The sequence below is a fragment of the Bos grunniens genome, chromosome 23 (assembly GCF_055505025.1).
Source record: "Bos grunniens cultivar Pamir isolate PY7600 chromosome 23, Bosgru_T2T1.0, whole genome shotgun sequence".
NCBI classification, from domain to species: domain Eukaryota; kingdom Metazoa; phylum Chordata; class Mammalia; order Artiodactyla; family Bovidae; genus Bos; species Bos grunniens.
The window spans coordinates 36,495,377-36,550,122 of record NC_141187.1 but is presented as its reverse complement, the minus strand read 5'-3'; the positions used below and the strand labels follow the sequence as shown (position 1 = coordinate 36,550,122).

General features: G+C 39.5%; 2 protein-coding genes and 2 non-coding genes across 4 annotated transcripts; 2 read left to right on the top strand and 2 right to left on the bottom strand.

The window, feature by feature from the left end:
• The first annotated feature begins 12,473 nt into the window (after positions 1-12,473).
• On the top strand, positions 12,474-28,230 carry LOC147347636 (chorionic somatomammotropin hormone 2-like). The gene is made up of 5 exons (XM_086370803.1): positions 12,474-12,696; positions 23,074-23,255; positions 25,151-25,258; positions 27,231-27,410; positions 28,039-28,230. Exons 1-5 carry the CDS (start codon positions 12,474-12,476, stop codon positions 28,228-28,230), a joined length of 885 nt encoding a protein of 294 aa, XP_086226929.1.
• LOC147347637 (U6 spliceosomal RNA) lies at positions 20,552-20,660 on the bottom strand. The gene has a single exon (XR_015153313.1). It is a non-coding gene; the product is annotated as a U6 spliceosomal RNA (small nuclear RNA).
• Positions 28,231-39,268: 11,038 nt separating the features above from the next.
• LOC147347634 (chorionic somatomammotropin hormone 2-like) lies at positions 39,269-54,292 on the top strand. The gene is made up of 6 exons (XM_086370595.1): positions 39,269-39,301; positions 42,960-43,170; positions 49,265-49,458; positions 51,329-51,436; positions 53,298-53,477; positions 54,101-54,292. The coding sequence occupies exons 1-6, from the start codon at positions 39,269-39,271 to the stop codon at positions 54,290-54,292; spliced, it is 918 nt and encodes a 305-aa protein (XP_086226721.1).
• LOC147347635 (U6 spliceosomal RNA) lies at positions 46,775-46,883 on the bottom strand. The gene has a single exon (XR_015153302.1). It is a non-coding gene; the product is annotated as a U6 spliceosomal RNA (small nuclear RNA).
• Positions 54,293-54,746: the final 454 nt, after the last annotated feature.

Sequence of the window (54,746 nt, the reverse complement as noted above, 5' to 3'; positions counted from 1 at the left end):
CACCCACACTCCACTGATCCTCATTTCCTGCTCACCTTGCAGCCATTCCATACACTCTATCACTCTGGGTTTCACAAGTCCAGGTCAGTCAAGTGTCAGCTCCATCTCATATTCAGCCTATTCAATGTCTCCCTCTCCCCTGCTGAGGCCCAGGGATCCTACAAGGAAGTGCAGATGTGTCCATTTCTGCAAGGTACTTTCTCTATCCCACTCTGGATCTTCATTCCTTGGGACATGTTGGAACAGGGTAGATGGTAATGAGATGGAAAATTTGACATCACTGACTTCCTTTGAGCCCTTGTAGCCTTCTCTTGGTCCAGACGGACTGATCTGAAATTCCCCCTGACTAACAAGTGTTTCTCTTGAGGGGTATCCTGGTGATTTTCCAGGATATTCACAAGTTGGGGATCCCCAAATTCATAGTTTCCTTTTTAATCAGGGGAAATGTTCTGCAACCACAGCTCTGCAAATGCAGTATTCTCCACAGCCTCTCTGTTTCCCTCACTCTGCAAGCACCATCTGGAAAAAATTAAGCAGCCCAAGTCAGCTGCCTATTAACTGACCCACAGGTACCCCATGTATAATAAACACTCTGATCAATTGAATGGCAGAAATACTGGTGTGCATCTGGTCCCCACCTGAGGCCTCTGGACAGTTGTCCAACTGGTCACATAGACACTGAGTAGATCAGAAAGCTGGATTCAAAACCACATTTATCTGAAAAGTGAGATACCATTCTGTCTTCCTTTTAGAGTAATTATCCTTGCCATTAATTATTTGCCATACAAACATGCCCTAGTAGGTCCATGAATTACAAAATTCTCCAAATAGACTGAGTCTCTACTGAGACGGGAGCAATGTGACTGGATTAGGGATGCTCAGCTTGTTCAACAGCCTCCAAACAACCTGGGATGAGGGCCAATCACTTGACTGGCTCTCCTAAGAAGTCAGTACCTAGAAGTCAGTCACTTAGAGGGATAGTGGCTCTTCCTAAGAAGAGGCTGGTTTTGCAGCATCTTTAGGGCTTTAGCAGTAATTCGTGGTAAAGAAAATGGGAAAAAAACAAAGTAGAAGGGAAAGGGGGATGAATAAGAGAGAAGCAGAGAAAGACAGAAGGAAGGAAAAGCAGCAATGGGAAAGTGAGTCTAAGACTTGGGTAGTGAAGGATGAAATGCTGTTAGAACACTTTATTTTGAAGGACCCAAATGTATATGCTTTTTTTTTTTTTTTTATATCCTAAGAGCAAATATCTCATATTCCCTTTCCATGAAAAAAACCTTGTAAGCACTTTCTAAGTAATTTACTGCCCTAAACATCTAATTCTATTTTGTTACTTGCTTAACTTTCTTTCATTCAATGTCTCAATATTTCCAGCAGAGCATGGTATTTATTAGAGGGAAAAGTTGGCAATAAGGGGGACAGTTCAATTGGAGGAAATATACACACACCAATAGACCACACACATCCTCATGGATTTGTCTCTTATAAAATTTATTTCAAGCATAAATTTAGGACTTTAGATTAACCACAGAAGTGGTGACATTCAGAGTGCTCTCCTTGCTTGACTGTGACATATAAAGTGAATACTGTAGGTTTCAGACAATATTGAACAGAGTCAGTCAGGAATCGTCAAAGCAGGGATATTTGGACAGGATTTAACAACCACTCCCTTGCCATCCAGAAAGCGTTGATTTTCCCCTCGTTTACAGATTTCCATGTAAGATTACATTTGAAGAAATGGCCCTATTATATCAAGAACAGTAGCAGTGGTTCCCGAAAGGAAACAAATGAAGAACTTTTGAAGTTCACTGACCTTATAGATTAGTAAGTCACATGTCATGGATACAATGAGGACTTTAACTGAGGTTTAAAAAAATCTCTGTTTTCCCAAAGCAGGCCCGCAAGTTGTGGAGAAGGAGAGGGTGATATAAACACACAAACTGCTATATTGCATGGCAGCGTGAAGAAGAATAAGATGTGGACCCACCACGGGGCTACAGTGGATTCAAGCAAAGCTAGGAGCCATCTAAGTGTGTCATAGGAGTGACTCAAAGGGGATGGCTTTATGATGGAGTTTTGAAAAGTTGATGGGATATTGATGTGCAAAAATAGGAAAACAGTATATCTGTCAATTCATTTAGGATCATCTTATAAAGTAAGGATCTCTGACATCCTAGATCAAGGCAACTGAGATATTAATACACATAGCATTATAAGGTATCAGTGAATAATCAAGTCTGACAAAAACACAAGAAATGTTCATTTTTTACCATGCATGTTGTATCTTTCATGGTTATGCTCCCATGATATATTGCATATATTGTTGTAGGGTTAGAATGGGGAAATATTGTATGGATTTTTATGCATTAGGGAGAATCATATATTGCAAAATGGAGAGTTTGTCTTTATTCTACAATGCAACAGGAAACCAAGAACATTCAGTCCAAGAGAGCACTATGTCCAGAATTAGATAAGAGAAACTTTAATGTGGATTGAAGAGTTGTGGCTGTTGGGGCTGGTAGAGAAAAAGAAAGAGATCAGAAAGAGCTGGGAATATTATGACACTAAAAATCAAAGAGGGCTCTGCCAAGTAAAAAGATGCAAAGCATGTGAGAGATACAGGAAATGAAACAGACCTTGACCACATGCAAAGAATGAGGCAGACAGAACCTCAAAAAAAGGCATCCAGCAATATGGGACTAGTTGAGTCAATAAATGACTGAAAAGTCAGAGAGAAGGGGGGAGATAAATTAAAGTTTTATCCAAAAGCACCTGAGTTCTATTTTCCTGTATTTCATCAACTTAGTACCAGAAATCACCAAAAAATGTTAAGGTTCTGCAGCAAATGATAGAAATAAGTACTCTAAGGTGCCTCTGCTAGACGCTATGCAATCCCAGAACCAAAGCAGGACTACCCAGTGATAATAAGCAGTAAGTCACTAGTCACTTTCAACACTTAAATAAGACATACATTTTAAAGCATAGAGGATGAATGGAAATCAAATGGAAACAACCCATACCTTTACAGACCCAGCCTGCTGCTGTTCCTGCTAAGTCATTTCAGTTGTGTCAAACTCTGGGCAACCCCATAGACGGCAGCCCACCAGGCTCTCCTGTCCCTGGGATTCTCCAGGCAAGAACACTGGAGTGGGGTGCTATTTCCTTCTCCAATGCATGAAAGTGAAAGATGAAAGTGAAATTGAGCAGTTTTGTCCGACCCTCAGCAACCCCATTGACTGCAGCCTTCCAGGGTCCTCCGTCCATGGGATTTTCCAGGCAAGGGTACTGGAGTGTGTGCCATTGCCTTCTCCGAGAGCCAGCCTAAACAAAACCTGAAACCTACACCAAATAGAGGTAATGGTCTCATTAATCATGTGCCCACTTTCTGGAAGAGTTTCTCATTCCTTTTGCCTGAATCCTCCCTTGTTTACTAACCCTTCATTGCCTTACTCTCAGCAGACGGTCAGCTAATCACAAATCAAATAAATTATTAAACAGTGTTCATTCCTGAGACATATTTGTAGTGATGGACTCTTCAAATGAAAGGCTTTCTAATCCCCTGAAAGTAAAACGCTAATACTGGAAAGCCTCCCTCCTAGCCTCTTTCCAAAATGCCCAGTGGGCAGCAATTGAGAGTCTAGCTACTTAGACGTCTTCTGCCATAATTATAACCTCTCTAGATAATGAAGACAGGAGATGGATGGGGCACTGAAAGATGTCAAGAAAGAAATGCATGGACAAGGGGAAAAGATACCATAAGCCTTAAACACTGATCTATGCCTGCACACCATACCATGTGTGATGGGAGCCAGGTGGACCTAATGAGGGATGGATTTTTCAAGACAGCTCTATATGAGTTGGCACTGAGAAGTTTGATTCAACTCAACTATTTCAACATGATTCTTTGATTCTAAGACTCAGCACCACTTGTCTCATTTAACTGCACTAAGTCAAAAAGGGAATATCTTATTGCCTATTTGAACACTGCCAAGAGATCATAAAACTTTTCATCACAAGGAGAAAATTGTAACTATTTCTAATGAGGGATGTTCACCAGATTTATGGTGGTGATCATTTTGCAATATATATCAAATTATTAGGTTGTACACCTGAAACCAAAATAACATTATATGTCAATACTATCTATGTATAATGATACCTGAAACTGAAATAGCATATTTGTCAATGTGACTTATATAATGACTTCTATAATATAATGATCATATACTCATTATGTTATGGACATAGCACATATCATACCTTCAATATACTTCAGTCACTCAGTCATATCCAACTGTTTGAGACCCCACGGACTGTGGCATATCAGGCTCCCCTGTCCTCCACCATCTCCTGGAGCTTGCTCAAACTCATGCCCATCGAGTCAGTGATGCCATCCAACCATCTCATCCTCTGCCATCACCTTCTCTTCCTGCCATCAATCTTTCCCAGTGCAGGGTCTTTTCCAATGAGTCAATTATTTGCATCAGGTGGCTAAAGTATTGGAGCTTCAGCTTCAGTATCAGTCCTTTCAATGAATATTCAAGGCTGATTTACTTTAGTATGGACCGGTTTGATCTCCCTGCAGTCCTAGGGACTCTCAAGAGTCTTCTCCAAGACTGCAGTTCAAAAGCATCAATTCCTTGGTGCTCAGTTTCCTTATGGTCCAGCTCTCACATCCATACTGACTACTGGGAAAACCATAGCTTTGAATAGATGGGATTGTATTTATATATATAAACGTATAGGTACACACACCTATGTAAGGAAAAGGTTTTGAAAAGGAATATAATTATGTTTTGGATAAAGAAAACAAATACACTAGTCTAAATTTTTTTCAAATGTGCATTTTGGCTATCATGTTTGGTTTAAAACCTTCTCTTTAAATGTAGTTTATGTTTATGCTGATAATAGATACAGAAACATGTCTTAACCTTGTAACATTAACTGTAGAACAGTTTATTTACAATAGCTAATTAAAGTCACAAAATTTTGAAACCTATACGCCTGGCCAGTACTCTGCTATTGGTCATTTAACCAATTTATTATTGACTTAATTCCTCCTTGACTCAGAAACTCTTATAGGTGCTTTGTTTACATCAATACACAAAGCAGGCAGACACTTATCCTAATGGAACTGATATTCTAGCTGGGGGAAGACAGATAATCTGCAATAAACATGAATCCAAGTACGTTTTATGGTATGTTAACAGGTGATCTGTACTATTGGAAAAGAACTAGTAAAGCAGAGGATGGGGTTTAGGGAATAAAGGTGAAGAAAGGGAGGTGATTTAAAGAAAAACAACTTAGACTAAACTGAGATGAGCGAACATGCTCTCTTGCATTCAAGATTCAAGTTTTCCCCTGTCCCGGCAGGTCTCTTGGTCTTCCTCTCTGCTGCTGCTACTAAGTCGCTTCAGTCGTGTCTGACCCTGTGTGACCCCATAGACGGCAGCCCACCAGGCTCCCCAATCCCTGGGATTCTCCAGGCAAGAATACTGGAGTGGGTTGCCATTACCTTCTCCAATGCGTGAAAGTGAAAAGTGAAAGTGAAGTAGCTCAGTCATGCCCGACTCTTAGCGACCCCTTAGACTACCCAACTTTAAAAATGTTTCATGTTTGAGGCTTTATGCAAACTCATGCAAATACGCATGTTCTGAACATTCTGCCTCTCTTCAGTTGAACTGGTTTCATAAAAAATTGTTGGTAAACTCCCCCAAATTATGTAACATTTTATGCAGCAAATTTTTATAATTTTCTGATTCCTGAAGAACTAATCTCCAAAGTATTTCCATTTTTCAACACACTGTCAGTGACCTAATTATATTATGTAAAAGTATTACATATGCATTGGTATTCTAATATATTATGACATTTAAAATATATACACAAAATATAAACTAAATGACACTGAGATAAATAGAAATAGAAATGGAAATAGTAACATTTTCTTCCCCAGGGGATGAGGACACTCATTTTTAAGGCCACTGGACTAATGGAAATGAATGTACACACATAATTATATCAGTTATTTAACTATCATGATAAAGTAATTTCTTTTATATAAAGTTTCAATCAAAGTTCTCAGAATACCACAAGGGGCCAGGAATACAATTGTATGTGAATAACTCTCTTCATATGCATATATAAAATTGTGTGAGCTCAATTAAGTAATCATCTTTAGTTCTTTTGTTATTCCATCAATTCATCTGCTGGTAAATAATCCAAATTCTACAATAGATATCTCATTTTCAGGTTTAAATCTCAAGTCATAATAAAAGCAGAACAATGGCCTAGAATCAATAAAATGTCTTATGGATATCATCATATATATGCATTTGTAAAGACAATTAATGAAAAAATACAGACTTACAGTTTGCTGAAACAGAAAGTGTACTCACTCAGAGCTGAAAATACATATCACCTAGAAAAAATACTTTCTCAGCTTCTGATGACTTCTAAAGAAAGGGACCCCACGATTTTCATCTCCAGCCTACTGTGGACTCCTTTCCATTTTCCTCCTCCACTTCCCTCCATGAAATCTCTTCCCTAGGTTGTAAAACACACCTTGGGCTTCTGGTTCAGACAAGATGACATTGATCCCTTTGTGCCCACTCCTCTGTCAGTTCTGGAAAAAGAGACCACCAAAGGAGACCTTGTGTATTTGGCAAGAAGACGGTGAACTAGATTAGGGCCTGAAGAATGGAAGAGAAACACAGCAGCACCTAAGAGAGGACAAGCCAGGCCCAGCATTCCTGACCTCCAGCCTAGTGTCAGAAGGCAGCCTGAGTAGGGCTGTTCTTCCAAGGAATAAATGTGAAGGAACACCAGGTGGTGGTTTAGTTGCTAAGCTGTGCCTGACTCTGTGTGACCCCATGGACAGTAGCCCATCAGGTTGGACTGTCCACTGAATTCTCCAGGCAAGAATACAGATTCGCATGTCCTCCTCCAGGGAATCTTCCCAACCCAGTGATTGAAACCGGGTCTTCACAAGGCAAGTTTATTCCTTACTGTCTGAGCCACCAGGAAAGCCCAGGAAACTCAATAATGGCATGGATATTTGGAAAATAAAAGGATAAAAGTATATGTTAATATTAGATAAAGTAGAGTCGAGAGCAAAGAAAATTTCCAAAGACAAAGGAATATAAGGACATTACATAAAGAATACAGAGTTGAACCCCTGGGTCAGGAAGATCTCCTGGAGGAGGGCATGGCAACCCACCTTAACATTCTTCCCTGGAGAATCCCCATGGACAGAGGAGCCTGGAAGGCTATATAGTCCATGGGGTCACAAAGAGTTGGACATGACTGAAGTCACTTAGCACACATGTAAGAGAATAAAACTTAAAAGTCCTCACCAAAAAGATCTTGAAAGGAAATATGTGAGGTGATATGAATAGATATGTTAATTAAATCAATGAGGGAATCCATTAGTAATGTATGCCTATTTAAATTGTCATGTATTCTTTAAATACTTGCCATTTTATCTGGAAAAAATATTTTTAAAGTAATTAGCCTCCAATTAAAATAAATAAATTTAAATTTAATAAACAAAGAAACAAAAAACTGATAAAAGAAAAATAGCATTATTTTCAATGCTTTTTATATAATTTATTTCAGATATTACACTTGGTATGTAAAGGGTTTTTTTTTTTTTTTAATTCCAGATAATAACCTGTGGGATTTATTGGATATTCAGAAAAGTAAGAGACCTTGGAAATTATCTAGGCAATCCTCCCATATTAAGAATATATAAGTAAATCCATGAATGATTATGTCACTTATCTAAACTTATGAAACTTGATGCAAAAGTAGCAATAGAAACCAGTTTTCCTAGGTTTGAGTGAATCTTTACGGAATTACCCCACATGGAAATATCTCCTATGCTCTGCAAAACTTGATTCTTATCTCTTTCACAGAACTGATCATATTCCACCTTGTATTCATTGTCCAGTTAGCATAAGTTTTACCAAGCAAATTAAATTCCTTGAAGGTTCAGTCCTGGCATGTCGGTTCTTCTCACTCTATATTCTCACATATGGCTAAAGCTCTTTATAAATGCCTTCTTCTCCCTGGAACACCCTCTCTCTCTTACATGATTACCTCCTCGACATCTTTCAGATCTCAGTAAAAACCAGTTCCTCTAAGCAGTGTTTCCTGACTCTGACACAGCTCAGGTCTCCTTGTTACGTGGACATAGGGCATTCTGTGCTTTTCCCTCTGGACACGTGTCCCAGTTGTGGTGCAACATTTAACTTTGAAATTCACCTCATTTCTGTTTTTCTGTTAAAATTTAAGCCCTAATTCATGAAGTCCACATGTGTGTTCTTCACTGCTGTCCATTCTTTGCATCCATCAGGCCTTTGTTATGTGTTTGCTCAATGAAACACTTTTATTCATGCAGAATAAAATTTCAATGAATTTTTGATGCTGCTCTCACAGCATACAGTGAACTATGGCTTTCATAAGAGCCCTAATCCGATTCATGTGGGCTCTGCCTTCATGTGGGTTCTGAACTCATGACCTAATTATTTTCAAATGGTCCTACCATCTAAAGTCATCATTTTGGGGATTAGGTTTTCATCATATGAATTTTGGGAGAAAACAAGAATTAGTCCGTGGCACCCAACCAGAAGACTGACTTGTCTAAGGTAACCCAAAGCCTCATCCATACTGAATGCTCTGTGGTGCTGATATGAAGCCAAGGACTAAGAAATTAGAGATTTCTCCCGGTATATACCCAGGGGATTGCAGAGTTTTGAAAGATACAGATAAAAAACTGACAAGATAAAAAATTGTTATATTTAGGGGAAAAATTGTCTATTCTGGAAAAAATAGCATGCATTTTGTATACTGTATTTGAATATATAAAACTCAGTTACCTATCCATACACCAAAACACATTACAGAAATACAAATAATCACATTTACAATTGCATCAAAAAATAAAATACTTGAATAAATTAAAGCAAGGTGTTGAAAGATCTATGGAGGAAACAGTCAAGACACTCATGAAGGAAATGTTTAAAACAGACAAAAGGAGCATATTTCATATTTATTGACTGGAAGAATTAATATTTTTAATACATCCATTCTACCCACTACATATTCACTGCAGTCTCTATCAAAATGTCAAAATTTTTCACAAAGCAAACAAAAAAATTCTACAACTTGTATAAAACTGTTGTTGTTGTTCAGTTGCCAGCTCATGTCTGACTCTTACTGACGCCATAGACTGCAGTGCACCAGACTTCCCTGTCCCTTACAATCTCCTAGAATTTGCCCAGGTTCATGCCTTTTGAATTGGTGATGCCATTCAACCAATTCTTATCCTCTGTCAGCCTCTTTTTCTTCTGCCTTCAGTCTTTCCCAGCATCAGGGTCTTTTCCAATGAGTTAGCTCTTCACATTAGGTGGGCAATGTATTGGAGCTTCAGCATCAGTCCTTCCAAAGAGTATATGGGGTTGATTTCCTTTAAGGTTGACTGGTTTTGATCTCCTTGGTGCCCCAGGGACTCTCAAGAGTCTTCTACAGCACCGTAGTTCAAAAACATCAGTTCTTCAGCACTCTGCCTTCTTTACTGTCTGTCCAGCTCTAACATGTGTACGTGACTAATGGAAAGAGCATAGCCTTGACTATACAGAACTCTGACGGCTAAGTGATGTCTTTGCTTTTAACACACTGTCTAGGTTTGTCAGAGCTTTCTTGCCAAGAAGCAATTGTCTTCTAATTTCGTGTCTGCAGTCACCATCCACAGTGATTTTAGAGCCCAGGAAACGGAAGTCTGTCACTGCTTCCACCTTTTCCCCTTCTATTTGCTTGTAAGTGATGGGACCAGATGTAATGATCTTAGCTTTTTTGATATTGAGTTTTAAGCCAGCTTTTTCACTCTCCTCTTTCACCCTCATCAGAGGCTCTTAAGTTCCTCTTCGCTTTCTGCCATTAATGTGGTATCATTCACATATCTGAGGTTGTTGATGTTTCTCACAGCAATCTTGATTCCAGCCTTTAGGACACATCCAGTCCAACATTTCGCATGACATGCTCTGCATACAAGTGAAATCAGCTGCTAAGTCACTTCAGTCATGTCCAACTCTGTGTGACCCCATAGACGGCAGTCCACTAGGCTCCCCCATCCCTGGGATTCTCCAGGCAAGAACACTGGAGTGGGTTGTCATTTCCTTCTCCAATGCATGAAAGTGAAAAGTGAAAGTGAAGTCGCTCAGGATGACAATATTCAGCCTTGACGGACTCCTTCACCAATTTTGAACCAGTTTATTTTTCCTTGTCTGCTTCTACCTGTTGCTTTTTGAACTGCATACAAGTTTCTCAGAAGACAGGTAAGGTTCGTCTGGTATTCCCATCTCATTAAGAATTTTCCACTGTGTTGTGATCCACACAGTTTGGTGACATCAATGAAGCAGACGATTTTCTGGAATTCCCTTGCTTTCTCTATGTTCCAGCAAATGTTGCCAATTTGATCTCTGGTTCCTCTGCCTTTTCTAAACTCAGCTTGAACATCTGGAAATTCTAGGTTCACATAATGTTGAAGCCTAGCCTGGAAGATTTTGATCATAACCTTACTAGCACTGGAGATGAGTGCACCTGTTCAGTGGCTTGAGCATTCTTTAACAGTGCCCTTCTTGGGAACTGGTATGAGGATTGACCGTTTCCAGTCCTCTGGTTACTGCTGGCTCTTCCAAATTTTCTGAGATATTAAGTGGACCACTTTAATAGCACCATCTTTCAGGATTTTAAATAGCTTTGTTGGAATTCTATCACCTCCACTAGCTTTGTTGGCAGCAGTGCTTTTTAAGACCCACTGGAGTCCACATTCCTGAATTTCTGGCTCTGAGTGAGAAACTACACCATTGTGATTATCTGGGTCATTAAGATATGTTTTTGTACAGTTCTTCTGTGTACTTTTTCCATCTCTTCTTGGTCTATTTTGTTGTATTAAATCACAAAGCACCAAAGATAAAAGTGATCTTGACAAAGAAGAACAAAGTTAGAGACTAGGGTTGCTGATTTCAAATTGTATTAGAAAGCTATAGAAATCAAAACAGAATGCTTTGCTTCTGGCATGAAAATAGACACATAGATCAACAGAGCAGAATAGCGAAGCCAGAAAGAAACACAGACATATATTGTTGGTTAGCTTATGAAAAAGGAGCTAAGACTATCCAGTGAGGAAAGGACAAGCTTGTCAAAAATGGCACTGGGGAAACTGGATAGTCCAGTGAAATAATGGAACAGTACCCCTGTCTTTACCATGCATAAAAATGGATTAAAAATTAGAACATAAGACTTTAAGCAATTAAACTCTTAGAAGAAGACACTGAGGTAATCGTCTTGCCATCGGTGTTTGCAACGAGGTTTTGGGTTTCACACCAAAAGCAAAGGCAACAACTGCCAAAACAAGTGGAACCACATCAGACTCCAAAGAAAAGAACGTCAATAAAATCAAATGGCAATTTAGAGATTGACAGAAGATATTCCAAATCATATATTTGATAAGGGCTTAATATCCAAAACTACATGAGACATACAACTCAAGGAAAAAAACCCCCAAATAATCCAAATTTTTAGTGGAGCATAAAAATAGTAAGACCTTCAATAAATCTGAAGATTAGACCATAGATGAGAGACACAGCAAGGTTTTCCTTCTAGAACAATAAAAGCCTGTGCCTTCCTGGCATTACTTTCTTTATCTCCACTCACTTATTTGACAATTACAATTCAATGTGTACATTCTTCAGTCAATAGCAATCACTCCACAGTAAGCCATAATATCTACTAAGAACAGCCCCACCAGGGGAAAAATATCAAATATTTGAATCCTTACTAATGAGGCATATCAAAAGGAAGGTGATTTCCAGAGTTTACCACTACATTGTTTTCTATATTTCATTTCAAAATCGAGCCACCTAGTAAGGAAAATGAGTTAAGAGACCTCAATAATATATAGATAGAAAATCAGTTTTAAATGGGAGCATTAATGGATTATAACTTGGGGTTATTTATTACTACTGTTGTAACTATAGTCCTTTTGGATCTCTACTGCATCCATTAATAATTGATTAAAATATTGATACAAACACAGGGATACATACTACTAAAGTTATAGCGAATAGAGAAAGACATAGAATACATTAGGCAAGAAGTGAAAGTACGGGAAGTCAGCAATGGTAGTAAAGGGCAGTACTGCCTTGAAAGGAAGGAAGGTTTTCAAAGTTTCTTGAAACACCAAGATCGTGCCAGCTGTCAGGAATTAGCTTAATTTGTAAACCAGAAACTCTACCAGAAGAAATTTAAGTTCATAAAAACATTACGATGCTAAAACCCAAAATTTAGACAGAGAATAGTATAGGGTCGGGTATATAGACGTTCAAAGTTCTCCACTGATTAGTGCATCAGGCACTCAAGGACCAACCTCACTGAAGTCTTTCTCTATTGCTCAACCTGCAGGTACCAGCATGGAGAAAGAGATAGCTCTACTCCACAGGCAGTTGAACCCTATTTTTATGGCCTCATGGCTTTCCTTAAGAAGCATTCAATGCAGCACATGTCCTCCATCCCATCCCATCAGGCTGACTCCCCACGGTCAACAGGAGTCCTCACCCTGGGATCATTCCACAGTCCCCATGGCTCCAGCTCCCAGTTTCCGTGGACTCCAGTGGACTTACAACCCTGTCCGAGGTATGAGAGGCTGCAGCATGGCTTGTCTATGTGGTTCTCACTCCGTTCAGACTGTCACATTAGTGAGTTCACTCCCCAACTGCTTTAAATGCCTCCCTCGTCCCAGTGGATGGCCATGGACACGGGGATCTATCCCCTGTGCTTCAGCTCCCTCTCCCCCAGGTTCAGGCTGGTCCCACTTGCTCTCCTCCTTCTTTCCCCTTCCTCCTTGTCCCTTCTTTCCTTTGTCATACCAAGTTCTGCATGGACCGGATATTCCTTCTCAGTAGTCAGGGAGTCCTGCCAGGATTCACCTGGTCTTCTGTGAGAACTGCTGCGTCTTTAGACGTTCTTGATGCATCAGTGGAGAGAGGTGTACCCCACTTCCACCTACCCCTCGGTCATCTTGTCCACCCCCATTTGTGCATGGATTAGAAATGAGTTTCCCTTTCTATTAAGTAACATTATCATTACCACACACACATTTAACTTTTGCTTTTTGAGGAGAACACAGGTGAGTCCCACTCTCTTCAGTTCAGTCAGTCATTCAGTTGTGTCCCACTCTGTGTGACCCCAGGGGCTGTAGCACACCAGGCTTCCCTGTACATCCCGACTCCCAGAGCTTGTTCAATCTCATGATTAGATCATGAAGCTCAAACTTAGATCCTCACCTAATTAATTTTTATACATGAAAATATGCAACTTTTAAAAAACTCTCCCAATTTTCCTATTCTCCAGTCTTTGGCAATCAATTTTCTACTCTGAAATCTTTTTTTTTTTTTGAAACTCCTTATAGTTGAGATTCTATGGTATTTGTCTTTCTCTGACTTAGTTTACTTAGTGTAATGCCCTCCAGTTTCATCCATGTTGCCACAAATGGAAGGATTTCTTTCCAATTCTAATGGCTAAATAGTACTTACCTATATAGGTCACAAGGAGAAGGCAATGGCACTTCACTCCAGTACTTTTGCCTGGAATATCCCATGGACGCAGGAGCCTGGTAGGCTGCAGTCCATGGGGTTGCTAAGAGTCAGACACGACTCAGCGACTTCACTTTCACTTTTCACTTTCATGCATTGGGAACGGCAATGGCAACCCACTCCAGTGTTCTTGCCTGGAGAATCCCAGGGACAGGGGAGCCTGGTGGGCTGCCGTCTATGGGTCGCACATGGTTGGACACAACTGAAGTGACTTAGCAGTAGTAGTATATATGTCACATCAGATAGTTTTAATCCATTCACCTGTTGAAAGATTGTTGTTTCTATAACAAGGCTACTGTGAATAATGCTGCAATGAACACGGGAATACAGATCTCTCGTTGAGACAATGATTTCATTTGCTTTGACTATATGTCCAGGGTTCAGGATGGGGAACACATGTATACCTGTGGCGGATTCATTTTGATATTTGGCAAAACTAATACAATTATGTAAAGTTTAAAAAAAAAAAAAAGAAGAAGTGGGATAATGCATCACATAAACATTCTCTTTTAAATTTCTTGAATAACCTCCACAGTATGTGTTCATGGGAGTTTACCAGTATACATCCCTACCAACAGTGCATAAGCACTCCTTTTTCTCCTCATACTCAATAACATTTGTCATTTCTTACACTTTTGGTACTAACCTTTCAAACAGGTATGAGGAGATATCCCTTGTGCTTTTGGTCTGCATTTCTTTTGATTACTAGTGATACTGAGCATCTTGTCATATACCTCTTGATCATCTATATGTCTTATTTGTGAGAAAATGTCTATTCTTTAAAGATGGAGCATACATTATGTTTACTATATTCCAATATACGAAACTCAGTTGCCTACCTATATATCAACAACAAGCTATCAGAAAGTGGAATAAAGAAAACAATCCCATTTGCTATTGCATCAAAAAAGATAAAACACTTAGAAATAAACAAGCAAGGTGCTGAAAGATTTTATGCAAAACCTTTAAGACATTGATAAGAGAAATTTAAAAAGAGTTAAAGATACGTTAAGTTAGGTTGTCTATAGAATGTGTTTCTTGAGGTAGGATTTGTATTACCATGAACTTCCTTCTTAGAACTGCTTGTGTTGCATCCTCTAGGTTTTTGATCATCATGTTTTCATTGTTCTTTGTTTCTAGGAATGTGTTGATTTCCCTTATGTCTTCAGTAAACTGAAGAAATTCACTATTTAGAAATGTGTTGTTTAATCACCATGTGGTTGTGTTCTTTAAAGTTTTTTTTCCTATAATTGATATCTCGTATCATAGTGCTCTTGCCTTGAAAATCCCATGGATGTAGGACCTCCTGGGCTACAGTCCATGGGGTTGCTAAGAGTCGGACAGGACTGAGTGACTTCACTTTCACTTTTCACTTTCATGCATTGGAGAAGGAAATGGCAACCCACTCCAGTGTTCTTGCCTGGAGAATCCCAGGGACGGGGGAGCCTGGTGGGCTGCCGTCTATGGGCTCGCACAGAGTCGGACACGACTGAAGTGACTTAGCAACAGTAGCAGTAGCAGTATCATAGTGTTGTGGTCAGAGAAAATTCTTGATATAATTTTTTTTTTTTTTTTACAACTATCATTTTATTTATTTATTTTTTTAATTTTTCAGCACTTTATTTATTTTTTTATTTGATAAATTTAATGCCTTTTATTGCCATACCTCATTTTACTGTGCTTTGCTTTAGTGAGCTTTATAGATACATGTTTTTTTTTTTTTTTTCCTTGTTAATTTTCTGTTTAGTTGATCTATCCATAAGTGTGAGTGGGGTATTAAAGTCTCCCACTATTATTGTGTTATTGTTAATTTCTCCTTTCATACTTGTTAGGATTTGTCTTACATACTGCGGTGCTCCCATGTTGGGTGGATATATATTTATAATTGTTATATCTTCTTCTTGAATTGATCCTTTGATCATTATGTAGTGACCTTCTTTGTCTCTTTTCACAGCCTTTGTTTTAAAGTCTAATTTATCTGATACGAGTATTGTGACTCCTGCTTTCTTTTGGTCCCAATTTGCATGGAAAATCTTTTTCCAGCCCTTCACTTTCAGTCTGTATGTGTCCCCTGTTTTGAGGTGGGTCTCTTGTAGACAACATATGTAGGGGTCTTGTTTTTGTATCCATTCAGCCAGTCTTTGTCTTTTGGTTGGGGCATTCAACCCATTTACGTTTAAGGTAATTACTAATAAGTATGATCCCGTTGCCATTTACTTTATTGTTTTAGGTTCGAGTTTATACACCATTTTTGTGTTTCCTGTCTAGAGAATATCCTTTAGTATTTGTTGGAGAGCTGGTTTGGTGGTGCAGAATTCTCTCAGCTTTTGCTTGTCTGAAAAGCTTTTGATTTCTCCTTCATACTTGAATGAGATCCTTGCTGGGTACAATAATCTGGGCTGTAGGTTATTTTCTTTCATCATTTTAAGTATGTCTTGCCATTCCCTCCTGGCTTGAAGAGTTTCTATTGAAAGATCAGCTGTTATCCTTATGGGAATTCCCTTGTGTGTTATTTGTTGTTTTTCCCTTGCTGCTTTTAATATTTGTTCTTTGTGTTTGATCTTTGTTAATTTGATTAATATGTGTCTTGGGGTGTTTCTCCTTGGGTTTATCCTGTTTGGGACTCTCTGGGTTTCTTGGACTTGGGTGATTATTTCCTTCCCCATTTTAGGGAAGTTTTCAACTATTATCTCCTCAAGTATTTTCTCATGGTCTTTCTTTTTGTCTTCTTCTTCTGGAACCCCTATGATTCGAATGTTGTAGCGTTTAATATTGTCCTGGAGGTCTCTGAGATTGTCCTCATTTCTTTTAATTCGTTTTTCTTTTATCCTCTCTGATTCATTTATTTCTACCATTCTATCTTCTAATTCACTAATCCTATCTTCTGCCTCTGTTATTCTACTATTTGTTGGCTCCAGAGTGTTTTTAATTTCATTTATTGCATTATTCATTATATATTGACTCTTTTTTATTTCTTCTAGGTCCTTGTTAAACCTTTCTTGCATCTTCTCAATCCTTGTCTCCAGGCTATTTATCTGTGATTCCATTTTAATTTCAAGATTTTGGATCAATTTCACTATCATTATTTGGAATTCTTTATCAGGTAGATTCCCTATCTCTTCCTCCTTTGTTTGGTTTGGTGGGCATTTATCCTGTTCCTTTATCTGCTGGGTATTCCTCTGTCTCTTCATCTTGTTTAAATTGCTGAGTTTGGGAGTCCTTTCTGTATTCTGGCAGTTTGTGGAGTTCTCTTTACTGTGGCGTTTCCTCGCTGTGTGTGGGTATGTAGAGGTGGCTTGTCAAGGTTTCCTGGTTAGGGAAGCTTGTGTCGGTGTTCTGGTGGGTGGAGCTGTATTTCTTCTCTTTGTTCAGTCGCGCTATGGGGAGGGAGGGAGGGATGCTGCTAACAAATGACGCTGGCGTGCGCTCGCAGTGCCTCAGCCACACTGGGTCTGCCCCCGCTCACGGCGCGTGTAGCCTCCCTGCCCACACTGCTCAGGCTCTAGGTTGTTCCGCCGGGAACAATCCGAGGCTGGCCCTGGGTTGCATGCACCTCCCAGGTCCAAGCCGCTCAGGTTCAGGCACTCAGGTAGTCCTCAGAGGCGCAGACTCAGCTGGGGCTGCGTTTTGTGCTCTTCCCAGGTCCGAGCAGCTCAGGTGATGAGGTGTTTGGCGAGCGCCAATGCTGCGACTTATCGCCTCCCCACCACTTGGTTATCTGGGTGTAAAACCGGCGCACCTTCTCAGGCAGATGTTGACCGTCCAGACTCCCAATAAGTTTTAGTTAGCAAAGAAGCCAGTTTTATAGATAATGTCTCTCTGGGGCTGCGATTGCCCCCTTCCGGCTCTGGCTGCCTGTCAGCGGAGGGGGAAGGTTTGCAGCCGGCTACCTCTGTTTAGTCCTTTGTTCCGTACGCGGGCTGGCGGTGTCTTAGGTTAGGGCTGGCTTTTCGCATGGTAGATATCCCACAGTCTGGTTTGCTAGCCCAAATTATTTCGCTCAGATAGCGCTCAGGGTATTCGGGCCAGATTCTTACTCTAAGCGATGCAGCCCGTGCCGCGCCTCCCTGCCCAGCCCCCGCTTGCTAATGGCGGATGCAGGCGTCTGCGCTGCTTCTCCGCTGGAGGAGTTACCGTAGGGCTCGCAATCTGCGAGTTTTAATTGTTTATTTATTTTTTCTCCCTGTTATGTTGTCCTCTGTGCTTCCAAAGCTCGGCACGGATTCGGCAGTGAGAAGGTTTCCTGGTGTTTGGAAACTTCTCTCTTTTTAAGACTCCCTTCCCTGGACGGAACTCCGTCCCTCCCTCTTTTGTCTCTTTTATTGTCTTTAATATTTTTTCCTACCTCCTTTCGAGGAATTGGGTTGCTTTTCTGGGTGCCTGATGTCCTCTGCCGGCATTCAGAAGTTGTTTTGTGGAATTTACTCGGCGTTTAAATGCTCTTTTGATGAATTTGTGGGGGAGAAAGTGTTTTCCCCGTCCTACTCCTCCGCCATCTTGGCGCCTTCCCTCTTGATATAATTTCAATTTCCTTAAATTTATTGAGGTTTGATTTGGGGCCCAAGATGAGGAGAATGTTCCATGTGCACTTGAGAAGAAAGTGTATTCTTCTGCGTTTGGATGGAGTGTGTTGAAGATATCAGTTAGTTCTGTTTGCTCTAATATTTCCTTCTAGGTTTATGTTTCCTTATATTTTCTGTTCTGATGATCTGTCCACTGGTATAGGTGTGGGGTTAACATGCCTACTATTATTGTGTTACGGTCAATTTCCCCTTTTGTGTCAGTTAGTGTTTACCTTATGTATTGAGGTGCCCTTATGCAGGGTACATAAATAGTTAAAATTGTTATGTCTTTTTCTTGGACTGATCCCTTGATCATTTGGTAGTGTCCTTCTTAATCTCTTATAATAGTTTTGATTTTAAGGTTTGTTTTTTTTTCTGATACGAGAATTGCCAATCTGGCTTTCTTTTGATTTCCATTTGCATGGAATATCTTTTTCCATCCACTTACTTTCAGTCTGTATGTGCCTGTAGGATTGAAGTGGGTCTCTTGTAGACAGCATATATATGGGTCTTGTTTTTGTGTCCATTCAGCCAGTCTGAGTCTTTTGGTAAGAATGGAAGAAGATAATAGCAAATAAAACAACCGATAAAGGGTTGCTTTCCAAAATACAAGCAGCTCAAACAACTCAGTCATCAAAAGCAAAGGCAAGAACTGCAAAAATAAACCAATGAGACCACATCAAACTCAAAACCTTCTGCATAGTAAAAGAAGCCATCAGTAAAATGAAATGACAACCTATGGAATGAAAAAAAAAAATATTTGCAAATCACATATTTGGAAAGGGCTTTGTATCCAAGTATATATAAGGGACTTATGCAACTCAGTATGAAAAGAAATCAAACAACCCAAATTATTAAATGAGCAAAGGAAGAGTAAGTGTTTTGAAAAATATGATGAGTAGACTGTAGATGACAGTTCTTCCTTCCAGAAAAAAAAGCCTGTGTCTTCCTGGCATTGCTTTCTTTATCTCCAATCACCTGTTTGGTGATGCAGTTCACAGAATACATCCTTTACCCAATAGCAATCACCCGACACTGAGCTATATGTGCTCAGAATAGCCTTATTAACTATAACAAACTAATAGTTACACTTAATCTTGACGCATCTAAAATCCAAGGTGATTTTCAGAATTTTCCACTCCACTGTTTCCTACATTCTATTTCAAAATTGAAGCACCTAGTATGGAAAAATGAGTAGGGGACCTCAGTAATACATGCATAGAAAGTCATTTAAAACTGGGAGCATTACTGGATTACATTTTTGGGGAATGTATTATTACTAATACTATTCCCATTTTATTGCCTTTAATTCTCTGCTATACTAGTGGATATTGATTTAAAATAGTAATAACAATATACAGCCCATAATGCTCACGGTACAGTAGATTGAGAAAGACAAAGCTTATGAGGCAGGAAGGGAAATCACAGAAAATTAGCAACAGTATCAAAACGAACTGCAGTATTGCCTAGAAAGAAAGTAGAGTTCTCTAATTGTTTGGAGACAACACGAACAAGCCAGATGTGAGCCAACCAGCTTAAGCTGTGTACCAGAAACTGCACCAGAAGGAAAATGAAGTTCATAAAACATGCTGATACTAAACGCCAAAATCCAGACAGTAAGAGAATAGGGTAGTGTTTATGTAGATGCTGAAAACTAGTCAGAAAGGTAGACATGGAAGCAAATACACTAATGAGCATCAGAAAGATCAAAGCACAAAAGAGTCTGAAAAATAAATCATCAAGGGACTTGGTAGTCTGATCAAAAGAATAAGAAAATCAAGTTGGAAAACCAAAATATAAAGACTTGTGCACATGATAGACCCAGAGAATGCTCAGCAGAGAAAATTTTGGTCTTAGTGACCAGCAAACAGAAGCCTCCAGCATCAGGAACAAAAACCCTGGGCAGGACTCATGACTGTGCACTTCTGGGAACAGCCTCAGTTTCAAAGTTTGGGCACTTCACCACCTAAAAGTGAACGCAGACAAGGATTATAGCCTGCTATGACACTGAATCAAGACAACAGTGTTTGTGAGTTTACTTTTCTCATTCAACTATAAAGTTAATGAATCACTAACCAATGATAACTGACATCATCAGTTTAGAGTCAGATCCTCTTTAGTCATACAATGGATATCTGAACCTGTTATATGATCCCCAATAACAGTTTTTAGAATTGAATTTCTTGATGTTTAATTGAAGGGGACTTGCTTTACAATACTGTACTGGTTTTGGCCAAACATCAGCATGAATCAGCCACAGGGATACCTTTGTCCCCATGCTCTTGAACCTCCTTGCCACCATCCTTCCCATCCCACCCCTCGAAGCTGTTACAGAAAAATATGGAAGCCTTAACAAATTTGTGTGTCATCCTTGGGCAGGGGTCATGCTAATCTTCTCAGTATTATTCCAAATTTTTAATATATGTGCTATGAAAGCAAACACATGTATAACAATTGAGGGAATGTCATGGAAACATGTAGAATATCATATAGGAAACGAATCACCAGTTCAGGTTTGATACACGATCCTTGGGTCTGGTGCACTGGGATGACCCTGAGGGATGGTACAGGGAGGTAGGTGGGAGGGGGGTTAGGGATCGGGAACACGTGTAGGCCCGTGGTGGATTCATGTTGATGTGTGGCAGAACCAATAGAATATTGTACAGTAATTAACCTCCAATTAAAATCAATAAATTTAAATTAAAAAAATTAAAAAATAAGTATTTGAGATAAAATATTAAAAAAACAATTTAACAGAAAAAAAATCATATAGTTAGTCATCTACCAATGGATGATCAATTACATTAGGAATTAGGGTATGCTGCTATATTTACCGCCTCTTATAAAATTGAATTTTATAAGGTCCAAAGTTTCATGAAGGAATTAAGCATATATTTATGCATAGCACATGTATACACGCACAGAAATATATGCACACAAATATATGTTATATAAGCTATTATCCTCCTGGCCTGTCACAATAAGATCTTTACTTGATGAGAGAGATGGTCCCAAATTACTCCAACTTATATGTCTTGTTTTTGAGGACAACTTCTTTTATTTTCCAAAGAAGGCAATGGCACCCCACTCCAGTACTCTTGCCTGGAAAATCCCATGGAAGGAGGGCCTGGTGGGCTGTAGTCCATGCGGTCAGTAAGAGTCGGACAGGTCTGAGTGACTTCCCTTTCACTTTCTTTTATTTTCATCACCTAATTTTAAATATTCATTTTATTCTTAGATACCATGCCCATTTAAACTAACTAAGAGCAGAGAAAACCTACTAAATGCTGATATCTTATCCTTCATTAAATTATCACTCTTCTGGTAAATTGGAAAAAGAATTATGTTCAGATCTCATTCAGGAGGATAAAATCTCTATTTTTTCAGTTCTCTTGTCCAAACTCAATTCTTGCTCACTTTAGTCTTAAATTCTGCTTACTTACAAAGGTCAGACAGGAAAAGTAATATTAAAATCATGCTTGCAAGAGTCTATGATTTATGCTTAGTTGGCCAAAGGTAGGGCCAGGAATAATTTCTGAAATATTACAATACATCATGGAAGCATGAAGGTCTAGTTCTACTGTCAAAGAGGAGATGTTTGGAGATGATTCAAAAACAAAGCCCCAGGGGTTGTCAGGATGAATTCCCGACCAGACAGGTAAATTTTGTCCTTAAAAAGTCAAAGTCAGGAAGAGGCAGGCCTTGTTTGCAGGGCTGATGACGTTGTCTTGGGTGCTGACCAGGTAATATTCTTGTGTTACCATTTGGAGATTTATTTGGTATTTTCTCCAAGAAACAAACGTAATGAGAAGAATAAAGATGGATAAGAGTAGAAGAGCTGCCAAGGTGCCAAGAAGAAGGGCTAGCCAAGAGAACCAGGCCCCCACACTGATAATTGTCAAAGACTGTAACAGTGAGTGTTTTATAGACAGAGCAGAACAAATGGATAAAACCAATGTTCTAGGGTCACTGCTGTTTTGCAGTCAAAGACAAAATATTTTTCTCTTTAGGCAGAGTCATCACAGCTCCTGATGTGGTCCTGGTTACACACATGCAGACCGAGGGCCAGAGGCATGTGTGATGTGACATCAGGAAGTGAACAGATGAGTGTACTGGTGCCCAGTCACCTGCATCTGCTAATAATGGGACCCGGGGAAAGTTACTTGCCCTCTCCAAGTCATCACATCTTTATTAACAGAACTTGATGATCATAGTGAAGATTAAGGTTTTCTCACAGGGTTCCTGTGAAACACAAATTTTGAGATGTTTTAAAGCTTTTGTGAAAGTATCAGAACATGCATGGGGTTACTAAGGTGAGTGAGCAGATCCAAGGTACAGTATCTTTTTCTCTTAGTATTCTCTCTGTACTCAATAGTGGTGATCACGTGTTTACTCTTACCCCATTGTGATGGTAAACTACACAGATTAACTGGACATTTCTTGTCATTTCAGTGTCTAAAATTCAAGCATTAGTCGATGTAGAGTAAAAAATCGCAAACTCCTAGAAGGCCTCGCTGCTCAGAATCTGCAGAGTCCCAACATTAAACTGTCTTAAAAGAATAGCCTAAACACTCTGGCTCAGAATTAAGTTCCAAATGTTTGCAGAGCACAGAAATACTTCTGGGAGCAATTCAAAAATACATGGAATAACCTACTTCTCCAACTGTCTATCTGTGCAAATATCATCATCCATCTAAATTTACACAGAAGGTGCTCCTTCTTCCCCACCCCAGCTTCTAAGGCAAGAACTCCTGGTCAGAGCCACAGAGAAAGAAAAGGCTTCCCTCCACAGGATGGGTTTGATGACCTCAGGTGACTTGATCACCTCAGAATGACTCATGTTTTTATTTAAACAGGGTCCTGCCTGCTGCTGCTGCTGGTCGTGTCTAATCTGCTCCTGTGCCAAGGCAAATCATGCCCATCCTGCAGTCCTGACGTGTTTGTCTCCTTACAGAAATCCCTTACAGACGTGTTTGTCTATGCCCTCAGCCTCTCCCACGACATCCATAACCTTTCCACAATAATGTTCAATGAGTTTGTAAGTACTCTGGTGTGGTGGTTTAGTTGGTAAATCATGTCCGACTCTTGCGACCCTGTGGACTGTAGCCTGCCAGGTTCCCAGAAGGAAACTTCGCCTAAGTGACAGGGCTATACTATCCTTTAAACAAGAAGGCTGCAATAACACCCTCTCTAGGTCAAAGAAGCCGTCAGTTCATAAGAAGTTGAAATCGAAGAAAGGATCAGTTTTGTGAAATCTCGAAGATTCCTAAGAAGTGCAATAACTTTTTCAATTTCCTTTCATTCATTTTCTTTTTTAAATTTCCAAAATAAATGATTTGGTATTTATCAGCTAGGAATGCCATAAAATAATACAATAGACTCAGTGGAATAAACAACAGAAATTTCTTTCCTCACAGTTCTGGGGGATAGTGTCCCAGATCAGGGTGCCAGCAAGGTGAGGTTCTGGTAAGAACTCTTTTTTCCCAGGCTGGCTTCTCTGTGACTCCTCCCAAAGCATGGGGCAGGGGGAAGAGAGAGAGAGGAAAAGACACAGAGACACAGAGTGAATTCTCTGGTGTTTCGCTTCATGGAAACGCTAAACGTATTGGATCAGTGTTCCACCTTAAGAGCTCATTTGACCTTAATGGGCTTCGCTGGTGGTTCAGATGGTAAAGAATCTGTCTGCAGTGTGAGAGACTTGGGTTCTATCCCTGGGTCTGGAAGATTCCCTGGAGACTGGAATGGCAAGCACTCCAGTATTCTTGCCTGAGAAATCCCATGGACAGAGGAATCTGGTGGGCTATAGACCATGGGATCCCCAAAGTCAGAACCCTTTTCAAAACACAGCACTTTGGCAGTTAAGGGTCTAATGCATGAATTCGAAGAACACAGATTCAGCCCACAATACTACCTGACACAAAGCACTTTCAGGTGGGACTGGGGAAAAGGAAGCGTGTTGTTTTTCTGGTCCTTCAGTGTCTCTCTGGGCTTTCTTCTCCAGGCTCAGAGTAAATAGCCAATAAATGAGAACTGTTCTGCAGTGAACTGGGTGGATGGAACATGTTAAACAAAGCAGATTCCTGGTCACAGAAATGAATACTTTGTAGTTTTTTTAAAGGTACAAATTATTGTTCTAAGATTTGCAGTGAATTGGTTTTGAGCTACAATAGAAGGGGTGTTTACAATTGGAAACAATTATTCTCTTTCTGAGGAAGGTATTTGAAAGTTGTATGTTAATTCTTTTAGGTCAATCAAGGAGCACACAGTAGAGCAGACAGCTAATAATAGGCGGAGCTAAAGTTTTCTATTAAATTCACGTAGTTCTTTTTTACTCATTAGCTTTTCTTTTATCCTCCATTTTGACTGTCTATTTTTTTCCAACTCTTCCAAGTAAACAAATATTAAATGGTTAAATAGAGGTGCATGCATGCATTCTAAGTCACTTCAGTTGTGTCCAATTTTTGACAACCCTTCTGACTGTAGCCCAACAGGCTCCTCTGTCCATAGGATTGGCCAGGCAAGAATACTGGAGTAGGCTGCTCTGCCCTCTTGCAAGGGATGCTCCTCACCTATGATTCAAACCTCAGTCTTGTTATATCTCTTGCATTGGCAGGAATATTCTTTACCACTACTGTCCCCTGGGAAGCACCAAATATTGGTACATATGTGCTATATTTGGTTCAAATAGCAAAAAAAAAAAAAAAAAAAGATAATAATAAAACAGAGAAGGGAAAAGGTTAAATTTAGAAAAGTTATATTTAAAATCATTTTTATAGAGACAATATATAGAAAAGTAGGAAAAGAATGACTTTCAAATTTTGTGATGCCCCCCTGTTAAAAAAAATACACGTCTAACAAACATGTTAGTGTTCTGGTAATGGCTTCATCTACTGAATGCCCAACAACCCTAACTAATTGCCTGATTACTTTCAGGATGAAAAATATGCCCAGGGCAAACTGTACCATATCAATGCCACCAAGAGCTGCCACACCAATTCCTTCCATACTCCCGAAGAAGGAGATAAAGCCCAGCAGACGAACGTGAGTCTTTCACCTGGGTTTTTCACTGGATCAAATGACACAGTCTGTAGGTTACCAGACTTCAGATTATTAGAGGTTATGTAACTGTATATGCAGAAAAAGGTGGAGGAACCGTAAGCCATTGAAAAGAAACTATATTTTGCAGCTGATGAAGCATGAGGGAAATCAAGGGATGACTAAAGATCTGTAGTAGCAAGATAAATAACAGATCTATAAATTGTCCATGAAGATAACTTTAGTTCAACCAAAGCATTAGACACAGGATTGCAGCTATTATTTTGTATGAAAACAGGAAATGCATGGGAACTTCCATGTGTAAAACATAAGATTGCAAAATTCATGAATATGTAAGAAACACACCCCAGTTTTGAGTACTCCCTGTTACTAGTTACTCCCTCTTGTAAATCCTATACTGCACCATCTGAGCCCTCGCATCTGCCTTTCAAGGCTCTCCTGATTCTGCTTCTACTTCTCTGACACCTCCTTCATTCATCATTCTCAACGACTCCTCTGTCACCTTTTATTCTTAATTTGTAAGTCTCCCCCACAATGGCCTATAAAACATTGCTTTGCTTCTCATGGCGGCAACAATTGCCTCTGTTCAAAGGACAACACATTTTACATATCAAGCCTCAATCATTTATGGCAACTCCAAATTTTCACTGTTATAATCTCTTCTTTCTGATTTCCTGCATTATCCTTCCTCCTAACATTATTTAAATAGTTTCACATGCATCCCCCCTTAAAATTCTATCTTCTCTCTCTACAACCTTCTTAATGATACTAGCATTCTATTCCCCTGTTAAGCTCATTAATAATGAGGGTGAACAAGTAAAGGAAAAAGGACAAAGAGGAAGAAGAGGAGGGATTTTCAATAAGCTTAAATTTAAAGTTTATTTAGAGTTACTACATGGCGTTACATTTCACTCAGCACTTTATGTGACAAGACTTCCCTGGTGGCTCAGATGGTAAAGTGTCTGTCTACAATGTGGGAGACCTGGGTTCAATCCCTGGGTCAGAAAGACTTCCTGGAGAAAGAAACAGCAATCCACTCCAGTACTCTTGCCTAGAAAATCCCATGGACAGAGGAGCTTGGTGCAGGCTACTGTCCATGGGGTTACAAAGAGTAGTGCACGACTGAGCGACTTCACTTTCACTTTATGTGCATTACTATATTTAATCCTATTCAGTTCTCTGTTATTTACGACTAAAACAGTTCATGGCTGTAAAGAAATCAAACATATTAACTAGATCTTCAGCCCCCGGGATTTTCAGGCTCAATTCTGCTAGTAGTAGTGAACTAGGGGGGACCCTCCACTGTGAATCCCACTGATGCTGTTACTAAAGACAACACTGTGCCATTTTCTGCACAGACACTTGTCAACACACAGACTGTTCTGATATCAGCAGGGGGCTGGTATTGGGATCAGCTGAGGAGAGAAGCCTGTTTAGGAAAATCATGTCTTTTCATTGTCTCTTTGATGTACTATCATAAAACAATTACCAATCAAAAATCAATACAAGTGACTCATCTGATTCATTAATACGAATGAATCACTGGGTGACAATGATGTGGGCACAGGTGGAATCCCTCTTTCCTGGGTCAGGCACTGCAGCACATACTGACTTGCCGTAAATACTTAGATTCTCTCACGGAAATATACAAACACAAAAGAACTCACTGAGTCGTGGTAGAATTTCAGAAGTAAAAAGAAAATTCTTCATGTTATAAATTAGAATGCATCAGAAGAATTAGTTCCTAAAATAACCTAGATGTTTAAAAATTCAGCAAAGTGTGAAGTAATAGCTTACATTTTATCCTTTTGCAACTTTTACTACCTTCAAAAATCTCTGCATGCACATAGGAATAACCAAAAGTTTTTTAGGTCAGCTGCTCTGAGCAAAGATCACATGTTACCAAAACCACTGAATTATGATTTTTTTAATGAGACCGTTTCTTCTGGTTGCTTAGAATGAAGACCTTATTAAGTGGACACTCGTGTTACTGTACTGCTGGAATAATCCTCTGTATTATCTAGTTCCGGAGATTCAGAGTATGAAAAATCTGTCAGAGGCTGTCGTATCAAGTGCCGAAGAGATTGAGAACATGTCAGAGAAACTTGAATCATTAATAGAGACTCATTTCGGGAAGGTGAGCATCCTGCAGAGGGCTTTCTTGCTTTGTTCATGAATGAAAGAGGTGACCACTGTAATGCGTAAGGAGTTTGGAAATATCTCATTTTGTAAGAAAAAGGTTCATGACTTCTATATGCTAGACGGCTACTACATAAACCAGGAGCCTAGACATTCAGAGTGATAGATTCTACTGTAAAGGAGTCAGAATTTCACCGCAATTTTTGACATGTGCAGCCTTCCCTGCATTGCACACACTTCCACCAAAAGCTTGCCTCTTCTTGGGCACTGGTGGTTGTAATGTTTTCAAGAGTAACAGTACTAGAGAACAGAATTTCCAAGATCAGCATTTTTCTAAAGTAACCCCGACATCTGCTATTGAAGTTCCACTTGTCTTCTTTCTTTGTTCTCCTCAAATCAAAGGATGAGAGTGGGAAGGAAGAAAAGAGAAAGTTAAAACTAAACTTGAGTTCCATTTCTAGTTTTTAGATTTCTAATAGTTTTCTCAGAGGCTGGCTCCAAAATCCATATCTGGAGAGCTTTATATTCATATGTTTTCCCCAAATCTTTATTTGATAATTAGAAGAAAAAAAGATAAGCACATACTAATAAAACACATAAGAAGTCATTATCATTTCGGTATTCAGATTATTTTTCCAGTCTTGAAGACGATACACGAGGCTCGCATTCCCTGGTCAAGATACTCATCCATGAAGTTCAGCAATGAAGATAGGCGTATTTCTGAATATTATAACCTGTTCTACTGCCTGCGCAGGGATTCACATAAAGTTGACATGTACATCAACATCCTGGAGTGCCGAACCCGCAAAACATGCTAAATTCACATCCATCTTATCCAGCTCTGAGATGGTCATAATCATCTATCCCATAGCGAGCTACTTGAAATTTAGAGCTTTTTAATGCATTCTCTGTAATGTGTCTCCTCTTAAAAAAATAAACACAGACACTTTAGAGATGTCAAATCTAAGAGGGCAATTTGTTAACATTTCTTATCTTCATTTAAGAGTAAATCAAAAGAAAATCCACCCCTACAATTGAGAGAATGAAGCTCCTATTTAAATTAGTCACAAATAGCAGAAGCTGGCATTAGAAAGAAGACCATTAAGAGATTCCGTAAGAATCAAGGTCAATTATTCTGGGTCAAGTTATTAGAATCAAAGAATTAGACAATTGTTCATGGTTCTGGTCATGCTACCAAGAAGGCTGAATTCTCAGGATTCTTTATGAAAGCCAGCCACGACTTTCAGCCAACTATCACAGTGTTACACCAGACAAGATAAGTGCTTTGCACTTTTGTGTAAATAGCATGAGGTTTCCTGAACTGTCTAAAGATTGTTAGGATACTGTCTTAGTCCTTCTGGGGTGTTATAACAAAATATGACAGGCTTAAAAACAATGGAAATGGATTTCCACAGCGGGATCATGCAGGGTCCTTTCTGGTCACACACTATTTACTGTATCCTCACACGGGGGAGGGTTCGGGGGGTCTGAGTGTCTCTTATATATAAAAGCACTCATCTCATTGAAGAGGGTCCATCCTTACAACTCCATCACCTCACAAAGGCCCCACCTAGGGGTAACATAACCATGAGAATCAGGATTTCATCATATGAAATTTCTGGGGGACACAAACTTGAGACCATAGCAGACATAAAGGTGAACTGCTCCATCCTCCTGCAGTGGCTGTCATCACCCACACTCCACTAATCCTCATTTCCTGCATCACCTTGCAGCCATTCCATACACTCTATCACTCTGGGTTTCACAAGTCCAGGTCAGTCAAGTGTCAGCTCCATCTCATATTCAGCCTATTCAGTGTCTCCCTCTCCCCTGCTGAGGCCCAGGGGACCTACCAGAAAGTGCAGATGTGTCCATTTCTGCAACGTTCCTTCTCTCTCCCTCTCTGGATCTTCATTCCTTGGGCCATGTTGGAACTGGGAAGATGGTAATGAGATGGGAAAGTTCTGACATCACTGACTTGCATGGTGCCCTTGTAGCCTTTCCTTGGTCCAGACGGACTGATCTGAGATTCCCCCTGACTAACAAGCGTTTCTCTTGAGGGGTATCCTGGTGATTTTCCAGGATATTCACAAGTTGGGGATCCCCAAATTCATAGTTTCCTTTTTAATCAGGGGAAATGTTCTGGAACCACAGCTCCCCACCTGCAGTATTCTCCACAGCCTCTCTGTTTCCCTCACTCTGCAAACACCATCTGGAGAAAATTAGCAGCCCACAGTCAGCTGCCTACTACTGAATCACAGGAACTCCATGTATAATAAACACTCTGATCAATTGAATGGCAGAAATACTGGTGTGCATCTGCCCACCGCCTGAGGTCTCTGGACAATTGTCCAACTGGTCATGTAGACACTGAATAGATCAGAAAACTGGATTCAAAAACTCATTTATCTGAAAAGTGAGATATCATTCTGTCTTCCATGAATAACCTTGTAAGCACTTTCTAAGTCATTTACTGCCCTAAATACCTAATTCTATTTTGTTACTTGCTTAACTTTCTTTCATTCAATGTCTCGGTATTTCCAGCAGAGAGGATGGTATTTATTAGCGGGAAAATTTGGCAATAAGGGGGACAGTTCAATTGGAGGAAATATACACACACCAATAGACCACACACATCCTCATGTATTTGTCTCTTATAAAATATATTTGAAGCATAAATTTAGGACTTTAGATCAACAACAGACGTGGTGACATTCAGAGCACTCTCCTTGCTTGACTGTGACATATAAAGTGAATACTGTAGGTTTCAGACAATATTGAACAGAGCCATAGATATACTATAGAGTCAGTCAGGAATAGCCAAAGCAGGGATATTTGGACAGGATTTAACAACCACTCCCTTGCCGTCTAAAAAGCATTGATTTTCCCAACTTTTACAGATTTCCATGTAAGATTACATTTGAAGAAATGGCCCTATCATATCAAGAAGAGTAGCAGCAGTTCCCGAAAGGAAACAAATGAAGAACCTTTGAAGTTCACTGACCTTATAGATTAGTAAGTCACATGTCATGGATACAATGAGGACTTAAACTGAGGTTTAAAAAAATCTCTCTTTTCCCAAAGCAGGTCCACAAGTTGTGGAGAAGGAGAGGGTGATATAAACACACAAACTGCTATATTGCATGGTAGCGTGAAAAAGAATAAGATGTGGAGCCACCACGGGGCTACAGTGGATTGAAGTAAAGCTAGGAGCCATCTGAGTGTGTCATAGGAGTGACTCAAATGGGATAGCTTTATGATGGAGTTTTGAAAAGTTGATGGGATATTGATGTGCAAAAATAGGAAAACAGTATATCTGTCAATTCATTTAGGATCATCTTATGAAGTAAGGATCTCTGACATCCTAGATCAAGGTAACTGAGATATTATACACATAGCATTATAGGGTATCATTGAATAATCAAGTCTGACAAAAACACAAGAAATGTTCATTTTTTACCATTCATGTTGTATCCTTCATGGTTAAGCTCCCATGATATATTGCATATATTTTGTAGGGTTAGAATGGGGAAATACTTGTATGGATTTTTATGCATTTGGGACAATCATGTATTGCAAAATGGAGAGTTTGTTTTTATTCTACTATGCAACAGCAAACCAAGAACATTCAGTCCAAGAGAGCACTATGTCCAGAATTAGATAAGAGAAAGTTTAATGTCGATTGAGTAGTTGTGTCTGTTGGGGCTGGTAGAGAAAAAGAAAGAGACCAGAAAGAACTGGGAGTATTATGACACTAAAAATCAAAGAGGTCTCTGCCAAGTATAAAGTCGCAAAGCATGTGAGAGATACAGGAAATGAAATAGACCTTGACCACATGCAATGAATGAGGCAGACAGAAGAGTCAAAAATGCATCCAGCAACATGGGACTAGCTGAGTCAATAAATGCCTGAAACATCAGAGAAATGGGGGGAGATAAATTAAGGTTTTATCCAAAAGCACCTGAGTTCTATTTGCCTGTATTTCATCAACTTAGTACCAGAAATCACCAAAAAAATGTTAAGGTGTCACAGCAAATGATAGAAATAAGTACTCTAAGGTGCCTCTGCTAGAACCTATGGAATACCAGAACCAAAGCAGGACTACACAGTGATAACAAGCAGTAAGTCACTAATCACGTTCAACACTTAAATAAGACATACACTGTAAATCATAGAGAATGAATGGAAATCAAATGGAAACAACCCATACCTTTACAGACCCAGCCTGCTGCTGCTCCTGCTAAGTCACTTCAGTCCTGTCCGACTCTGTGTGACCCCATAGACAGCAGCCCACCAGGCTCTCCTGTCCCTGGGATTCTCCAGGCAAGAACACTGGAGTGGCTTGCCATTTCTTTCTCCAATGCATGAAAGTGAAAGGTGAAAGTGAAATCGTGCAGTCTTGTCCGACCCTCAGGGACCCTATGGACTGCAGCCTTCCAGGGTCCTCCGTCCATGGGATTTTCCAGGCAAGGGTTCTGGAGTGTGTGCCATTGCCTTCTCCTAGAGCCAGCCTAAACAAAACCTGAAACCTACACCAAATAGAGGTAATGGTCTCCTTAATCATGTTCCCACTTTCTGGAAGAGTTTCTCATTCCTTTTGCCTGAATCCTCCCTTGTTTACTAACCCTTCATTGCCTTACCCTCAACAGACGGTCAGCTAATCACTAATCAAATAAATAATTAAACAGTGTTCACTCCTGAAACATATTTGTAGTGATGCACTCTTCAAATGAAGGCTTTCTAATTCTGGAAGGACTCCTTCCCAAAATGGCCAGATCAGATCAGATCAGATCAGTCACTCAGTCATGTTTTACTCTTTGCAACCCCATGAATCAAAGCACGCCAGGCCTCCCTGTCCATCACCAACTTCCGGAGTTCACTCAGACTCACATCCATCAAGTCAGTGATGCCATCCAGCCATCTCATCCTCTGGCATCCCGTTCTCCTCTTGCCCCCAATCCCTCCCAGCATCAGAGTCTGTTCCAATGAGTCAACTCTTCACAAGAGGTGGCCAAAGTACTGGAGTTTCAGCTTTAGCATCATTCCTTCCAAAGAAATGCCAGGGCTGATCTCCTTCAGAATGGACTATTTGGATCTCCTTGCAGTCCAAGGGACTCTCAAGAGTCTTCTCCAACACCAGAGTTCAAAAGCATCAATTCTTCGGCGCTCAGCCTTCTTCACAGTCCAACTCTCACATCCATATATGACCACAGGTAAAACAACAGCCTTGACTATAAGAACCTTCGTTGGCAAAGTAATGTTTCTGCTTTTGAAATGCCCAGTGGGCAGCAATTGGAAGTCTAGCTACTTAGACATCTTCTGCCATAATTATAACCTCTTTGGATAGTGAAGACAACAGATGGATGAAGCACTGAAAATGTCGAGAAAGAAATGCATGGACAAGTGGAAAAGATACCATAAGCCTTTAACACTGATCTATGCCTGCACACCATACCATGTGTGTTGGAAGCCAGGTGGGCCTAATGAGGGATGGATTTTTCAAGAAAGCTCTATATAAGTTGGCACTGAGAAGCTTGATTCAACTCAACTGTTTCACCATGATTCTTTGATTCTAAGACTCAGCACCACTTGTCTCATTTAACTGCACTAAGTCAGAAAGGGTATATACTTATTGCCTATTTAAACACTGCCAAGAGATCATAAAAGTTTTCATCACAAGGAGAAAATTATAACTATTTCCAATGAGGGATGTTCACCAGACTTATTGTGGTGTTCATTTTGCAATATATATCAAATTATTAGGTTGTACACCTGAAAAAAAAATAACATTATATGTCAAAATTATCTATGTATATTGATACCTGAAACTGAAATAGCATATTTGTCAATGTGACTTATATAATGACTTCTATAATATAATGATCATATAATCATTATGTTGCGGACATAGCACATATCATACCTTTAGTTTACTTCAGTCACTCAGTCATATCCAACTTTTTGAGACCCCATGAACTATAGCACATCAGGCTCTCCTGTCCTCCACCATCTCCTGGAGCTTGCTCAAACTCATGCCCATCGAGTCGGTGATGCCATCCAACCATCTCATCTTCTGCCGTCACCTTCTCTTCCTGCCATCAATCTTTCCCAGTATCAGGGTCTTTTCCAATGAGTCAATTCTTTGCATCAGGTGGCCAAAGTATTGGAGCTTCAGCTTCAGCATCAGTCCTTTCAATGAATATTCAAGGCTGATTTCCTTTAGTATGGACCGGTTTGATCTCCCTGCAGTCCTAGGGACTCTGAAGAATCTTCTCTAACACTGCAGTTCAAAAGCATCAATTCCTTGGTGCTCAGTTTCCTTATGGTCCAGCCCTCACATCCATACTGACTACTGGGAAAACCATAGCTTTGACTAGATGGAATTGTATTTATATATATAAACATATAGGTACACACACCTATGTTAGGAAAATTTTTGAAAAGGAATATAATTATATTTTGGATAAAGAAAACAAATACACTAGTCTAAATTTTTTTCAAATGTGCATTTTGGCTATCATGTTTGGTTTAAAACCTTCTCTTTAAATGTAGTTTATGTTTATGCTGATAATAGATACAGAAACATGTCTTAACCTTGTAACATTAACTGTAGAACAGCTTATTTACAATAGCTAATTAAAGTCACAACATTTTGAAACCTATACGCTTGCCCAGTGCTCTGCTATTGGTCATTTAACCAATTTATTATTGACTTAATTCCTCCTTGACTCAGAAACACTTATAGGTGCTTTGTTTACATCAATACACAAAGCAGGCAGACACTTATCCTCATGGAACTGATATTCTAGCTGGGGGAAGACAGATAATCTGCAATAAACATGAATCCAAGTACATTTTATGGTATGTTAACAGGTGATCTGTACTATTGGAAAAGAACTAGTAAAGCAGAGGATGGGGTTTAGGGAATAAAGGTGAAGAAAGGGAGGTGATTTAAAGAAAAACAACTTAGACCACACTGAGGGGAGCAAACATGCTCTCTTGCATTCAAGAGTCAAGTTTTCCCCTGTCCCGGCAGGTCTCTTGATCTTCCTCTGCTGCTGCTGCTGCTAAGTCGCTTCAGTCATGTCCGACTCTGTGTGACCCCATAGACAGTAGCTCACTAGGCTCCCCCATCCCTGGGATTCTCCAGGTAAGAACACTGGAGTGGGTTGCCATTTCCTTCTCCAGTGCGTGAAAGTGAAAAGTGAAAGTGAAGTCATTCAGTCGGGCCCGACTCTTAGCGACCCCATAGACTACCCAACATCAAAAATGTTTCTCAACCTAAGACCAGAAACTATAAAACTCCTAGAGGAGAACATAGGCAAAACACTCTCTGACATACATCACAGCAGGATCCTCTATGACCCACCTCCCAGAATATTGGAAATAAAAGCAAAAATAAACAAATGGGACCTAATTAAACTTAAAAGCTTCTGCACATCAAAGGAAACTATTAGCAAGGTGAAAAGGCAGCCTTCAGAATGGAAGAAAATAATAGCAAATGAAGCAACTGACAAATAACTAATCTCAAAAATATACAAGCAACTCCTACAGCTCAATTCCAGAAAAATAAATGACCCAATCAAAAAATGGGCCAAAGAACTAAATAGACATTTTTCCAAAGAAGACATACAGATGGCTAACAAACATATGAAAAGATGCTCAACATCACTCATTATCAGAGAAATACAAATCAAAACCACTATGAGGTACCATTTCACGCCAGTCAGAATGGCTACAATCCAAAAGTCTACAAGCAATAAATGCTGGAGAGGGTGTGGAGAAAAGGGAACTCTCTTACACTGTTGGTGGGAATGCAAACTAGTACAGCCACTATGAAGAATAGTGTGGAGATTCCTTAAAAAACTGGAAATAGAACTGCCTTATGATCCAGCAATCCCACTGCTGGGCATACACACTGAGGAAACCAGAAGGGAAAGAGACACGTGTATCCCAATGTTCATCACAGCACTGTTTATAATAGCCAGGACATGGAAGCAACCTAGATGCCCATCAGCAGATGAATGGATAAGAAAGCTGTGGTACATATACACAATGGAGTATTACTCAGCCATTAAAAAGAATACATTTGAATCAGGTCTAATGAGATGGATGAAACTGGAGCCTATTATACAGAGTGAAGTAAGCCAGAAAGAAAAACACCAATACAGTATACTAACGCATATATATGGAATTTAGAAAGATGATAACAATAACCCTGTGTATGAGACAGCAAAAGAGACACTGATGTATAGATCAGTCTTATGGACTCTGTGGGAAAGGGAGAGGGTGGGGAGATTTGGGAGAATGGCATTGAAACATGTATAATATGTATGAAACGAGTCGCCAGTCCAGGTTCGATGCACGATACTGGATGCTTGGGGCTGGTGCACTGGGAAGACCCAGAGGGAGGGTATGGGGAGGGAGGAGGGAGGAGGGTTCAGAATGGGGAACACAGGTATACCTGTGGCGGATTCATTTCAATATTTGGCAAAACTAATACAATATTGTAAAGTTTAAAAATAAAATTAAATTAAAAAAAATGTTTCTGTCTTTGAGGCTCTATGCAAACTCATGCAAATATGCATGTTCTGAACATTCTGCCTCTCTTCAGTTGAACTGGTTTCATAAAAAATTGTTGGTAAAAAAAAAAAAATTGTTGGTAAACTCCCCCAAATTAAGTAACATTTTATGCAGCAAATTCTGATAATTTTCTGACTCCCGAAGAACTAATCTCCAAAGTATTTCCTTTTTTCAACACACTGTCAGTGACGTAATTATATTATGTAAAAGTATTATATGCTATGCTATGCTAAGTCACTTCAGTCGTGTCCGACTCTGTGCGACCCCATAAACGGCAGCCCACCAGGCTCCCCTGTCCCTGGGATTCTCCAGGCAAGATCACTGGAGTGGGCTGCCATTTCCTTCTCCAATGCATGAAAGTGAAAAGTGAAAGTGTAGTCACTCAGTCATGTCCGACTCTTAGCAACCCCATGGATTGCAGCCTAACAGGCTCCTCCGTCCATGGGATTTTCCAAGAAAGAATACTGGAGTGGGGTGCCAGTGCCTTCTACGAAAGTATTATATGCATTGCTATTCTAATATATTATGCCATTTAAAAAATATACACAAAATATAAACTAAATGACACTGAGATAAATAGAAATAGAAATGGAAATAGTAAAATTTTCTTCCCCAGGGGATGAGGACACTCATTTTTATGGCCACTGGACTAATGGATTATGAATGTACACACATAATGATACCAGTTATTTAACTATCATGATAAAGTAATATCTTTTACATATAGTTTCAATCAAAGTTCTCAGAATACCACAAGGGGCCAGGAATACAATTGTATGTGAATAACTCTCTTCATATGCATATATAAAATTGTGTGAGCTCAATTAAGTAATCATCTTTAGTTCTTTTGTTATTCCATCAATTCATCTACTGGTAAATAATCCAAACTCTACAATAGATATCTTATTTTCCGGGTTTAAATCTCAAGTCATAATAAAAGCGGAACAATGGCCTAGAATGAATAAAATGTCTTATGGACATCATGATATATATGCATTTGTAAAGACAATTAATGAAAAAATACAGACTTACAGTTTGCTGAAACAGAAAGTGTACTCTCTCAGAGCTGAATATACATATCACCTAGAAAAAATACTTTCTCAGTTTCTGATGACTTCTAAAGAAAGGGACCCCATGACTTTCATCTCCAGCCTACTGTGGACTCCCTTCCACTTTCCTCCTCAACTTCCCTCCATGAAATCTCTTCCCTAGATAATAAAACACACCTTGGGCTTCTGGTTCAGACAAGATGACATTGATCTCTTTGTGCCCACTCCTCTGTGTGTTCTGGAAAAAAGAAGAGACCACTAAAGGAGACCTTGTGTATTTGGCAAGAAGACGGTGAACTAGATTAGGGCCTGAAGAATGGAAGAGAAACACAGCAGCACCTAAGAGAGGACAAGCCAGGCCCAGCATTCCTACCTCCAGCCTAGCCTCAGAAGGCAGCCTGAGTAGGGCTGTTCTTCCAAGGAATAAATGTGAAGGAACACCAGGTGGTGGTTTAGTTGCTAAGCTGTGCCTGACTCTGTGTGACCCCATGGACAGTAACCCATCAGGTTGGACTGTCCATAGAATTCTCCAGGCAAGAATACGGATTCCCATGTCTTCCTCCAGGGGATCTTCCCAACCCAGTGATTGAATCCGGGTCTTCACAAGGCAAGTGGATTCCTTACTGTCTGAGCCACCTGGAAGCCCAAGAAACTCAATAATTGCATGGATATTTGGAAAATAAAAGGATAAAAACATATGTTAATATTAGATAAAGTAGAGTTGAGAGCAAAGAAAATTTCCAAAGACAAAGGAATATAAGGACATTACATAAAGAATACAGAGTTGAACCCCTGGGTCGGAAGATCTCCTGGAGGAGGGCATGGCAACCCACCTTAACATTCTTCCCTGGAGAATCCCCATGGACAGAGGAGCCTGGCAGGCTACATAGTCCATGGGGTCACAAAGAGTTGGACATGACTGAAGTCAGTTAGCACACATGTAAGAGAGTAAAGCTTAAAAGTCCTCACCAAAAAGATCTTGAAAGGAGATATGTGAGGTGATATTAATAGATATGTTAATTAAATCAATGAGGAAATCCATTAATAATGTATACCTATATAAATTGTCATGTATTCTTTAAATATCTTGCAATTTTATCTGGAAAAATATTTTTAAAGCAATTAGCCTCCAATTAAATAAATTTAATTTTAAGAAACAAAGAAACAAACAAAAAACTGAAAAACAAAAATACCAAGAATTTCAATGCTTTTTATATAATTTATTTCAAATATTACACTTGGTATGTAAAGGTTTTTTTTTTTTTTTCCAGATAATAACCAGTGGGATTCATTGGATATTCAGAAAAGTAAGAAACCTTGGAAATTATCTAGGCAATCCTCCCATATTAAGAATATATAAGTAAATCCATGAATGATTATGTCACTTATCTAAACTTATGAAACTCGATGCAAAAGTAGCAATAGAAACCAGGTTTCCTAGGTTTAAATCAATCTTTACCGAATTACCCTGCAAATGGAAATATCTCCTATGCTCTGAAAAACTTGATTCTTATCTCTTTCACAGAACTGATCATATTCCACCTTGTATTCATTGTCCAGTTAGCATAAGTTTTACCAAGCAAATTAAATTCCTTGAAAGCTCAATCCTGGCATGTCGGTTCTTCTCACTCTATATTCTCACATATGGCTAAAGCTCTTTATAAATGCCTTCTTCTCCCTGGAACACCCTCTCTCTTTTACATGATTACCTCCTCGACATCTTTCAGATCTCAGTAAAAACCAGTTCCTCCAAACAGTGTTTCCTGACTCTGACACAGCTCAGGTCTCCTTGTTATGTGGACATAGGGCATTCTGTGCTTTTCCCTGTCGACACGTGTCCCAATTGTAGTGCAACATTTAACTTTGAAATTCACCTCATTTCTGTTTTTCTGTTAAAATTTAAGTCCTAATTCATCAAGTCCACATGTGTGCCCTTCACTGCTATCCATTCTTTGCACCCATCAGGCCTTTGTTATGTGTTTGTTCAATGAAACACTTTTATTTGTGCAGAATAAAATTTCAAAGAATTTTTGATGCTGCTCTCACAGCATACAGTGAACTAGGGCTTTCACAAGAGCCCTAATCCCATTCGTATGGGCTCTGCCTTCATGTGGGTTCTGAACTCATGACCTAATTATTTTCAAATGGTCCCACCATCTAAAATCGTCACATTGGGGATCAGGATTTCAACATATGAATCTTGGGAGAACACAAGAATTAGACCATGGCACCCAACGAAGAGAATGACTTGTCTAAGGTAACCCAGAGCCTCATCCATACTGAATGCTCTGTAGTGCTGATACGAAGCCAAGGACTAAGGAATTATAGATTTCTCCTAGTATATACCCAGGGGATTGCAGAGTTTTGAAAGATACAGATAAAAAACTGTCCAGATTAAAATTGTTATATTTAGGGGGAAATTGTCTACTCTGGAATAAATAGCATGTATTTTGTATACTGTATTTGAATATATAAAACTCAGTTACCTATCCATACACCAAAACACATTACAGAAATACAAATAATCACATTTACAATTGCATCAAAAAATAAAATACTTAAATAAATTAAAGCAAGGTGTTGAAAGATCTATGTATGGAAACATTCAAGACACTCCTGAAGGAAATGTTTAAAACAGAAAAAAGGAACATATTTCATATTGATTGACTGGAAGAATTAATATTGTTAATACATCCATTCTACCCACAGTTATCTACATATTCACTGCAGTATCTTTCAAAATTTCAAAACTTTTCACAAAACAAACAAAAAAATTCTACAACTAGTATAAAACTGTTGTTGTTGTTCAGTTGCCAGGTCATGTCTGACTCTTACTGACACCATAGACTGCAGTGCGCCAGACTTCCCTGTCCCTTACCATCTCCTAGAATTTGCCCAAGTCCATGCCCTTTGAATTGGTGATTCCATTCAACCAATTCTCATCCTCTGTCAGCCTCATTTTCTTCTGCCTTCAGTCTTTCACAGCATCAGGGTCTTTTCCAATGAGTCGGCTCTTCACATTAGGTGGGCAATGTATTGGAGCTTCAGCATCAGTCCTTCCAAAGAGTATATGGGGTTGATTTCCTTTAAGGTTGACTGGTTTTGAACTCCTTTGTGCCCCAGGGACTCTCAAGAGTCTTCTACAGCACCATAGTTCAAAAACATCAGTTCTTCAGCACTCTGCCTTCTTTATTGTCTGTCCAGATCTTATGTGTACATGACTAATGGAAAGAGCATAGCCTTGACTATACAGACCTCTGTCAGCAACGTGATGTCTTTGCTTTTAACACACTGTCTAGGTTTGTCAGAGCTTTCCTGCCAAGAAGCAATCTTCTTCTAAATTTGTGGCTGCAGTCACCATCCACAGTGATTTTAGAGCCCAGGAAGCAGAAGTCTATCACTGCTTCCACCTCTTCCCCTTCTATTTGCATGTAGGTGTTGGGACCAGATGCCATGATCTTAGCTTTTTTGATATTGAGTTTTAAGCCAGCTTTTCCACTCTCCTCTTTCACCCTGATTGGAGGCTCTTTAGTTCCTCTTATTTTCTGCCATTAATATTGTATCATTCACATATCTGAGGTTGTTGATATTTCTCCCAGCAATCTCGATTCCAGCCTTTAGGACTCATCCAGTCCAACATTTCACATGACATGCTCTGCATATAAGTTAAATCAGCAGGGTGACAATATTCAGCCTTGACAGACTCCTTCACCAATTTTGAACCAGTTTATTTTTCCTTGTCTGCTTCTAACTGTTGCTTTTTAAACTGCATACAAGTTTCTCGTCTGGTATTCCCATCTCATTAAGAATTTTCCACTGTGTTATGATCCACACAGTTTGGTGAGATCAATGAAGCAGATGATTTTCTGGAATTCCCTTACTTTCTCTATGTTCCAGCAAATGTTGCCAATTTGATCTCTGGTTCATCTCTCTTTTCTAAACCCAGCTTGAATATCTGGAAGTTCTAGGTTCACATAATGCTGAAGCCTAGCCTGAAAGATTTTGAGCATAACCTTACTAGCACTGGAGATGAGTGCACCTGTTCAGTGGCTTGAACATTCTTTAACACTGCCCTTCTTGGGAACTGGGATGAGGATTGATCTTTTCCCATCCTCTGGTCACTGCTGGCTCTTCCAAATTTTCTGAGATATTAAGTGGACCACTTTAATAGCACCATCTTTCAGGATTTTAAATAGCTTTGTTGGAATTCTATCACCTCCACTAGCTTTGTTGGCAGCAGTGCTTTTTAAGACCCACTGGAGTTCACATTCCAGAATTTCTGGCTCTGAGTGAGAAACTACACCATTGTGATTATCTGGGTCATTAAGATATTTTTTTGTATAGTTCTTCTGTGTACTTTTTCCATCTCTTCTTGGTCTATTGTGCTGTATTAAGTCACAAATCACCAAATATAAAAGTGATCTAGAGAAAGAAGAACAAAGTTCGAGACTAGGGTTGCTGATATCAAATTGTATTAGAAAGTTAAAGTAATCAAAACAGAATGTTTTGCTTCTGGTATGAAAACAGACACATAGATCAACAGAGTAGAATAGCGAAGCCAGAAAGAAACACACACATATATTGTCGGTAGCTTATGAAAAAGGAGCTAAGACTATCGAGTGGGGAAAGGACAAGCTTGTCAAAAATGGCACTGGGGAAACTGGATAGTCCAGTGAAATAATGGAACTGTACCCCCGCCGTTTACCATGCATAAAAATGGATTAAAAATTAGAGCATAAGACTTTAAGCGATTAAACTCTTTGAAGAAGACACTGAGGTAATCGTCTTGCCATCGGTGCTTGCAACGAGGTTTTGGGTTTCACACCAAAAGCAAAGGCAACAACTGCCAAAACAAGTGGAACCACATCTGACTCCAAAGAAAGGAACGTCAGTAAAATCAAATGGCAATTTAAAGATTGACAGAAGATATTCCAAATCATATATTTGATAAGGGCTTAATATCCAAAACTACATGGGACATACAACTCAAGGACAAAAACCCCAAATAATCAAATTTTTAGTGGAGCATAAGAATAGTAAGACTTTCAATAAATCTGAAGATTAGACTATAGATGAGAGACACAGCAAGGTTTTCCTTCTAGAACAATAAAAGCCTGTGCCTTCCTGCATTACTTTCTTTATCTCAACTCACTTATTTGACAGTTACAATTCAATGTGTACATTCTTCAGTCAATAGCAATCACTCCACAGTGAGCCATAATATGTACTAAGAACAGCCCCACCAGGGGAAAAATATCAAATATTTTAATCCTTACTAATGAGGCATATCCAAAGGAAGGTAATTTCCAGAGTTTACCACTACATTGTTTTCTATATTTCATTTCAAAATCGAGCCACCTAGTAAGGAAAATGAGTTAAGAGACCTCAATAATATATAGATAGAAAATCAGTTTTAAATGGGAGCATTAATGGATTATAACTTGGGGGTTATTTATTACTACTGTTGTAACTGTAGTCCTTTCGAATCTCTACTGCATCCATTAATAATTTATGATAAATATTAATACCAACACAGGGATACATACTACTAAAGTTATAGCGAATAGAGGAAGACATAGAATATATTAGGCAAGAAGTGAAAGTATGGGAAGTCAGCAATGGTAGTAAAGGGCAGTTTTACCTTGAGAGGAACGAAGGTTCTCAAAGTTTCTTGAAACATCAAGATCGTGCCAGCTGTCAGGAATTAGCTTAATTTGTAAACCAGAAACTCTACCAGAAGAAATTTAAGTTCATAAAAACATTATGATGCTAAAACCCAAAATTTAGACAGAGAATAGTGTGGGGTCGGGTATATAGACATTCCAAGTTCTCCATTGATTAGTGCATCAGGCACTCAACGATCACCCTCACTGAAGTCTTTATTGCTCAACCTACAGGTACCAGCATGAAGAGAGATAGCTCTACTCCACAGGCAGTTGAACCCTACTTTTATGGCCTCATGGCTTTCCTTAAGAAGCATTCAGTGCAGCACATTTTTTCCACCCCATCCCATCAGGCTGACTCCCCATGGTCAGCAGGCATCCTCACCCTGGGATCATTCCCCATTCGCCAGGGCTCCAGTTCCCAGCTTCTGTGGACTCCAGTGGACTTACAACCCTGTCCGAGGTATGAGAGGCTGCAGCATGGCTTGTCTATGTGGTTCTCACTCCGTTCAGACTGTCACAGATTAGTTAGCTCACTCCCCAACTGCTTCAAATGCCTCCCCTGTCCCAGTGGATGGCCATGGACACGGGGATCTCTCCCAGTGCTTCAGCCCCTTCACTCCAGGTGCAGGCTGGTCCCACTTGCTCTCCTCCTTCTTTCCCCTTCCTCCTTGTCCCTTCTTTCCTTTGTCCTACCAAGTTCTGTGTGGATCCGGATGTTCCTTCTCAGTAGTCAGGGAGTCCTGCCAGGATTCACCTGGTCTTCTGGGAGAACTGCTGCGTCTTTAGACGTTCTTAATGCATCAGTGGAGAGAGGTGTACCCCACTTCCACCTACCCCTCCGTCATCTTGTCCACCCCGTTTGTGCATGGATTAGAAACGAGTTTCCCTTTCTATTAAGTAACATTGCCGTCACCACACACATTTAACTTTTGCTTTTTGAGGAGAACACAGGTAAGTTCCACTCTCTTCAGTTCAGTCAGTCATTCAGTCGTGTCCCACTCTGTGTGACCCCAGGGACTGTGGCACGCCAGGCTTCTCTGTACATCCCGACTCCCAGAGCTTGTTCAATCTCATGATTAGACCCGAAGCTCAAACTTAGATCTTCATCTTAATAATTTTTTATACATAAAAATATGTAACCTTTAAAAATCTCTCCCTATTTGTCCTACCCTTCAGTCTTTGGCAAACATTTGTCTACCCTGAGTTCCCCCTTTTTTTTTTGTGAAACTCCTTATAGTTGAGATCCTATGGTATTTGTCTTTCTCTGACTTAGTTTACTTAGTGTAATGCCCTCCAGTTTCATCCATGTTGCCACAAATGGAAGGATTTCTTTCCAATTCTAATGGCTAAATAGTATTTACCTATATAGGTCACAAGGAGAAGGCAATGGCACCCCACTCCAGTACTCTTGCCTGGAAAATCCCATGGATGGAGGAGCCTGGTAAGCTGCAGTCCATGGGGTTGCTAAGAGTCAGACACGACTGAGCAACTTCACTTTCACTTTTCACTTTCATGCATTGGAGAAGGAAATGGCAACCCACTCCAGTGTTCTTGCCTGGAGAATCCCAGGGACGGGGGAGCCTGGTGGGCTGCTGCCTATGGGCTCGCACAGACTTGGACACGACTGAAGCGACTTAGCAGCAGTAGCAATAGCAGTATCATAGTGTTGTGGTCAGAGAAAATTCTTGATATAATTTCAATTTCCTTAAATTTATTGAGGTTTGATTTGGGGCCCAAGATGAGGAGAATGTTCCATGTGCACTTGAGAAGAAAGTGTATTCTTCTGCGTTTGGATGGAATGTGCTGAAGATGTCAGTTAGTTCTGTTTGCTCTAATATTTCCTTCTAGGTTTATGTTTCCTTATATTTTCTGTTCTGATGATCTGTCCACTGGTGTAGGTGTGGGGTTAACATGCCTACTATTATTGTGTTATGCTCAATTTCCCCTTTTGTGTCAGTTAGTGTTTACCTTATGTATTGAGGTGCTCTTACGTAGGGTACATAAATAGTTAAAATTGTTATGTCTTTTTCTTGGACGATCCCTTGATCATTTGGTAGTGTCCTTCTTAATCTCTTATAATAGTTTTGATTTTAAGGTTTGTTTTTTCTGATACAAGAATTGCCAATCTGGCTTTCTCTTGATTTCCATTTGCATGGAATATCTTTTTCCATCCACTCACTTTCAGTCTGTATGTGTCTCTAGGACTGAAGAGGGTCTCTTGTAGACAGCATATATATGGGTCTTGTTTTTGTGTCCATTCAGCCAGTCTGAGTCTTTTGGTAAGAATGGAAGAAGATAATAGCAAATAAAGCAACCGATACAGGATTGCTTTCCAAAATACAAGCAGCTCAAACAACTCAGTCATCAAAAGCAAAGGCAAGAACTGCAAAAATAAACCAGTGAGACCACATCAAACTCAAAACCTTCTGCATAGTAAAAGAAGCCATCAATAAAATGAAATGACAACCTATGGAATGAAAAAACATATTTGCAAATCACATATTTGCTAAGGGCTTCGTATCCAAGTATATATAAGAGACTTATGCAACTCAGTATGAAAAGAAATCAAACAACCCAAATTATTAAATGAGCAAAGAAAGAGTAAGTGTTTTGAAAAATCTGATGAGTAGACTGTAGATGACAGACCCTGTAAGTTCTTCCTTCCAGAAAAAAAAGCCTGTGTCTTCCTGGCATTGCTTTCTTTATCTCCAGTCATCTGTTTGGTGATGCAGTTCACAGTATACATCCTTTACCCAATAGCAATCACTGAACACTGAGCTATATGTGCTCAGAATAGCCTTATTAACTATAACAAACTAATAATTACATACTTAATCTTGAGGCATTTGAAATCTAAGGTGATTGTCAGAATTTTCCACTCCATTGTTTTCTACATTCTTTTTCAAAATTGAAACACCTAGTATGGAAAAATGAATAGGGGACCTCAGTAATACATGCATAGAAGTCATTTAAAATGGGAGCATTACTGAATTACATTTTTGGGGAATGTATTATTAGTAATACTATTGCAATTTTATTGCCTTTAATTCTCTGCTATACTAGTGGATATTGATTTAAAATAGTAATAACAACATATAGCACATAGTGCTCAGGGTACAGTAGATTGAGAAAGACAAAGCTTATGAGGCTGGAAGGGAAATCACAGAAAATTAGCAACGGTATCAAAACGAAGTGCAGTATTGCCTAGAAAGAAAACAGAGTTCTCTAATTGTTTGGAGACAACACGAACAAGCAAGATGTGAGCCAACCAGCTTAAACTGTGTACCAGAAACCGCACCAGAAGGAAAATGAAGTTCATAAAAATATGCTGATACTAAACGCCAAAATCCAGACAGTAAGAAAATAGGGTAGGGTTTATGTGGTGCTGAAAACTACTCAGAGAGGTAGACATGGAAGCAAATACACTAATGAGCATCAGAAAGATCAAAGCACAAAAGGGTCTGAAAAAGAAATCATCAGTAGTCTGATGAAAAGAATAAGAGAATCAAATTAGAAAACCAAAATATAAAGACTTGTGCACGTGATAGACCCAGAGAATTCTCAGCAGAGAAAGTTTCGGCCTTAGTGACCAGCGAACAGAAGCCTCCAGCATCAAGAACAACAACCCTGGGCAGGACTCACGACTGTGCGCTTCTGGGAATAGCCGCAGTTTCAAAGTTTGGGCACCATACCACCGAAAAGCAAACGCAGACAAGTATTATAGCTTGCTATGACACTGAATCACAGACAGTAGTGTTTGTGAGTTTGCTTTTCTCATTCAACTATAAAGTTAATGAATCACTAACCAATGATATTTGACACCATCAGTTTCCAGTCAGATCCTCTTTAGTCATACAATGGATATCTGAACCTGTTATATGATCCCCTATAACAGTTTTTATAATTGAATTTCTTGATGTTTAATTGAAGGGTAATTGCTTTACAATACTGTACTGGTTTTGGCCAAACATCAGCATGAATCAGCCATAGGGATACCTACGTCCCCATGATCTTGAACCTCCTTCCCACCATCCTTCCCGTCCCACCCCTTGAAGCTGTTACAGAAAAATATGGAAGGCTTCACAAATTTGTGTGTCATCCTTGGGCAGGGGTCATGCTAATCTTCTCAGTATTATTCCAAATTTTTAATATATGTGCTATGAAAGCAAACACACGTACAACAATTGGGGGAATGTCATGGAAACATGTAGAATATCATGTAGGAAACGAATCACTAGTCCAGGTTCGAAACAGGATCCTTGGGGCTGGTGGGAGGGGGGTTAGGGATGGGGAACACGTGTACGCCCGTGGCGGATTCATGTTGATGTGTGGCAGAACCAATAGAATATTGTAAAGTAATTAGCCTCCAATTAAAATCAATAAATTTAAATTAAAAAAATAAAAAAATAAGTATTTGAGATAAAATATTAAAAAAACAATTTAACAGAAAAAAAATCATATAGTTAGTCATCTACCAATAGATGATCAATTACATTAGGAATTAGGGTATTCTGCTATATTTACCGCCTCTTATAAAATTGAATTTTATAAGGTCCAAAGTTTCATGAAGGAATTAAGCATATATTTATGCATAGCACATGAATACATGCAGAGAAATATATGCACACAAATATGTTTATGTTATATAAGCTATTATCCTCCTTGCCTGTCGCAATAAGCTCTTTAGTTGATGAGAGAGATAGTCCCAAATTACTCCAACTTATATGTCTTGTTTTTGAGGACAACTTCTTTTATTTTCCAGAGAAGGCAATGGCACCCCACTCCAGTACTCTTGCCTGGAAAATCCCATGGAAGGAGGGCCTGGTGGGCTGTAGTCCATGGGGTCAGTAAGAGTAGGACATGACTGAGTGACTTCCCTTTCACTTTCTTTTATTTTCATCACCTAATTTTAAATATTCATTTTATTCTTAGATACCATGCCAATTTAAACTAACTAAGAGCAGAGAAAACCTAATAAAGGCTGATATCTTATCCTTCATTAAATTATCACTCTTCTGGTAAATTGGAAAAAGAATCATGTTCAGATCTCATTCAGGAGGATAAAATCTCTATTTTTTCAGTTCTCTTGTCCAAACTTAATTCTTGCTCACTTTAGTCTTAAATTCTGCTTACTTACAAAGGTCAGACAGGAAAAGTAATATTAAAATCATGCTTGCAAGGGTCTATGATTTATGCTTAGTTGGCCAAAGGTAGGGCCAGGAATAATTTCTGAAATATTACAATACATCCTGGAAGCATGAAGGTCTAGTTCTACTGTCAAAGAGGAGATGTTTGGAGATGGTTCAAAAACTAAGCCCCATGGGTTGTCAGGATGTATTCCCGACCAGATAGGTAAATTTTATCCCTAAAAAGTCAAAGTCAGGAAGAGACAGGCCTTGTTTGCAGAGCCCATGACGTTGTCTTGGGTGCTGATCAGGTAATATTCTTGTGTTATCATTTGGAGATTTATCTGCTATTTTCTTGAAGAAACAAACATAATGAGAAGAATAAAGATGCATAAGAGTAGAAGAGCTGCCAAGGTGCCAAGAAGAAAGGCTAGCCAAGAGAATCAGGCCCCCACACTGATAATTGTCAAAGACTTAGTGAGTGTTTTATAGACAGAGCAGAATAAGTGGATAAAAGCAATGTTCTAGGGTCACTGCTGTTTTGCAGTCAAAGACAAAATATTTTTCTCTTTAGGCAGAGTCATCACAGCTCCTGATGTGGTCCTGGTTACACACATAGAGACCGAGGGCCACAGGCATGTGTGATGTGACATCAGGAAGTGAACAGATGAGTGTCCTGGTGCCCAATCAGCTGCATCTGCTAATAGTGGGACCTGGGGAAAATTACTTGCCCTCTCCAAGTCATCACATCTTTATTAACAGAACTTGATGATCATAGTGAGATTAAAGTTTTCTCACAGGGTTCCTGTGAAACACAAATTTTAAGATGTTTTAAAGCTTTTGTGAAAGTATCAGAATATGCATGGGGTTACTAAGGTGAGTGAGCAGATCCAAGGTACAGTATCTTTTTCTCTTAGTATTCTCCCTGTACTCAATAGTGGTGATCAGTCAGTCATGTGTTTATTCTTACCCCAGCGTGATGGTAAACCACACAGATCGACTGGACTTTTCTTGTCATTTCAGTGTCTAAAATTCAAGCATTAGTCAATATAGAGTAAAAAAATTGCAAACTCCTAGAAGGCCTCACTGCTCAGAGTATGCAGAGTCCCAAGATTAAACTGTCTTAAAAGAATAGCCTAAACACTCTGGCTCAGAATTAAGTTCCAAATGTTTGCAGAGCACAGAAGTACTTCTGGGAGCGATTCAAAAATACATGGAAAAACCTACTTCTCCAACTGTCTATCTGTGCAAATATCATCATCCATCTAAATTTACACAGAAGGTGCTCCTTCTTCCCCACCCCAGCTTCTACAGCAAGAACTCCTGGTCAGAGCCACAGGGAAAGAAAAGGCTTCCCTCCACAGGATGGATTTGATGACCTCAGGTGACTTGATCATCTCAGAATGGCTCATGTTTTTATTTAAACAGGGTCCTGCCTGCTGCTGCTGCTGGTCGTGTCTAATCTGCTCCTGTGCCAAGGCATCTCCTGCCCGTCCTGCGGTCCTGACATGTTTGTCTCCTTACAGAAATCCCTTATTGACGTGTTTATCAATGCCGCCAGCCTCTCCCACGACTTCCATAACCTTTCCACAATAATGTTCAATGAGTTTCTAAGTACTCTGGTGTGGTGGTTTAGTTGCTAAATCGTTTCCAACTCTTGAGACCTTGTGGACTGTAGCCTGCCAGGCTCCCAGAAGGAAAATTCGCCTAAGTGACAGGGCTATACTATTCTTTAAACAAGAAGGCTGCAATAACACCCTCTCTAGGTCAAAGAGGCCGTCAGTTCATAAGATGCTGAAATCGAAGAAAGGATCAGTTTTGTGAAATCTCAATGATTCCTAAGAAGTGCAATAATTTTTTCAATTTCCTTTCATTCATTTTCTTTTTTAAATTTCCAAAATAAATGATTTGGTATTTATCAGCTAGGACTGCAATAAAATAATACAATACACTCAGTGGAATAAACAACAGAAATTTCTTTCCTCACAGTTCTGGGGGATAGAAGTCCCAGATCAGGGTGCCAGCAAGGTGAGCTTCTGGTAAGAACTCTTTCTTCCCAGGCAGGCTTCTCTGTGACTCCTCCCAAAGCGTGGGGGGTGGGGAAGAGAGATAGACGAAAAAACACAGAGACACAGAGTGAATTCTCTGGTGTTTCAATTCATGAAGACGCTAAACGTATTGGATCAGTGTTCCACCTTAAGAGCTCATTTGACCTTAATGGGCTTCGCTGGTGGCTCAGATGGTAAAGAATCTGTCTGCAGTGTGAGAGACTTGGGTTCTATCCCTGGGTCTGGAAGATTCCCTGGAGGCTGGAATGGCAAGCACTCCAGTATTCTTGCCTGAGAAATCCCATGGACAGAGGAATCTGGTGGGCAATAGACCATGGGATTCCCAAAAGTCAGAACCCTTTTCAAAACACAGCACTTTGGCAGTTAAAGCTCTAACGCATGAATTTGAAGAACACAGATTCATCCCACAATACTACCTGACACAAAGCACTTTCAGGTGGGACTGGGGAAAAGGAAGCGTGTTGATTTTCAGGTCCTTTCTCTCTGGGCTTTCTTCTCCAGGCTCAGAGTAAATAGCCAATAAATGAGAACTGTTCTGCAGTGAACTGGGTGGGTGGAACATGTAAAACAAAGCTGAATCCCGGTCACAGAAATGAATACTTTGTAGTTTTTTTAAAGGTACAAATTATTGTTCTAAGATATCAGTGAATAGGTTTCCAGCTGCAATAGAAGGGTTGTTTACAATTGGAAACAATTATTCTCTTTCTGAGCAAGGTATTTGAAAGTTGTTATGTTAATTCTTTTAGGTCAATCAAGGAGCACACAGTAGAGCAGACAGCTAATAAAAGGTGGAGCTAAAGTCTTCTATTAAATTCACGTAGATCTTTTTACTCATTAGCTTTTCTTTCATCCTCCATTTTGACTGTCTATTTTTTTTCCAACTCTTACAAGGAAACAAAAGATTAAATGATTAAATGCGGTGCATGCATGCATTCTAAGTCACTTCAGTTGTGTCCAATTTTTGACAACCCTTCTGACTGTAGCCCAACAGGCTCCTCTGTCCATAGGATTGGCCAGGCAAGAATACTGGAGTAGGCTGCTGTCCCCTCTTGCAAGGGATGCTCCTCACCTAGGATTCAAACCTCAGTCTTGTTATATCTCCTGCATTGGCAGGAATATTCTTTACCACTACCGTCCCCTGGGAAGCACCAAATATTGGTACATATGTGCTATATTTGATTCAAATTATAAAAAAAAAGATAATAATAAAACAGAAGGGAAAAGTTTAAATTTAGAAAAGTCAAATTTAAAATCATTTTTATAGAGACAATATATAGAAAAGTAGGAAAAGAATGACTTTCAAATTTTGTGATCCCCCCCCTCCCCCTGTTAAAAAAATACACGTCTATCAAACATGTTAGTGTTCTGGTAATGGGTTCATCTACTGAATGCCCAACAACCCTAATTGCCTGATTACTTTCAGGATGAAAAATATGCCCAGGGCAAACTGTACCATATCAATGCCACCAAGAGCTGCCACACCAATTCTTTCCATACTCCGGAAGAAAGAGATAAAGCCCAGCAGATGAATGTGAGTCTTTAACCTGGGTTTTTCACCGGATCAAAAGAGACAGTCTGTAGGTTACCAGACTTCAGATTATTAGAGGTTATGTTAACTGTATATGCAGAAAAAGGTGGAGGAACCGTAAGCAATAGAAGAGAAACTGTATTATGCAGCTGATGAAGCATTAGCGAAATCAAGGGATGACTAAAGATCTGTAGTAGCAAGATAAATAACAGATCCATAAATTGTCCATGCAGACAACTTTAGTTCAACCAATGCATTAGACACAGGATCGCAGCTATTATTCTGTATGAAAACAGGAAATGAATGGGAACTTCCATGTGTAAAATATAAGATTGCAAAATTCATGAATATGTAAGAAACACACCCCAGTTTTGACTACTCCCTGTTACTAGTGACTCCTACTTGGGAATCCTATAGTGCACCAACCGAGCCCTCGCATCTGCCTTTCAAGGCTCTCCTGATTCTGTGTCTACTTCTCTGACACCTTCTTCGTTCGTCATTCTCAACGACTCCTCTGTCACCTTTTATTCTTAATATGTAAGTCTCCCCCACAATGGCCTATAAAACATTGCTTTGGTTCTCATGGCGGCAACAACTGCATCTGTTCTGAGGACAATACAGTTTATGTATCAAGCCTCAATCATTTATGGCGACTCCAAATTTTCACTGTTATAATCTCTTTCTGATTTCCTGCATTATTCTTCCTCCTAACATTATTTAAAATATTTTCACATGTATCCCCCTTTAAAATTCTATCTTCTCTCTCTACAACCTTCTTAATGATACTAGCATTCTATTCCCCTGTTAAGCTCATTAATAATGAGGGTGAACAAGTAAAGGAAAAAGGACAAAGAGGAATAAGAGGAGGGATTTTCAATAAGCTTAAATGTAAAGTTCATTGAGAGTTACTACATGGCCTTACATTTTACTCAGCACGTTATGTGACAAGACTTCCTTGGTGGCTTGCCTAGAAAATCCCATGGACAGAGGAGCTTGGTGCAGGCTACTGTCCATGGGGTTACAAAGAGTCGGGCATGACTGAGAACTTCACTTTATGTGTGTTACTATATTTAATCCTATTCAGTTCTCTGTTCTTTACCAGTGAAACACTTCATGGCTGTAAAGAAATCAAGCATATTAACTAGAGATCTTCAGCCCCTGGGTTTTTCAGGCTCAATTCTGCAAGTAGTAGTGAACTAGGGGGACCCTCCATTGTGAATCCCACTGATGCTGTTACTAAAGACAACACTGTGCCATTTTCTGCCCGGAGACATGTCAACAAAACAACTGTTCTGATATCAGTAGGGGGCTGGTATGGGATCAGCTGAGGAGAGAACCCTATTTAGCAACGTCATGTCTTCTTCCTTGTCTCTTTGTTGTAATATCATAAAGCAATTACCAATCTACAATCAATAGGAAGGACTCATCTGATTCATTAATACGAATGAATCACTGGGTGACAATGATGTGGGCACAGGTGGAATCCCTCTTTCCTGGGTCAGGCACTGCAGCACATACTGACTTGCGTAAATACTTAGATTCTCTCACAGAAATATACAAACACAAAAGAACTCACTGAGTGGTGGTAGAATTTCAGACGTAAAAAGAAAATTCTTCATGTTATACATTAGAATGCATCAGAAGAATTAGTTCCTAAAATAACCTAGATGTTTAAAAATTCAGCAAAGTGTGAAGTAATAGCTTACATTTTATACTTTTGCAACTTTTACTACCTTCAAAAATCTCTGCATGCACATAGGAATAACCAAAAGTTTTTTAGGTCAGCTGCTCTGAGCAAAGATCACGTTACCAAAACCACTGAATTATGATTTTTTTAATGAGACCGTTTCTTCTGGTTGCTTAGAATGAAGACCTTAGTAAGTGGACACTCGTGTTACTGTACTCCTGGAATAATCCTCTGTATTATCTAGTCACGGAGATTCAGAGTATGAAAAATCTGTCAGAGGCTGTCATATCAAGTGCCATGGAGATTGAGAATATGTCAGAGAAACTTGAAACAATCATAGAGAGTCAATTCAGGAAGGTGAGCATCCTGCAGAGGGTTTTCTTGCTTTGTTCATGAATGAAAGAGGTGACCACTGTAATGCATAAGGAGTTTGGAAATATCTCATTTTGTAAGAAAAAGATTCATGACTTCTATATACTAGACGGCTACTACATAAACCAGGAGCCTAGACATTCATAGTGATAGATTCTACCGTAAAGGAGTCCGAATTTCACTGCAGTTTTTGACATGTGCAGCCTTCCCTGCATTGCACACACTTCCACCAACAGCTTGCCTCTTCATGGGCACTGGTGGTTGTAATGTTTTCAAGAGTAATAGTACTAGAGAACAGAATTTCCAAGATCAGCATTTTTCTAAAGTATCCCAGGACATCTGCTACTGAAGTTCCACTTGTCTTCTTTCTCTGTTCTCCTCAAATCAAACGATGAGAGTGTGAAGGAAGAAAAGAGAAAGTTTAAACTTGAGTTCCATTTCTAGTTTTTAGATTTCTAATTGTTTTCTCCGAGGCTGGCTCCAAAATCCATACTAGAGAGTTTTATATTCATATGTCTTCCCCAAATCTTTATTTGATAATTAGAAGGCAAAAAGATAAGCAAATACTAATAAAACACATAAGAGGTCATTATCATTTGGGTATTCAGATTATTTTTCCAGTCTTGAAGACGATACACGAGGCTCACATTCCCTGGTCAAGATTCTCATCCATGAAGTTCAGCGATGAAGATAGGCGTCTTTCTGAATTTTATAACCTGTTCCACTGCCTGTGCAGGGATTCACGTAAAGTTGACATGTACATCAACATCCTGGCGTGCCGAACACACAAAACGTGCTAAATCCACATCCATCCCATCCAGCTCTGAGATGGTCATAATGATCTATCGCATAGCGAGCTTCTTGAAATTTAGAGCTTTTTAATGCATGCTCTGTAATGGGTCTCCTCTTAAAAAAAAACACAGACGCTTTAGAGATGTCAAAATCTAAGAGGGCAATGTGTTAACATTTCTTATCTTCATTTAAGAGTAAATCAAAAGAAAATCCACCCCTACAATTGAGAGAATGAAGCGCCTATTAAAATTGGTCACAAATAGCAGAAGCTGTCATTACAAAGACGACCATTAAGAGATTGTGTAAGAATCACAGCCAATTATTCTGGGTCAAGTTATTAGAATCAAAGAATTAGACAATTGTTCATGGTTCTGGTCATGCTACCAAGAAGGCTGAATCTCAGGATTCTTTATGAAACCCAGCCACGACATTCAGCCAACTATAACAATGTTACACCAGACA

Bases quoted from the DNA above. Each gene is read 5' to 3' on its own strand.
- LOC147347636 (XM_086370803.1), top strand. From the start codon at position 12,474: ATGGAGAAAGAGATAGCTCTACTCCACAGGCAGTTGAACCCTATTTTT. The intron at 23,256-25,150 runs GTAAGTACTCTG...GATTACTTTCAG, and splicing joins CAATAATGTTCAATGAGTTT to GATGAAAAATATGCCCAGGG. The intron at 27,411-28,038 runs GTGAGCATCCTG...TTCGGTATTCAG, and splicing joins TAGAGACTCATTTCGGGAAG to ATTATTTTTCCAGTCTTGAA.
- LOC147347634 (XM_086370595.1), top strand. From the start codon at position 39,269: ATGGCACCCAACGAAGAGAATGACTTGTCTAAG. The intron at 43,171-49,264 runs GTATGAGAGGCT...TTATTTAAACAG, and splicing joins GACTTACAACCCTGTCCGAG to GGTCCTGCCTGCTGCTGCTG. The intron at 51,437-53,297 runs GTGAGTCTTTAA...CTGGTTGCTTAG, and splicing joins ATAAAGCCCAGCAGATGAAT to AATGAAGACCTTAGTAAGTG.